At 43.0% G+C, this 72089-nt stretch overlaps 3 protein-coding genes across 8 annotated transcripts; all 3 read left to right on the forward strand.

Annotated features, from left to right (window-relative positions):
- Positions 1-3651: 3651 nt before the first annotated feature.
- cops2 (COP9 signalosome subunit 2) lies at positions 3652-9552 on the forward strand. 5 transcript variants are annotated; one of them, XM_034108727.2, is made up of 13 exons: positions 3652-3864; positions 4380-4493; positions 4589-4666; positions 4761-4901; positions 5006-5095; positions 5194-5271; positions 5522-5696; positions 5790-5968; positions 6213-6265; positions 7327-7424; positions 7518-7600; positions 8276-8334; positions 8958-9552. In XM_034108727.2, exons 1-13 carry the CDS (start codon positions 3805-3807, stop codon positions 9100-9102), a joined length of 1353 nt encoding a protein of 450 aa, XP_033964618.1. In that variant the 5' UTR covers positions 3652-3804; the 3' UTR covers positions 9103-9552. The 5 variants fall into 5 exon arrangements, with proteins under 5 accessions (XP_033964618.1, XP_033964627.1, XP_033964634.1 ...); XM_034108736.2 differs by having other exon boundaries at positions 3652-3858; XM_034108743.2 differs by having other exon boundaries at positions 3653-3864; positions 4761-4886.
- Positions 9553-9708: 156 nt separating this feature from the next.
- secisbp2l (SECIS binding protein 2-like) lies at positions 9709-29795 on the forward strand. Of its 2 annotated transcripts, none has more exons than XM_034107734.2 (18): positions 9709-9937; positions 14602-14822; positions 15915-16236; positions 16347-16485; positions 21561-21811; positions 22233-22257; positions 22381-22496; positions 23047-23151; positions 23240-23350; positions 24116-24283; positions 24476-24617; positions 25005-25180; positions 25333-25465; positions 25577-25739; positions 26703-26923; positions 27482-27636; positions 27744-27963; positions 28605-29795. In XM_034107734.2, the coding sequence occupies exons 1-18, from the start codon at positions 9917-9919 to the stop codon at positions 29222-29224; spliced, it is 3309 nt and encodes a 1102-aa protein (XP_033963625.1). In that variant the 5' UTR covers positions 9709-9916; the 3' UTR covers positions 29225-29795. The 2 variants fall into 2 exon arrangements, with proteins under 2 accessions (XP_033963625.1, XP_033963634.1); XM_034107743.2 differs by having other exon boundaries at positions 21561-21781.
- A 3158-nt stretch (positions 29796-32953) lies between these two features.
- Positions 32954-52218, forward strand: LOC117466482 (SHC-transforming protein 1-like). Its single transcript, XM_034109746.1, has 14 exons — positions 32954-33173; positions 33362-33458; positions 33549-34090; positions 36334-36404; positions 37752-37812; positions 37975-38094; positions 38211-38261; positions 49441-49492; positions 49578-49704; positions 50069-50264; positions 50683-50755; positions 51455-51551; positions 51663-51810; positions 51903-52218. The coding sequence occupies exons 2-14, from the start codon at positions 33407-33409 to the stop codon at positions 52044-52046; spliced, it is 1734 nt and encodes a 577-aa protein (XP_033965637.1). The 5' UTR covers positions 32954-33173; positions 33362-33406; the 3' UTR covers positions 52047-52218.
- Positions 52219-72089: the final 19871 nt, after the last annotated feature.

The raw sequence follows: 72089 nt of genomic DNA on the forward strand, positions 1-72089 counted from the left end.
CTGGAGATATATTAAAGACTTGTCTTGTGTTTAAGGCACTGTCAAGAATGAGATTATATAAACTGTATTAAGGGTATTAGGTTCGGCATAAAACAGTTTTTGGCAAGCACAAATTAAACGGCTTATAAAACCCAGTCTACACATAAATATCAGCTAATATCAGCGTACTAATTTGATCAAGTGAATCATCAAAGATAGTCTGAAAAGAAAAGGGCTGCTCAGAAGTGTTTATAAGGCTTCATGCCAAACTTTGAATCTCTAAATAAGGTTTACATGGTGAGGTTAAACATGATGAATTTGTGTTTATCACGCCATCCCTCTGACTCAGTCAGATAAAAAAAGTATTTGGTGCTAAATTGGTGCCTAAGATTAAGCTTAGGCAGGGAGGGTTCTCTATACTGTAGTATTTTCCCAACACTGTGGGGGAATGCCTTTTTAGAGATTGTAAACATGGTGATTGATCAGTCAGTCTGTGGTGATAACGGTGTATTTCAGGTATGTGAAGAAGCCTCATGCCATATCATTTCAGAATGTTGTGTAGGTGTTGTCATGACAAATCAGGGTTTATCAACACCCACTTGTCTATGTTGTCAGACCCACAGCTTTTTTTCTCAAATGTTGATTCCAGCAGAGAAGGACTGCTGATTCGTTCGTCTTTGTATTGAGGCAACCCCAGAGCAATTAATGAAATGCTGGCAGACACTACACACGCAATATTGCTGCATCTCATGCAAGCAACACATTCCATCATGTCAGTAAATCAGGGCTGCCCAAAGTTGGTCTACAATGAGGTTTGACTTGGCTAACAAGTTATTCCGGCAACAGGAAAAATAACAAAAAATAATATAAATTGCTGTTTTTTGTAAGCTAAAAATGCTCTAACCTATATTGGTTTGTTATAAAACCAATTTAGTTAAGATATGTGGAAACTCTGGCAGATGATAGATAACATGGCTTAGGAACATTCACTGATAAATATAAATACTTGCACAAGTAATAATATTACACTGGAAATTCATAATGCTTTTAAAGTTATAACCCAGGATGTGAATACATTTTCCGTCTTGTATTATTGTTAGTGATTCATGACTGGATTTTCTAAATATTATGGCCAAATTGACTGCTCAGAATGTTGGACTTGAGCTTTCCAACCATACTCATCAATTCATTTTTTTAAATAAACGTATGACGCATAAGTTGATGACACACAAGCTGATTGCGTGAATTTTCGGAAGAGGAACGTCAGCTTAGTTCTAAAAAAATATTTTACAGGGTTCACTGTGGATGACTTCATGAGTGAGGCAGAAAAGCTGGAGAGGGATTTGATGATGCTAATGTGGCAATGTGCAATGTGCCAATATGGCAGCCAACTATGTTGAAAGAATAGTCACAAAATCCTCTTGCCGTGAACCTGATTCATGGATCTAACCGAAAACCCTGACACGCACAACGTTCATGGGAAATGGATGATGGAAATGTGCAAAATACATTTACTCAAGTATTGAATACTAAGTACAATTTATGCTACTAAAAATTGAATTTTCAGTATATTTAACATGTTTAGCAAGTACTTTTCTGATAAAAGGTATCTCATGCAAAACATTTAATATTATGGTATGCTTGGTATTAAAATGCCCTACAGAAGGCTACAGTATCTGATGTAATTAAAATAAGCTCCACTCAATCAATTAATCATAATGACACTTTTATTTTCAATTACACTTAGCTGATAACATATTGTATATGTTTACTTAAGTAAGAGATCTGAGTGCTTCCTTCACCTTTTCTCTTGAACCTTAGAACCTGCAACACTTTGATACATTTCTTGTGTCTGGTGATGGTGGTTGTTATCTGTGTTTGTGTGTGAGCAATTACTTCTGATGACGACACGATCTAAGGCTACTAAGACAAAACAAAGTAATAAAATATATGCCTTTAGTGATCCTTAGAGTTGAAATTAAATTGTTGCAGTAGCACAAAGACATGTATTAGTAGCTAATACTACGTGTATTAGAATTACGTGTCAACGATGAATCTTCCACGCAAACCAAAGTTAGCCATGGAGTGAGCCACAGGGCTCAGTGCTCGGACCTATTTTGTTCACATTATATATGCTTCCATTAGTTCCATATTATAAGGAATCATTCAGAAAATTTTCATTGTTATGCGGAAGATACTCAACTATATTTATCAATCAAGACTGATGAAATTAATCATCTAAATAAAATTCAAGACTGCCTCAAGGACTTAAAAACGTGGATGACCTTAAACTTTTTGATGTTAAACACGACCAAAACTGAAGTTATTGTACTTGGCCCGAAGAATCTACGAAACAAATTATCTAAAGATATACTAACTATGGATGGCATTAATTTGGCCTCCAGTGAGACTGTAAGGAATCTTGGTGTTATATTTGATCAGGATTTATCCTTTAACGCCCACATAAAATCAATTTCAAGGACCGTACCCTACTGTCCTACTAGGGCATTGCGTTCCAAGAATGCAGGGTTGTTGGTTGTTCCTAGAGTCTCTAAAAGTACAATGGGAGCCAGAGCCTTTTCTTATCATGCTCCACATTTGTGGAATCAGCTTCCAGTTTGTGTTCGGGCGGCAGACACCCTATCCGTTTTTAAGAGTGCGCTTAAGACCTTCCTTTTTGATAAAGCTTATAGTTAATAAGGAATAAGGAAAACACAGACACTCATCACCGAGGTCACAATATCAATCGATCCAGCAGAGCAATAGCCTATAGGCAAAACACAGAAGATCAACAAAATATATGACATAAAATGAACTTGCCAAAGTTGAAGTAGTTGGTCAACTTCATTCATTGTCTTTCCGTTTTACTGATTTTAATCGCTATACGCTGCTCTCTCTCGTCTCCTCTTCACCACAGGGTGAAAACTGCACTTTTCGCGGCACACATACTTACAGCCAATCAGCTCTGAATTATGAGATGACGTTTGGTGGGTATGCAGTGCCCCTAGGTGATTATGTTTTTGCCGCACACATTGAATAGAAAAAAACTCTGAGCATGCGCAGTGCAGTTTTTACAGCACCCATTCACTTAGACAGTGAGAGAGAGGGGCTTGACCCACGTTGCTCAACACGGCTCAATAGGCACACTGTAGACACCAATTAGAAGAACACAGACTAAAACAGCAATGTATAGACGAATCAGATGATTAAACATGGTCTTAAAATATATTTTAACATGTATTTTTTTTGCATTTATTCGCATTTTTTTGGAATTCTTATTTGAATTACTTTCTGCTGACACTGGGTGGGGCTGTGCCCCACCTGCCCCTAGATATATTCCAGGAATATCTAGGCTTTATACAGTATAGTATACGGTGCAATGCATTTAAAGTAATAGTACATACATTTAACAATAATAAATATATAAAGTAGGTAGGCATGCAGCAGTATAACTAAATATAAAATGTTATGTTGTGCATTGTAAATTAGACTAGAATAGGCCCATAGTGAAGTACAATATAATAAAACATGGTAGGCCTACAGTGTAATAAAATACATGATAAGAGTAACAATAATATTGCAGTAATGTTTAAATGTCAATATGTTACTACAGCCATGTCATGCTACAACATGCTGAGCTGCAGCTGGTGAAACATAATCCCAGTGTCGTTGTTTCTGAGGCGATCCAGCAGCACCATCTATGGACGGAGCCCGGGCCTGCTGCTCCCTGCCACCCCGAAACACATCACATCACCATCGCTGCAAAACACAGCACAGGCCGGGCCACTCTCTGTCCCCTGAATAAGAGCGAGGAAGACCATCAAGATGTCTGACATGGAAGACGATTTCATGTGCGACGATGAAGAAGATTACGACCTGGTATCTGTAACTGAAATTATTGACTTTGCGCTTTAATTTAAACTGTTTGTCCGTTGAGCGCTAAGAGTGCAGGGCCGGTAGTTGTGTGCTAGCTACGTGTTAGCTGTTTAGTTAGCTGTTTAGTTAGCTTGTTGGCTAATACCAAGCTGACAGCGGATGACTAATGTTAGCGTCCTGGCTTGCTAACTACAGTTGGGCTAAGCTTATATTCACGTGTCTTAATAAAAATTAACCATGCTAGATTACCAATTTAGCGTACATGCGTTGACGATGTTAGTTAATTTAAACTGCAGACAGGAAAGGCAAACCAACCGCCTAGTTAGCAAGCCGTGGCGTTGGCTAACTTTACGTTAGCTCAAGGCTCATACTTGCAGCATTGTATTTAGGGACAATTTTCTATCCCTAGCTTCGTGTTAGCTAGCTACGAGTTTCTGGTGTGTAATGTTAGCAACCGTGCAACTTAAATGTTTACACTGGATATTCTGATTTGAACTTTGACATGATAATGTGCTTACATTTAGGAATACTCAGAGGACAGTAACTCAGAGCCAAATGTGGACCTGGAGAACCAGTACTACAACTCCAAAGCCTTGAAGGAGGATGATCCCAAAGCAGCACTCAGCAGTTTCCAGAAGGTGGAGTGGTTCTCTGTGAAAAAAACAACCTGTTCTTATCTCAGTTTTTTAAAAGCACACCATTTACACACACCTCTTGGTTTAATTGTGTTCAGGTATTGGAACTTGAAGGAGAGAAAGGAGAATGGGGATTCAAAGCACTGAAACAGATGATCAAAATCAACTTCAAGTTGGTAGGCTCAGCAAAACAAGTCATGAGTTGTTTAAACCTACCCAACCAGACATACATTATTAAGTAGATGTTTAATTTGTGTCTCATCCCTGTAGACAAACTTTCCAGAGATGATGAACAGGTACAAACAGCTCCTCACATACATCAGAAGTGCTGTCACCAGGAACTACTCCGAGAAGTCCATCAACTCCATCCTGGACTATATCTCTACCTCCAAACAGGTAGGGATAGACAAAGTGAGACAGAACTATCCAGCTGGCCTTTACATGTTTTGTCATTGAACCTTGCCATTTTGGATGTTTTAAATCTGTCCTCCTAAAAGTGTTTTATTTATTGCTAGATGGACTTACTACAGGAGTTCTACGAAACCACTTTGGATGCTTTGAAAGATGCAAAAAATGACAGACTGTGGTTTAAAACTAACACAAAGGTATACACAGCTTCTCCACTGATTTTTCTGATGTCCAACCATTATTTCCTAGTAAAACCGGTGCAAATAAATGCTCTTTTTCTGTCCCTCCCATGCAGTTGGGGAAACTGTACTTGGAGAGAGAAGAGTATGGAAAACTGCAAAAGATCCTAAGGCAACTGCACCAGTCATGTCAGGTATAAGATGCATTTTGTATCCTTGTTTGTCAGTATAATGCAATAATACTTTCCCTAGGTTAAAATAAAATTCGGTTAAACCTGGCAGATGTCATAAAATATGTTGTGGCTACTGTTTGAATTTCTTGCTTATTTATTCCTGTATTATCAGTAAATAATATATATTTCCCAGGCAAGTGTAAAGCATGTGGAGATTTGACTCGGATTATGATCTTTATAAGAGATTATTTCACATGTTTTTCTTCTACAGACCGATGATGGGGAGGATGACCTGAAGAAAGGCACACAGCTGTTGGAGATTTACGCACTGGAGATCCAGATGTACACAGCACAAAAAAACAACAAGAAATTGAAAGCCCTGTATGAGCAGTCACTTCACATTAAATCTGCCATTCCTCACCCGCTCATAATGGGAGTCATCAGAGGTATCTTCCTTATTCATAGTACAGTTGTTTAACTTTCTTCAGTGCTATCTTTACTGTCTGCTGATTGACTTGTCCTTGTTTGCTCCTGACCAGAATGTGGTGGGAAGATGCATTTGAGAGAGGGTGAGTTTGAGAAAGCTCACACAGACTTCTTTGAGGCCTTTAAAAACTACGATGAGTCCGGCAGCCCAAGAAGGACGACATGCCTGAAGTACCTGGTCCTAGCCAACATGCTGATGAAATCAGGAATAAACCCTTTTGACTCACAAGAGGTATACAATTATTTGTTACTGATCAACAACTATGCATATACTGTAAAACTATGAAATATAAGAGACAAACTACTCTAGACAGACTACTCTGTGCCACATACGTTTTTTAGTTTGCAGTTGAAGTAAAAGAAAAACAGCACATCTAATCAGAAGAAATGCTGAAATTATTTTTGGTGTTTTCTGCCTAATTAGTTATCTCTCAAGTGAAATTGCCATACCTAACTTTTTGTATTTTTGTCCAAAGGCCAAACCATACAAAAATGACCCGGAGATCCTAGCAATGACGAACTTAGTAAGGTAAGCATACATTAATGCATTTAAGTATCAGCTCTTTGTCCCGTTATTTACAATAAAAGCCTTGCAATTATATTATAGGCTTTTATTTCTACCAGTTGTAACATTATAGTCACCAATTTTATTTTGAAATCTGTTTGGTACGGCTACAGCTTCACTAAGCTGCAAAATATGAATAGTGACACTGTTTTGGAATTGACGTTTGTTTAACCTGACAGTCTTATCTATGTGTAAGCGAGAATTAAAGTGAATGCATCTAAACATGTTATTAACAGATCTTCTCGATAAAGACTTAAGTAATAATTATGTGCGAACCACTTTGTTCGCATTCAGTTGTAAATGATGCATGTTCCTGTTTGACTGCCTCTTCATACAACATACTTGTTGAAAATGTTACTGTTGTAAAAATGTAACTATGAAAATAGACCCAAAATGCCAGTAATGAAAAGTTTTCCACATTGTTGTGAATGTATTCTTATCTACTGGAGGCAGAAGTTTTTACTGTTTGACCTTTGGTCATATTTCAGTTTGTCATTCTTTATGGCCCAGTTTCATACTAGCTGTTACAGTTTGGTGCAGATGCCGTTTGTAAACATGTTTCAATGGATCACTTGTTTCATCTACTCTAAGTCACGAATATCAAATTGACAGCATTAATGGTACTAATATAGTTTATAACTTGCCAAACAGTGCTTAGTCGGTGCTAACAATGGTGTGCATTTCACAGTGTTTGTATAAAGAAATGAACATTGCTATTGTCTTTCCAAGCCCTTGGTTGTCTTCTGCTTCCTTTTTTGCTCTCTTTTGTTCTCATGTTGCATACATAACTGGCTGTTATTATAACTAACTGGTCTGAGATTGCTCACTTTCCAAGTATATATCTAAGATTTTGAATACATAAACAAGAAACCAATAAAGCACACCCAAAACTGTTGTAAGAATAGTGTTTACAAAAATTATAATATTTAGAAATGTTTTGACAGCTATCCGGATGAGAGTTTTTGCGTGGGTCATAGAGACACAATGTACATAGTTTAACAACACTCACTGATTTTTCATTCCAGCTCCTACCAGAACAATGACATCACTGAATTTGAGAAAATCTTGAAAACAAATCACAGTAACATAATGGACGACCCCTTCATTAGAGAGCACATAGAGGGTGAGTGGTGAACGTGACTTCAGTCCACATGCGGGATAAATCTGTTGAATATTTTGTTTTCAAGTGTAGCTAATCACTCATGTTGTGTTGCAGAGCTTCTGAGGAACATTAGAACTCAAGTACTTATCAAACTCATCAAACCGTACACGAGAATACACATCCCTTTCATTTCTAAGGTAAGTCCATGTGTTTAAAACATGTCCTGTACAGTGAATGTATCTGATATTATTAGAAAATAATTTGCACTGATTGCCATGTGACTTTGTCTTGATATGTTTAGTATGTATTTAAGCCAATCAGTCATATGATTGAAGAGAAAGGTTTACTTGGAGAAAGCACATGTTTTAAAGCAGAAGCTAATGTCGCATAATTTGCTGTGGCTTTGCAGCTAGCAACCTTTTAGTTGCGGCAGAGCTATTCACATTCCTGAAATGGCAGAAAATGTAATAAATTGGTTTCCGAAATTATCATAAAAAATACATAATGAAATCCACACATGAAAAAGCAACACTTGCATACTTAAAATAAATATACCTACATTATACAAGTCTGTATTTTGTCATTTAAATGGCTTCTTGTTTTGTGACTTTAGTTTTCTTCTAAAGTTATTGTTGAATAACTTTATAGTTTCATAAAATATAGTTCAGGGTGTTCATTCATCCTTGTAAGAAGATTACACCATATGTCAAACCCTTTTTTTTTACGAATTAGTTCACATACTTACATATACCTTTGTAACATATCTGACACACTATTTACAACAACAGCTGTGTCTTTAATCCTCTATTGTCAAATGGTGACTTGTTTTACGTTTGTGCTGATAAGTCTTGTCCTCTTCTCTTGGTTTCCAGGAGCTGAACATTGATGTGTGCGATGTGGAGAGTTTGCTGGTGCAGTGCATCTTGGATAAGTACGTTTCTGCATCACGTGGCTGCTGAGAAGTCGAATCGAAAATAGCTCTCTTCCTGTAAATAGTTCCTCATAGTTTGCCTCCTTTGGCCCTTAAGAGTGTCAGGAGGTAGGAATTGACAGATTCGGTTACATCGTATTGTTATAGTGATCTGCTATTTACAGCCTCACATCCCCGCTGAACTGGTTCTCTGACGTAAATCAAAAAAACAGATTGATCTGATAAACTCCACACTGTTGAGTATTTTTTCATTGTTGCCATCATCATCTTGAATGTTAAATGAATGGCATTTAATTAATGGCACTCATGTTAAAACAATAAATATGTCGCGAAAAAAAAAGAAAACAAGTATTTTCCTTAAATACAGTGTTACACGGTACCATGCGTTCTCAATAAATCATGCAAAAATGGTATTGTTTTTATTTGCTGCCTTTATCTGAAAAATGAACAGCCAGAACTGATATACAATTGTAAATACGAGTCGGCTAAAAACTGTGGCTTAGTATTTCAAGACTCAATTATCAGAGCTCAACTAAAATGGGTGAGAAATTAGTTCTAGAGATATTACAACATTTGTAGTTCTTCTGCTTACTTTTGTTTTTTTCCCTTTTTCTTTTTCACAGCACAATCCACGGCCGAATTGACCAAGTCAACCAGCTACTAGAACTGGACTACCAGAAGAGAGGAGGGGCTCGCTACACAGCTTTAGATAAATGGACAAATCAGCTGAACTCTCTCAACCAAGCCATTGTCAGCAAGCTCACATGATGGCATGTAAAATTAAGAGACAAGAAAAATGGCATGTTTGAATACATCCATAAAGTATGCTACTGTGCTTCTTCAAGTAAATCCTCTGAGACGAGATACACAGCACAGGTTTTGAGAATGCCACCAATTTCAAGGAGACTCCAGGAACCACAAGAACGTGTTCAAAGTGTGTTGTTTTGTGGCGATGCGCCAAAATCACCAACACTTATTTGTGTTTTTCATGTTCCTGATTGGCAGATTCTTCCATGTGCAACACACGAATGCTTCAGGTGTGTAAAAAAAGTCCAAATGTGTATGAAAACGTGTACACAGTATTTTAATGTATACTGTTGCCTGTTGGTAATAAACAGATTTCTCTCAGCACTAAAAGGATTCAGCTGCCTTTGACTAGCTAACGTTTTAACTCTGTGACCGGCGAGTTGGAGTCAAATAAAATGTTTTTAACTGTCACTAATGAGACAAAAAAGAATGTTTTTTTTCTCACACATTTTGAATCACTCTTCGAAAGTATTTTTTCTATTCATGCTCCTGACATGTTGATCTGCCAGTAAAAGCTTTTTGAGCCTCGACGGCTTCCGCTCCAGATGACACCCATTTCCACAGTGACACCAGCCGTTAGCTCGCTCGCACCAGAGCTAGCAGCTAGTCGGTGGAGAGACAACCAGCTGACGCAGCAGCAGCTAGCGGTTCTTAGGAACTGGGTGTGAGTCTTCAGTGATACTTATTATTATTCACAATGAAGAAATTAAAAGAGCCCACATCCTGACGTCTACATTTTGGCCAATGACCGTATGTCGCGGTGTCGTTGACTGACATGGACGCTAGTGACAACAAGGTACAGTTTATTCTGAAATGATCAGTGTTTTTGTATGGAGCTGTAGCCCGTGGAAGAAGAAGGGGCATAACGCTAGTTTACGCTGTCGAGGCCCAGTATCGCACTGTTAACGTCATCATTAAAAACATAAGCAACTATTACCTTATTGTAATTATTACCAGTTGAGAGGTTTACATCTGATATTTGTGTCTGTAACCATACAAACGGCACACTATGTTTCGGTGCTTTTCACGAGGCAGTATTGCAAACAGTTATCCAGTTTGGCTAGCAAGCTAAGACAGCTAACGGTGACCGCAGCTTATTACAACGCGGATAAAGCATTCCTGTCTTTTGTCACAGTTCATGTATTTTTGGGCCATTTTACAAAATGACTATCGATTTGCATGACAATAATCCCGTATGATAAAACCAGAAAGACAGTTTGTGTTCACATTTAGCCTGGAGAGCTAGCTAGTCTTAAAGCTAAACATATCAGCTGTCATTTGACGGAGCTGGTCATGTTAATTGACACATACAGCTAGCAGTGTTTTTTGTCAAATGTGTGGTTTGGTCCGAATTTGGAGAGGTGACCAAAAGGTTTCATCTGAGTGACTGTCAGGAATGTGTGCACGATGAGAGCTTTGTTATTGTCAGAAGAGGCGGAGAGGTATCGTGAGTAGAGGAATATCTGGTTCTGCTGCATGCATAGCATTCTTCTGACGATGTTTGCAATGCAGAGAGTTCGGGTTTGTCGCTGTTTGGTTGTTGTCCCAACGAGTATTGACAATCAATACCTGAGATTACACTCCTTTAGCTGGTACATCTCATGATGCAGTTTTCTGACACTATAGGGGCTCCTAAACTCATATGTGAGATTGAATGCATCTGAAAATGTGTATTCAAGTTGTGTGCTAATCATCAGTTCTGGTTTCATTAAGTGAAACCCCCTTAAAAGCTTTATGCATATGCTTTAGTTTCTAAACAAAACCATCCGGCTCTCAGTACAGAAACGGTCTGTTGGTGTTTGAAAGCAACTGGTGTGAGAATACGTGCTTACACAAACAGAGGCTTGTGAGATTAGAAACTCCCACTCTAATCACTCTGAAATCTCTCATCCCCAATGAATGCACATCTGGGTCTGACCTCATAGCCTGTTCCACAATCACAGCTATTCTCACTAACACAGAGATACTACAAAGACACACTTGGGTCTCAAGAGATGGATCTGCTGGCCAGCTCTGTTTTACCTCAATACGTACACAGATTCTTTCTGTATAATTATCTTATCCTACCTTATCCTCTCAAACTTAATCCAATAATAACACCCTATCAGCTATACTGTACCATCGCACAGGTTCAGACAAACTACTGCAGTACTAAACCCTTCCAGACATATTTGTCTGGGCATGGAAGCTGTAACTACCTGGAGGTTTGTAAATATCTTTCCTCAAGACTGTAGGTTGATTGTCTTCACCACGCACCATTTACAATGATTTTATTTAGTTCGGATGTGATCTATAGATTATTTAAGTCAAGTGAGGTCACCACCCACGGACAGTAGCATGGGAGACAATAGCTGTCTGTGTGACATCCACTGGCTACACTGATGTCTATTCATGCATCCCGACCTCTGTTTCAGAGAAGTGTGGACGCCTTTGTCCTCGGAACCCTGTCACCTCTCCTCATCCTTTGCAAAAAATAGCAGATTATTTTAATGCGACCTCTTCGGCAGAGCTGCCACCTCGGGTCAGGCCGATGCCTCCATGATGTTAAGTTAGGAGCAGTCCGAGGTGTGAAAGATGCTCCCAGACAGCAGTGACTAAATAACACAGCTGCCCTTCCTGTACTTAAATAAGTGGGAACATTTTGTTTTTAGTTGGCAATTTTAACAATAATTAAATAACTTAATAATCCAGTTTATTCATGTAGTTTATGAAAAGCAACGGTAAAAAGTGCTTCACCACAAACACTTTAATCAAAACAATAGGTTACACTAAAGTATTTGCCCTACCAGGAAAGCAAAAGCATTAGATAAATAAACTCCATCCATCCATCTTCTCCCGCTTATCCGTGGTCGGGTCGCGGGGGTAGCAGTTCCAGCAGAGAGCCGCAAACTTTCTTTTCCCTGGCGACATCAACCAGCTCTGACTGGGGGATCCCAAGGCGCTCCCAGGCCAGCGAAGAGATATAATCCCTCCACCTGGTCCTAGGTCTACCCCTTGGTCTCTTCCCAGCTGGACGTGCCTGGAACACCTCCCTAGGGAGGCGCCCAGGTGGCATCCTAACTAGGTGCCCGAACCACCTCAACTGGCTCCCTTCGACGTGAAGGAGGAGCGGCTCAACTCCGAGTCCCTCCCGGATGACCGAACTTCTCACCTTATCCCTAAGGGAGACACCAGCCACCCTGCGGAGAAAACCCAATCTCGGCCGCTTGTATCCGCGATCTCGTTCTTTCGGTCATGACCCATCCTTCATGACCATAGGTGAGGGTAGGAACGAAAATGGCCTGGTAGACAGAGAGCTTTGCCTTCTGGCTCAGCTCCCTTTTCGTCACAACGGTGCGGTAAAGCGACTGCAGTACCGCTCCCGCTGCTCCGATTCTCCGGCCCATCTCACGCTCCATTGTTCCCTCACTCGAGAACAAGACCCCGAGATACTTGAACTCCTTCACTTGGGGTAAGGACTCATTCCCTACTTGGAGTGGACAGTACATCGGTTTCCTGCTGAGAACCATGGCCTCAGATTTGGAGGTGCTGATCCTCATCCCAGCCGCTTCACACTCGGTTGCGAACCAATCCAGTGAGTGCTGAAGGTCGCAGACCGATGAAGCCATCAGAACCACATCATCTGCAAAAAGCAGTGGTGCAATCCTTAGTCCACCGAACTGCAGACCCCCTCCCCCACGACTACGCCTCGAAATCCGATCCATGTAATAAACTTAAAACATTTAATGATGACACTTTTCTTTATTCTATATGTCAAGAACAAATCGCAGTGTAAATCAATTTTTACGATTTAAACATTGACTTCAAAATGGAACAAAGAAGGCATTTGATATAGAGAAACATCTTCAAAGTGATTTAAAAGGAGCAAAATGGAGTTCCTCAGGCACATGCTCAGTCCCCTTTTACCGTTCACAGTGTTTGTTTTTAAGGAGGACTCCTTGATAAGTTACTTGGTTTGACAAGCGTCAAAGGAAATGGAAGCTATTACATTTATTCTGACATTAAAAAACATAATATTATATTTATAAGTTCAAAGTTATTTATTTGTCATAAAGAGGAACATTCAATATATCAAAATCATTTTAAAATTCACAATAATTAACACTATGACTTTAAAATAAGGATCTGTTTAAAGGTTTGTAATAAAATCTAGGATACTCTGTTGAATTGTACATGTAATATTCAGTTTTATACATGAAAACAATGGCATGCTTTCGGATAGATTATTTATTTATGACTAAGCATCTCTTTTTTGAAAAAATGTCTTCAGTGGCTAATTAAGATTTGAAGTACTTTAGTGTTTCCGACCCAAGCCTGCCTTGGAGTGCCCGGGCCGGCCCTCTAATCTTCAGCCTTTCTGGAGCCCACTGTACCATTGCTACTGCACAGCTGCTGTTGGGCCATACATCCAGAAGAAGTGACTTGGAGAGGACATTCTTGTGGCTTTGCCTGTCATAAATGTCCCACTTTTAAAACAAATGTGCCTTATTGATTTATTCCTAAAGCTTTTAGTTTCCAGAACTTGGATGTTGTTGTTTTTTTTTTAAATTGTTCTCATACGTTTAGAACTGTTTAGTTATTTGTATGTTGCTCATAATCTGGCAGAGCTGTCCCTGGGACGTCTCAATCCATACTATTAACTTGGGTGTGTTTTGAATATATTTAGCATATTTTATGGCAGCCTTTTAAAAAAAAAAAGAAGTTATTTTTGGCTTTGAGCTAAAGAGACTTACCTAATTTGACCATATTAACAAGAAGCTGCTGATTGTTTATATCTTTCACCACTGTTTATCTAGCTGCAGATGTCTTAGTCACTTGAGAAATTGACTGTCAAAAATAGCTGGAGCCCTTTTTTGACATGTTGTGTACATTGCAGTTGTATCACGTGATGTGTTTAACCTTTTAAAGGTTTTATCTATGATACGTTTTTATTGATGATGGTACACACTTAAGACTGTAAACCAACTGGAACCGTATGAGGAGTCGGTGCTTAGCTGGGATGAACACTAACCAAATGAAAGATTGTTTAGTAAACCATCTACAGCCCTCTCTGTCAAACTTTCTCAAGTTAATAATCTTTAAATGCTTTGGCATAGATCTTTCTCTTTTTGATTGCAGGATTGGTCATATTCTTGTAAATGTAATGTCTTAGCAAGATGACTTCACAAACTACACAAACCTACCCTTACAATAAAGCAAATCATTGGATTAATGTTGGTGAATTTCCATTACTATGTTGATTCCACTCCACTAAAACGATCACTTTCCATCCAATGGAATTACAAATAATGAAATAAAAGGATCCCCAGTACCGTGTCAATACAGAGAATGTGCTGCTGATTGACTTGGGCAACCTTGTTTGACAGATATCTCTGCTTTTTGGAGTAGACCTAACTTCTCAGTCAATGAACCATGTAGTCATTAATGAGTAACAACTGTTTTTTTTTGTCATGGGTGCAGGATGTGAAGCTTTCAGCCGAAGTGGAACCGTTCATCCCACAGAAGAAAGATCTTGAAGGATCCCTTGCCAGAATGAGTCTTTCTGGAGAAGCAGGAGGAGGAGGCGCAGGAGGAGGAGGGGGCGGAGGTTTAGGAGGAAATGGAGGAGGCGTGGAAACCACTCCCATACCCAGCTACCTCATCACCTGCTACCCTTTCGTCCAGGAAAATCAACCCAACAGGTTCTGTCTCACTTTCATAAGGGGGTTTTAGTAATGGGAGATATTTTGAAGCATTCATTTCAACCCATTAAACTCTGATTAAATGGCACCAGTGGTTCTCGTCTATGATAGTTATGTATTTTGCAGATTCCATGTGGTATTGTGGGATGCCTGGTGTCCCCATTTCAAACTGGAACTTTCTATTTGAAGAAAAACCCATTCCCTGCGCTGTCTTCTACAATAATATTGAAAAGAAGATGAAAACACAGCATGCCTAGTGAGATTACAATCACATCCTTTGTGCACAACTGTGCATTGGTTTAGATCTGTTAGATTGCTCACTATTTTAGGGCAGCTTGATTATGAATGGAAACCTCCAAAGAGTTTACATGGAACCACAATCTATGTTTCCAGTGGCTCTTTCTTTGTCCGGAGTGATCTGCTGTATCCTTGCACACATCCGTTCCTTTGTTTCCTTTCCCCCTATTTGAATGCGAGGAAATGGCCGGTATAGTAGGCTGGCTGTGGAAATGTCATTTGGATCCTTATCAACATTTCTGCATACCGTGAACACACCCCCTAACAAATTGACCATCATGCAAATCACTGCAGCATCAAAAATATTAACCAGTGGAATGTCAGTCTTACAAAAAGAAACTTTAAATTTATATTTAAATCCTTTTTTTATTTTTAAGCATGATCATTTATGTTTTAATTAGGGATACATCTTTAAAGGCCATTTTGGATTCAAACCTCTCTGCACAATGTGCAAACATGTCCTTATTTTACAAAACACATGGATGTGGTGGATGTCCTAGAGACAATACAAACTGAGAATATTTAAAATACAGGAAACAAAGATGAGTGTGTGAGATTCTTAACAATGAATTACAGCTAATCAAGCTATAATCTCTTCCTTACCAACATAACAGCGCATACTTAAAATTGAGGAACAAAAAACATTTGACACCTAAAGACCTTAGTATCACAACAACATGACCTGCAGCACAGCCTTTCTTTATTGTTTTACATCATATATTGTAAAGTGTCCTGCAGTATTAGTATGGGAGTGCCCATGCTAATATAATGTGATTCCTCTCTTCCCCTTCACAGGCAACATCCTATGTATAATGGAGGGGAGCTGCGCTGGCAGCAGCCTAACCCCAGCCCCGGAGGGTCATACCTGGCTTACCCCATCATGTCTTCACCCCAGCCTCCTGTCTCCAATGACTACGCTTACTACCAGATTATGCCTGCTCCCTGCCCTCCTGTGATGGGCTTCTACCAGCCCTTCCATGGAACCTATGGTGGTCCTGTGCAAGCTGGAGTGGTCAACCCTGTCTCTGCAGATGTTGCTGAAAGACCACTCTCTCTGGGGCCTGCATACGGGATGGGCAGGGGGAGAGGCATGGTCCGACCGAATGTTATCCCAAAGGTAAAGAAGGTCACCATCCATGTTTTATTGCTGTGACAATGATGCCATTGTATTTGTAATACTAATAAGTGTACCTCTTTATGCACCACTTCTTAATCTTTCTCATACAGCAACAGTTAGGTATGTGCCTGCCTCCAAGAGGTCGCCGGCCTCCAACCAGGAGTGTGGCCGTGCAGAAGGAGGTGTGTACTTTGGGGCCTGATGGGAGGACCAAGACAGTCATGTTGGTGGATGCAGCACAGCAAACCGGTAAGAATACTAAGGCAGTAAATAAAGGTGCAGAACATTCCGTTTTATTTTAATAATAAAAAACGGTGCCAACTTTAGATAAAGATCTGTTTATTGTTTGTAGCAGTGGGAATATTCTGAGCCTGAGTTTCCAGTTAAGTGAACGGCCAACGTCAGCAATGTTCTCAGTCATTCAATTAATTCAATGCAAGGCTTTATTGTCATGTGCACAGTAGCTACAGTGTAGATATGGCAATGCGAAGCTTAAGTCCTAGGCTCCTCCAACAATGCAACATGAATATATATATATATATATATATATTATATATATTATATATATATATATACAGTGGGGCAAAAAAGTATTTAGTCAGCCACCAATTGTGCAAGTTCTCCCACTTAAAAAGATGAGAGGCCTGTCATTTTCATCCTAGGTATACCTCAACTATGAGAGACGAAATGAGAAAGAAAAAAAATCCAGAAAATCACATTGTCTGATTTTTAAAGAATGTATTTGCAAATTATGGTGGAAAATAAGTATTTGGTCAATAACAAAAGTTAATTTCAATACTTTGTTATATACCCTTTGTTGGCAATGACAGAGGTCAAACGTTTTCTGTAAGTCTTCACAAGGTTTTCACACACTGTTGCTGGTATTTTGGCCCATTCCTCCATGCAGATCTCCTCTAGAGCAGTGATGTTTTTGGGGACACAGACTTTCAACTCCCTCCAAAGATTTTCTATGGGGTTGCAGGGGCGGATCTAGAAAAATATTCATGGAGTGGCAAGAGGGTGGCAGGAGAATTTCAGGGGTGGCATCCCCTGGCAGAAGTATATGCTGATTTAATCGCAGTCATATCAATCAATGTTAACTTGGAAAGCCACAATATTGATATTTTAACTCAATAAAATTAGGTGACATTATTGTGGCACATCAGTGAAGCCTTACATATAAATATATAAGGTGGCAGACATACTTTAATGCATTTTAACTGAATGAGTTGGTTTCACTCTTAGACCAGCAGGGGTACCAAATATATGCAGACTGCTGCAATAAGTACATTAATTAACTGTCTCATCGATGTGTGTCTGTATGAATATGATAATATTAACAATCATATTATTCCTATCAGCTGTCAATCACTGTTATGATTCACATATTCAGTGTTATTATTAAATAAACTATATTTTAAATTTAATTTTAATTTAATGATGAATGTTCCTCAAGATGCTTGCTCACCCTCCTTCAAATTTGAAAGACAATTAATTACTATCATATATCAAAAGAATCAAAAGAACAGTTCAGCGCCCCACAACTTCATTGCAAACACTTACAACCTGGACTTTACATCAGAAAGAACAACCATTAAAGAAGTGACTAACTGCATCAGTTAGGGTTAAAAAACATGTATTCAGCTAAAACATATACATCGCTACAGTTATTATCCAGTGGAAAGCCCTTACCTACTGGCCTAGTTAAATCAAAGTGGTTACTTTTGTTTGGCTGGGCAGTGTAGTTTTACACATCGTCTTATTTGACTTTCTCAGGACTTGAAACTGTTTTTTGGGGGCACACCCCCACAAAGAAGAAAAATATATTTACATCATCTTAACAGTTTATTATTCTCATCGACTCATCCGTGAGCAGAGCATCAAGTTGGCATGCCTATAACAGCTGAATGTGGCGATTACCATCTTGATCAGCAAAACGCCTCACAAACTTATTAAGATTTAAAGCTATGGTGCGTTTTGATTCAATGCTGAGTACAGCCAAACTTGACAGGCTCTTCTCTGTCATTGTAGACCGCAAACAGTGGCGGCGCCAGAGTATTTGGGTTGGGTAATCTATGGTAGGGCTAACCCATACAGTGGTGGAGCTCAAGTCAGTATTTGCAATGTAATTACATACACGCTCCCCTTGACAGTGAAACGCCACGTGTGAGGTTTAGATTATTTCCCTGTCTCAATCCAAATTGAACTGTATGAAATAAAAAGGCACATTTGTCTTGTAGTAAATAAAAAGGGCGACCTGGAGCCAATTCTGCAATTTACCCACAAGTTAAATAGTTGACATGCTGAAAACCCAACCCCTGCAGGGGGGTCTGGGGGGATGCTCCCCCAGGAGATTTTTTGAAATACTAACATAAAATACACATTCTGGTACACTCTTGAGAAGAAAAATAAATAAATCTATTACTACACGACATATTTAAAAAAATGAATGCCATTTTAGTTTTTTGTTACTTTGTTCTGAAAGCTGAACCTGCTGCTCCTCACAGAGAGACGAGGGAAGAGGCTGTGTGAATTACTTTACATTGTGGATAAGGGTGGGCATTGTTCTGTGTGTCAAAATGAAAGACAGCCCACACACCTATCAATCATCAAACCGTGGGGTCTTATTTCATTACGTGTTGATTTCTATCAACACGTAATGTTGTATCGATGTATATAGAGATGTACTACCGCAAAAGTATTCTCCGTCGGGACTTCCTGCAACAACACCACGCCATTATCTTGATTCTGATTGGCCAGAAGACATTATCAAAGATGTTCTATTGAGAAGACGATCACTACGTGACAAAAGTTTTAAAAAACGTTTCTAGTCTTCAGTATTTCCAGAGAAGTGGCTACCAATCTTACTAACTGCTGTCTGTGCAATTTACTCCGCGAGTTGGCGGACTTTATTTTGCTTACTTTAACATCATTTTTCATGGTGGGGCTAAGGTGGGGCTAAGCCATTTATTGGTATGGCTGTAGCCTACCCCAGGCATACCCTGACCCTGACCGCAAATACCTCATTCCTTCCGTCTACTTGGATCAGAAATGCTTCTCATTTTGCGCTGTCCCCCCGTTCAATCATATTTCCACACTTGCGCCAGGGGGGGGGAGGGGTTACAAGGCTCGCGTCTTGTGCTGCATTCACTTGCACTCGGACAACGGAGATTTTCTCTCATAAATGTCCGATGAGCCACAACTTTTCTTTCAAAACAAAGCTGCCAACTGGGGTGGCAGCTGGGGTGGCAAGGCATTTTTCTGAGGTGGCAGCTGCCACCCCGTAGAACCGCCACTGTGGGGTTGAGATCTGGAGACTGGCTAGGCCACTCCAGGACCTTGAAATGCTTCTTACGAAGCCACTCCTTCGTTGCCCGGGCGGTGTGTTTGGGATCATTGTCATGCTGAAAGACCCAGCCACGTTTCATCTTCAATGCCCTTGCTGATGGAAGGAGGTTGTCATTCAAATTCTCACGATACATGGCCCCATTCATTCTTTCCTTTACACGGATCAGTCGTCCTGGTCCCTTTGCAGAAAAACAGCCCCAAAGCATGATGTTTCCACCCCCATGTTTCACAGTAGGTATGGTGTTCTTTGGATGCAACTCAGCATTATTTCTCCTCCAAACACGTCTAGTTGAGTTTTTACCAAAAAGTTCTATTTTGGTTTCATCAGACCATATGACATTCTCCCAATCCTCTTCTGGATCATCTAAATGCTCTCTAGCAAACTTCAGACGGGCCTGGACATGTACTGGCTTAAGCAGGGGGACACGTCTGGCACTGCAGGATTTGAGTCCCTGGCGGCGTAGTGTGTTACTGATGGTAGCCTTTGTTACTTTGGTCCCAGCTCTCTGCAGGTCATTGACTAGGTCCCCCCGTGTGGTTCTGGGATTTTTGCTCACCGTTCTTGTGATCATTTTGACCCCACGGGGTGAGATCTTGCGCGGAGCCCCAGATCGAGGGAGATTATCAGTGGTCTTGTATGTCTTCCATTTTCTAATACTTGCTCCCACAGTTGATTTCTTCACACCAAGCTGCTTACCTATTGCAGATTCAGTCTTCCAGCCTGGTGCAGGTCTACCATTTTGTTTCTGGTGTCCTTTGACAGCTCTTTGGTCTTGGCCATAGTGGAGTTTGGAGTGTGACCGTTTGAGGTTGTGGACAGGTGTCTCTTATACTGATAACGAGTTAAAAGAGGTGCCATTAATACACTTAACAAGTGGAGGACAGAGGAGGCTCTTAAAGAAGAAGTTACAGGTCTGTGAGAGCCAGAAATCTTGTTTGTTTGTAGGTGACCAAATACTTATTTTACCCAGGAATTTACCAATTAATTCATTAAAAATCCTACAATGTGATTTCCTGGATTCTTTCCCCCCATTCTGTCTCTCATAGTTGAAGTGTACCTAGGATGAAAATTACAGGCCTCATCTTTTTAAGTGGGAGAACTTGCACAATTGGTGGCTGACTAAATACTTTTTTGCCCCACTGTATATATATATATATATATATATATATATAGGACATAAAACAAATAGTTTAATAGAAATAAAAAAGTGCGAGAGAATGTTGTGAGATGTGCAAATAAATACAGATCTAAACTTCATTCCTGTGGCTGAGAGGAGTTTGAGGCTTAAAACATTCCAGACTTTTTTAAAGGTGTCTGTTTGACTGGAAAGATTCTTTGTTCACAGACAGAGAGGAAGCACGACACAGTGCCAGTAAGAGAGGCGTCTTATCCTACACTGATGATGCTCATGCTTCACTTCTGAAAGAGAGGGAATGCAGAGTTTCCAGTTGGGGAGCTTAAAATGTTTGCAGCTCATGATGTCAACAGTGATGTCTCTGTTCTAATGAACATGTGTCACAAATATGACTTGGCTTGTTTTTAGGTAACACATAAATCATCTCCAATCGTCACCTGTTTACAGCTTGGTATATACATCTCTATACAAATGTACATCTGATTCATCCCTTTTTAAATGTGGCTTTATGAATGAATTGATTCATTTTTATTTCTATTCAAATATATATTTGTTCATTTTCTAAGAAAAAAAGTATTAGTATGTATTTTATACCTATTTCACTATTTATATCTAGGATCCATTTCTTACGTTAGTTATTTCCTTCTATACATATTTAATGAGCATTGTTGCAGCGAGACAAACGCCAACAACTGCATCTCTGTGATTGTTGTGCACAAGGCAATAGAGAACTTGAAACCTGATCTACTATATTTAAAGTCCTTTTGTTATCTTATATTGATGATTATAGAAGTTGCATTCTTTTGTATCAGGTCTAATCTTCTCTGACTGTGTCCTCAGATTTCCAAGGTGAGTTGTCTGGGCGTTGTGCTGCTGAGCAAGCCAGTCCCCTGCTCTGGAAAAGCCGAACCAAGAGAAGAAGGGCGTCCCATCCCTCTGAGAGCTACGAGCAGGGCGCCAGCGAGGCAGATATCGACAGTGACAGCGGCTACTGCAGCCCCAAACACAACCAGGCTGCCGGGGTAACACAGCGAACAGCAGAGAGTTCAGCAGCTCCAGCAGTAAGTTGGCTACTTACCATCGGCAACAGGGTAACAGACACACTCTAGAAATGTTTAAACTCATAATCCCATAATTATCTAGCTTGTGGATATCATACAAAAGCATTTACCTGAAACACGTCTAGAGTATATCTTTAAAGTGCTGCTTACTATTAGAGTCATGGCAGTTTTTAAAGGTATTTCTGTCTGGGAGCCCTGTAAACAAACAGCATATAGCTTCAATAAAAATGGTATCTTCAAAAGAAACAAAGGTCAGAGATTTGAGAGATAACATGTCACCACATAAATACTCCTCTTGTGTCACAGCACTGTACAGGGCAAATACCAATCAGGGAAATGTAATACAATCATTTAATGACTTCTCGCTGTGTTATTAAAACATTTCACATACTCATGATTTCTCAAGTTGTCTTCTTTTCCTCTACCTTCTCCACATGTCTGTGTTGTATAGGGAGTGGAGGCTGGTGTAATGACAGGTAAGTTTGACAACACAAAGTGTATTACCCTTCCTTCCCCCGCCATGTTCACACAAGGCTTTGACATAATGTATTACAAATGAATGGAGATAATAATTACTAATCATTGTTTTCATTCATTAGCAGGTACATGGGTTAATACAGCCTCTCAGGCTACCCAGAAGTCCTGGGGAGACAGGAACGGACACTTTCACAGAGCAGACCAGAGGAAACATCCTGAACAGAGAAACTTCTCACAGGTACAGTAAATCCACTTTGAGAAGAGGGTTATGTATGTCAGAAGAACAACTGTGGTATTTTGAGAATGGTTGAAATGCAATCATTTTGGTCCTAAGTGGCAGTGAAACTTACTGAGCAGCAGATGAGGAATGAGGAACTCTCTATTCTAATTGTCTGTTACATAGCCCACGTGTTCATAATGGTCTTAGTTTTTATGATTGCAATTGAACATATAATTTATCAGAATTTGTGCTACTGGACATCCAATTACATAACTTTTAGATGTGAGTAGAAGGCTGTTGTAAATCTAAACACATCTCTCACATAATTATATCTGTACTGTCCATCACACATACTAGTGTAGAAAGTATTATTATTATTAAAAGTCTCTCCAGAGTCTGTCGTGATGCAGAGCCACTCACTGTCTGTAGGAATTGGCCTGCAAACTGTGCTCTGCTCTCTCTTTTACCAACAGGTTTCCTTCCTTCACTTGACACAGGATAATAAACATATGAAACACCAGTGATACCCTTTTTAACTCCTGTGTTATCTCCCCTCTGCCTTTTTCAGGATTTCCACAGTGGTTATCAAGGGCGTTTGCCGCTGAACCAATCAGAACACAGGATGCAGCCAGCAGCTGTTACAGAGCTCACACCAGAGCCCCTCTACTTTGAGGTGAGAAGTTTCATTAACACAGTTTAATATAGATTTATTTTAGGCTTTTTTGATTGTTTTGCTCAAATGTAATCTACATGTTTGTCAGGATGAAGATGAGTTCCCAGATCTGGCTACTGCAGGGGCGGCCCAACGCAGCAGCAAACCAGAGTCTGCTGCAGCCCAGACACACATGCATCCTAAGCTGCACAAAAACCTGGTGAGGGAAAGCTTTCTGTAGGCCTCTGTCAATCTCTGCCTCTCTGATCGTAGATTGCTATAATAGAGTGTATTGTCATTTATTGTGTATATTTGATAGTGTGTGGATACTCTAAATATATGTATTTTTAGTTTTCTTATTGTTTATCTTTAAAGTATTTGTATTATATTATATTCTTAAGACATTTTGTGATTCTTGTACATTGACTGTTAATATGCTGCTGTCACAAAACTATTCCCCAACTTGGGATAAATAATAATTTAATACATAATAAGATACACATTTTAATATCATATACGGTATAAAGATATAATGTTTTAAAGTTATTAAATGAAGAAGAAGATAACAATACAAATAGATTTAGCTCCGCATAGGATTTGATGTTTTACTTTTTGTATTGCCTGACATAAACCAATTGTTATTAACTCTCAGTTTATATGAAACTCTCATTTGGAAATACCCAGAAAGTAGTAAACATGACCAGTGATATAGAAAGTCTGCTGGGTATTGTTCATCTCTGCTCTGGGTCTGTTTCATCCCTCCCAATTTGGTATTAGTAATAATTCAGTTTGGGAGCATGTCCCTGTAAACAAACAACACATAGCTTCAATAAAAATGTTATCTTTAAAAGTGAAATGGTATCTTCAAACATAACTTTAGCTGCATTACCAAAATACATTGGGAATCCGGCCAAATGCCTCGACTGTTATCTGTTAATCTTTACCAACATATTAAAAACTGTTTGTGTTTTTACATGCATCACAGCTGGATAACCTGCCAGAAAACTCCCCTATCAACATTGTGCAGACCCCCATCCCGATTACCACCTCTGTTCCCAAGAGGGCCAAAAGCCAGAGGAAGAAGGCTCTGGCTGCTGCCTTGGCCACTGCACAGGAGTACTCTGAAATCAGCATGGAACAGAAGAAACTGCAGGTATCAACACGCACTTTGTCCTCTGGTCATGTAGGCCGGGTTTAGACTGAAAAGCTTTAATGTTCTGGCTTATCGCTGGGTTTCTATTTCTTCTCTCTATTTCTGGCTTGTGATTACCATTCTGATCTTTAGTTGTAGTTAACTGGTTCAATGGAGTGACCTTGTTGTGCCTTTTATTTTCTTGCCCTGCAGGAGAAATTCACCAAAGCAGCAGGGAAGAAGAGTAAAACCTCTGTGGAGCTGGACCTGGGAGACATGCTGGCAGCTTTGGAGAAACACCAGCAGGCTATGAAGGCCAGACAGCTCAACAACACCAAGCCACTGTCTTTTACAGGTACTCATGAACTGAATCAAGTGGTATAAGGGAATAAACAAACATATGACAATATAACAGCCCTACCATAAATTACAATATTGGGATAAAAGCTTAGGCTGTTAATGAGTTGGTTCATTTCCATAGAGTACAATTTTGTATATCTAACATTTGTTGATGGTGAATTGTTCTTTATGGTTTTTTTTTTTAAATCCTCTTGTCCCACTGCGTAATGTTTGTGTATTTAGCTAATACTGAATATATTCTGAAATGTTTGTAACCTTTTGCAAATGTTCTTTCATTCCAATGAAAACATGTTTAAAAAAATATATATGTGCACATATTACAATACGAAATGAGTTTTGTCACATTTAGCATGTAAGCTAATGTTGTGGTCCTTCTCTCCAGTTGGAACAACCACTCCATTCCACAGTTCAGGCTCCACCAGCATGCCGTCCATGTTGAAGGTCCATCAGCAGACGTACACAGCTCCACACAACTCCCTGGACTCCACCGCGCCCCGTATGAAGAGGGGAAAGGAGAGGGAGGTCCCCAAAGTTAAACGGCCAACAGCCCTGAAAAAGGTTAATAATATAAGAGGAATTTATCATTAATGAGTAGTGGAATACATATTTTTTAGTCTTCATGAACATTTGTAAAATGAATAGAGATTTTTGAACCTGCAAATCTTTTTGAGTGCCCTTCTTTTTGACATTTGTGTTGTGCCTTCTGATAGATTATCTTAAAGGAACGTGAAGGGAAAAAAGGGAAACAGAGTGTAGAGCAAGAGACTTCAGGCCACGAGGAGCAGGGGGATGAGTCTCTACATTTTACTGATGACATTGCACGAGAGCCTGCCTCCCAAGAAGGTGAGTGTTATTTATCATCAAGACGTGAAAGCTATTCAGTTTCATATTTTTTCATCCCTGATACAATTGTGTAATTCTTATTTCTGGTGTGCTTTTCTGTTTAACCCTCAGAAAATGGTCTCAGTATGCCCAGCGATGCCTCCCTCTCCCCGGCCAGTCAGAACTCTCCTTACAGCATCACCCCGGTGTCCCAGGGGTCTCCGGCCAGCTCCGGCATCGGGAGTCCCATGGCCTCGAACGCCATCACCAAGATCCACAGCCGACGTTTCAGAGAGTAAGAACACACTTTCACCCCATGTTAAGTAAAACAAAGAACATTGAACAGGGCAGGACTTTTGTAGGAATCCCTGGCATCAAATCGTCTCAGAAATGCTCCATGTGGAAGTACAAAAATGTGAGCAAAGCAAATACTTCTCCCACTCAAAAGCCAGAGCCTTGGCTGTGAAACGATCTGAAAGTTGAAGGCTGTTTTAAGGATGGAGCTGTACAATAAAGACTTGTCTAGCACAGATGCCAAGCACATTGTTCTTTCTCAGCAAAAACCGATGCCAGTGGTCACAAACACATCTTTGTCCTCTGTGTCCTCCGTGTCCTCTGCCGTCGGCCTATTGTACGAGCCCACCCTTTCCTAACAGATTTTTACAGACCCCTGTAGCCAAGCTCCTCCTCTCAGCGCTGACCCGCATGACGCTGGATCCTCAGGCCACACGACGTCGATCTTTCGATAAATATCTCCACAATGCCTCCGAGAGAATGCATAACACCTAATGGATCTGCTTTACTTGGAGAGGCGCATCCAGATTCAGAAAATGGCTCAGATAACAGAAAAAGCCAACAGGAAGAAGTTAAAGAAAGTGTTAATGAACAGCAGTCAACATTTTGAATCATTTTAAGAAGAACACATGTTGAACAATTAATATTATTGTAAACTAGAGGTAATAGAGGATGCTTGTTCTTTTAATAGCTTGTATTGTTGGACCAACACCCCATATCCAAAGGCTTATCAGATAAAGAAAGGTCGCGTATTACTGCAATTCAGAGGCTGAGACCAAATAATGTTCATTATCTTGCTCAAAAAATATGTTATTATCCAAATTGTGCAGATATTTCTTTTTTATAGGAATTGACTTATCTAATTATAAGCTAATAGTTAAAGTTCCAAAGTTGGACATTTCGAAACATAATCTTTTGCTATTTTGCCACTTATTCATTAACCTCAATTATTTTTCCTCCGCAGGTACTGTAACCAGGTGCTGAGTAAGGAGATCGACGAGGGTGTGACGATGCTGCTACAGGAGCTAGTTCGCTTCCAGGAGCGCGTCTACCAGAAGGATCCCACCAAAGCCAAATCCAAACGCCGCCTGGTCATGGGTCTCAGAGAGGTCACAAAGCACATGAAGTTAAATAAGATTAAGTGCGTCATCATCTCTCCCAACTGTGAGAAGATCCAGGCCAAAGGTGAATCATTTTGTTTTACTGTTTCCAGCCTGAGATCTGACCACCAGAGCTGTGTTACATTTTCAAAACAGGATTTAAATTATTTTGTTTCAATGTATTAAAAGACAATGTGAAAGGGGTCACATGTGGAGAATTATCACTTGTACAGAGTTTTACATATAGTTTCAGCTAATTGTTTAACTGTCCAGCCCAGTGCTGATGGTGAACCAAAACAGTTGACTGATAAATAAGGTTGCTCCATAACGGCTAAATGTTAAATAAGTGACTATTTGCTGAATAGTTTTACCAGCCTAAAAGTGATGCTGCTTGTTTACGCTGCCCCCAAGTGGGCAACAACTCAGTTATTGCTCCTTTTTAAAAGTTCATGATTTATTGTCTGCAGAGGGTTTACACTGTACAACCCCAGCTTGGTAGTGTAGATCCCTCATGCTGACTTTAATATTCTCATCATAAAAAACAGCATGTTTCTTGATCAAGTTGTTAGTGTTTATTTTATGTTGATTTTGACAATCATTTTCTCAAATTGTGTACATTTTATCGAGTGTCTTTTTGTTGCAGGTGGTTTGGATGAAGCTCTGTACAACGTAATTGCCATGGCTCGGGACCAGGAGATCCCGTTTGTGTTTGCCTTGGGCAGAAAAGCTCTCGGACGCTGCGTCAACAAACTAGTGCCTGTCAGTGTGGTTGGGATTTTCAACTATTCAGGAGCTGAGGTTAGTTACTCCCATCCTACCTTTAAGTTATTATAAATTGCTGTTAATATTGTATTGTCTACCCATCAGATGAAGACCTCTTACTAACTTGGTTAAACTTCCGTCAGGGTCTCTTTAACAGTTTAGTGTCTCTGACCGAAGAGGCAAGGAAAGCCTACAAGGAGATGGTGTCCGCTCTGGAGCAGGAGCAGGCCGAGGAGGCTCTGAAAAATGACAAGAAGGTCCCTCACCACATGGGCCATTCCCGCAACCACTCTGCTGCTTCTGCTATCTCCTTCTGCTCCATTTTCTCTGAGCCCATCTCAGAGGTCAATGAAAAGGAGTATGGTAAGCCCCCTCGTTTATTGTGATAGATTTGTGTTAGGGCTGCTCAAACTTTTCTTTAATTAATAATAATAAAAAATAATCGTTTTATTTAGATTACGTTGTTTTCGTAATCGTTACAAGCCATAATCGTAATTGCGATTAAAATACGATTAATTGAGCAGCCCTAATTTGTGTGTAGTATATGTAATCAGTGGTGAAAGAATTATTCAGATATTTGCTTGATTAAAAAATAGTAATGGAGCATAACCATAGACTGTATATATAAAGAGATTACACATGCACTAAATAAGATAAAAAGTCTGGCAGTGGGACTTGGACTCTGAGCGATAGGGTCGCTGGTTCAAGTCCCCGTACAGACTTAAAATATTATGGAGTGTGGACTGGTACTTTGAGAGGTCCCAGTTCACCTCCCCTCTCCACGCCCTGCCGTGATGCCCTTGAGCAAGGTACCAGACACCACCACCACCCCCCCCCACTCCCATTGCTCCCCGGGCGCTGTACAATAGCTGCCCACTTCTCCTAGTTCTAGCATGGGTTAAAAGCAGAGACCACATGTCATTGTGTGTGCTGTGTGCATGAACATGTGTGACCAATAAAGAGGGTTTCATCCTCCAATTCTATTTTTCTATAAATTCCTTCAGAGACCAACTGGCGGAGTATGGTGGAGACTTCCGATGCCCTGGAGCCTATTGAGGCTGCGCCCAGTCGTCCTGTGCCCCCAACAGCCGCACCCAAAGTCAGTGTGCACTCCGCAGCCTCCACCAGCACTGCCCACCCAGCCACCACCGCCCCCCAGCCCAGGACCGCACCTTCATCACTGACACAGGGTCCCAGTGAGAGGGACGAGGTGCGGGTGGACGACCGCTTGGAGCTGGCCTCTCAGCAAAGTACAGAGACGGGCTCATTGGACGGGAGCTGCAGGGGCCCCTTGAACTCCTCCATCACCTCCACCACCTCCACCCTGGTCCCCGGGATGTTGGAGGAGGCGGACGAGGAGGAAGAGGAGGAGGACGACTACACCCCCGAACCTATTTCTGTAGAAGTGCCCACCCTCAGCAGCCGCATCGAATCCTGGGTGTCAAAGACGCTGGAAAACCTGCAGCTGGGGAAGAGCCAGGAAAGTACAGAGGAGGAGGAGGAGGAGGAAGATGAAGAAGAGGAGAAAGTGCAGAGTGAAGAGGAGGACATCGATTCGGCGGACATCGCAGACGAGAGGACGGAGGACAAAGAGGCAGTGGAGGTTAAGAAAGTCAGCGGTTGATCTCCCCCCTCTGTTCATACACTCATTTCCTCTGTCGCTCTCTCGTCCTTCTCTCGTCCCTCTTCACAGCAACCAGCAGCTTTTCCTCTCTCTCTCTCTCTCTCTCTCTCTCTCTCTCTCTCTCTCTCTAACCCCTGACACCAGACATAATCTCAGGTATCCAACCAACTGACCAACACTCACAAGCATTACACAGACACTGATCGACTCACCGCATCGCAGACAGCTAACACAGTCTGAGGGATAGTAGTTCACCAACACTCCTCTCGTAGTTTAAAAGGATGCCCTCACTTCTTCGGCCCATAACCTGCTACACTTGAATCCAGAGGGAAGTTTTTCACTTTCCCCCTCCAAAGCTGAACTCTTTTTAGAGTCAGGGACGTTTCTAGGAGCAAGTGATGAGTGCTATCTGTGAGTGCTGTCTGAAGCTCACAGAGGAGGAAGGTTGGAACCTCTCAGCTCCCATCTTCATACAGAGCTCACACGGTTTACAGCTCTTCAAGTATTTGTGTGTGTGTGTGTGTGTGTGTGTGTGTGTGTGTGTGTGTGTGTGTGTGTGTGTGTGTGTGTGTGTGTGTGTGTGTGTGTGTGTGTGTGTGTGTGTGTGTGTGTGTGTGTGTGTGTGTGTGTGTGTGTGTGTGTGGTGTGTGTGTGTGTGTGTGTGTGTGTGTGTGTGTGTGTGTGTGTGTGTGTGTGTGTGTGTGTTTACAGGCACATAGTTAGCATTTATTTTCGTTGTGTTGTTGAGCTTTATCTTTGTAAATAATGTGTGTGTTTTCCACCTGCTCCATGTGGGAAGGAGAGACATGCTTTTCTTTATTAATTTTTTGTGGGTGTTTTGCGTTGCTTAAAGAATATGGAAGTGTGGGGGGGGTTATGTCTTTCTGCCTAAAACCACTCCCACCCATTAGTCTTCAGAGTGTTTTTTAATGTTCAAATAATAAGTGTACCATTCTGTATTCAGACAATTCAGATGATTAACTTCTAAGAAGCAAAACAAGCTTTGTGTATATAACTTTGTCTATGTGGTTCTACTACATTATATAATGGTTTGTCATATTGATCTTGCCGAGTGTGAAACTATTTGGGTTGTTTGCCTCTGACTGGAATCGTCTTGAGTTCCCAGATGCTGTCTGTGCTTCATAAAACAAAAATGCCCCTGATGGGGTTTCTTCTCTGATGGGTGGGCGCTCTCAAGCTGTCTTTTAAAGACTGAACCACATCTTAGAAGCCCAAACTCCTTTCCTTTCATCCAGAGAGACATATTGCAACTTAGACACTGAATTCAAAAATTAAAGGTTTGGACCTGACTGTGTAGTTTGACATTATAAAAGAATCAGGGTACAGGAAATGTGCTCAAATACATTTTCCAAGTATATTTTCTTTAGTAAATTCCACTTAAATCTAATTAACCTATAGGAAAAGCAGGGGTTTATTGGTATTCATCAAGGTTTAGAATCCCAAAATTGAACATTTGGATATGGTTGCTTGCGAATGAATATTTTTTAGAGTTCTTCTAGCTTTCAGAGACAGATTTGTCTTTATTTAAAGTCAGTTCCCCCGAAGCTGAGAAAGCTCTGGCATCAGGCAGGCACCACCAGAAGTCAAACAAGTCCTCACAAAGTCATACAAATACTAATGATAAACCCTTGTAAATACAAGTGTACAAAAGATATTTTGATTTTTCCATTGTATTGAAAAATACAATCATCCTGTTCTTAAAGCCATTTGATACTTTTAACTTTTAAACAGTTGGAATCCAGTTTGATAATGAATCATGGTGAGATTTCAGCCAGCCAATGACGATGTGGTGTGTGTAAACGCAGTATGCCCCGCTGTATGCAATGTGAAGCCCTGAGATGGGATGTGACAGTATACTGAATATCATACTTGGGACTATGAAAGTATTTCTAGTTTGATTGCAGGTACCCTCTGTGTAGGCCTTTGCTATGACTTCCATCAAAGTGTTTGAAGTATGTTTAATTCACAGCAAGTGTGTTTCTTTGCACCATGTAAATACAGTACTGGTAAAGTCTTGTAACTAATGTGAACAAAAAACGGTTCAATGAAGTAATTTTTTCAGCGTGTTCCTCGTCTTTATATGGATATTTAAGACCGTCTCCTGGAGACTCATCACTAGCAACATTGTTATAGGCTGTTTCTCATAATCCTGTTATCACTCTTAACCTATAACTGATGATTAACATCATTAAAATGTTGTTTAAGTAAACCATTTAAATAATGCCTTGTGTTTTGTCCACTGTTGACTATTTAATGAGCATGACAGTTATATTAGTTCAGTCAGACAACTCACGTGTTTCTTAATATGTTTATTAGAAGCAGCATATAGTTTGAGTTTGGCGTCTAGGCTCGTGCCTCATCACTCCACAGTTTTACAAAGAACATTGAGTGATGATTAGATAACTATCCCCCGAGCCTACAGGTGGAAGCTGGGGTGGTGGTGGGGCAGGCAAGCAGCAGCAGCAGCAGCAGCAGCATGAAACACAGCAGCAGGAACATGAACGCAGCAATAGCAAGTGAACACAGCAGTGGCAGCATAGCGAGGCAGAGGCAGGAAGACCTGGCAGCTTAAATAGAGCGGCATGTTTAGGAGAATGTGTTTGGTTGGTTGTGAGAGGGACGAGGTGCGTCACATGTTAATGTATGATAGGTGCTCGAGTTGACTGCATGAACTAGCTCGCAGGCTTCGCCCCATTTGAGCTAATACAGAAAGAGACTCTGCAACTAGCTTGAAAACCGATACATCTTTTCAGTTTCTTTTCAAGCAAAAGTGCCAAATGTTCTGTGTTTCCAGGTGCTCAAATGGGAGAGGTAAGGCTTTTTCTTTGTTGTATGACGGTAAAGCAATTTTTTTTAAACAACCACTAGGAAGGGACAAAACTCTGTTATACACTATTTGATGCACTCAGACATGAAACCTTGTCATTTTCATGTATGACATCCAGTTTATTCACAAGTGTGCCGTTTTCAAGTTACCAAGACAAATCTGCAAGTCATTAATACTTATTTAGTAATGCTTATATTTAGTTAAATGAAATCTGTGATCTAAATAAGGAAGCATTTCCACACTCACACTGTTGTTGTTGTTGTTGTTGTTGTTGTTGTTGTTGTTAGATATTCATCTTCTCTGCCGGCACCTGTCTTGCATATTGCTCTGAATAGAAACTGAAAATGCAAATAATTCTGTTAAATCTCCTTCCTCTTGTGATTCATGCAGGCCATTTGAATAATACTTGCACTAAGCTTACTATATGGCATACTATAAATCAAGTCAATGTGATCTATTTCTACAAAAACTATTAATCCCTATTCTATTAAGAAACACATTTCTAGGGAGATATAGAGTGTTTTAATAACACACATTAACAGCATCACTGAAGTGCAACTGATGCTAGAAAAGAGGAATAGAGCACTCATGTACTGTATTTTGTGTGTGTGTGTGTGTGTGTGTGTGTGTGTGTGTGTGTGTGTGTGTGTGTGTGTGTGTGTGTGTGTGTGTGTGTGTGTGTGTGTGTGTGTGTGTGTGTGTGTGTGTGTGTGTGTGTGCGCGCAGCATGAGTGCACAGCATGAGTCACCCTACCCGCCTGTGATTGGATGGTAGTTTATGGGTGAGGGAGGGGCAAAGAGCCTTAGGGGCAGTCTGTCAATCTGTTCACCGCTCCATTCACATATTCATCTGCATGCACCGTCATAGAGAGAGACAGAGGAAGTGAACGAGAGCCTCTCATTCATAAAAAAAAAGAGAAAAGTTCATTCATAAAAGCTGCACAATTCTGCTGCTCCTCGGAAAGAAAAATACAGAGGGGAGGAAAGTTGATGTACAGGTGAAGCAGGGCTGGAAGTGTGGGTCATGATGATGGGACGGTACTCAGCACGACTATAGCAGAGCAGACTGGACTCTAGACTACACAGGACATCCCTAGTCTGGTGAGTTGAATCTTCCGTAACGTACTGTATTTATCCGAGGACAGAGAATGCCAGCAGCTAAAAACCTTTTTCAAACAAAAAAAGCAACCTAAAGCCTTTTACTTTGTACTGCTATTCAAATCTAAGTTATCAGGTCAATCCTATGTGTGTTATTCTACTGTAATGATTTTGTATCTAATTCTTGGCAGGATTTCTATTTGTCCAAGTGCTCTCCTTTTTCCAGTTTCCTGAGTATGAGAGAGCAAAGTTTACCCAGGTTCAAATCACAGAAACAACTTTTACCAGGTAGCTCCTCACTTTTATCACTACATGCATACAATGAGAATCACTGTGCTTCATACCTTATTGTCACACTTTCTTTTTCATCTTTTACAGGCATGCTGAAGCGCACCAAATACAGTCGTCTGCGCAACGATTCACTGACGTCTCTCGAGGACCAGCCCCAAAGAATGCTCACCCTAAAGAGGGACATTTGCTTAGACTCTGACTTTGCCCATCTGGATCCTGGGACGCCTACACACCACGGCCCGTCCACACTGAGGGACTTCATCCCCCGTGTGGCTAACATCCGATTGCAGAGTCCTATTTCCCTGCAGGGCCTGAGGGGACAGACAAACAGAGCCCGGGGCAGAACCACTGATGACACACCCTTGTCCAGAGCAGAGTGGGGCTCAGGGCCTAACCAGAGATTTTGTTTTCAACATTCAGTGCCCCTATCGGATGGCCAGACTCGCTCTGCCCTCAGCTGCACAAAAAGACCAATCACGCTGCATCAGATGGACAGTCTCTCCTGGACCCCTGGCTGTCCTCCTTGCTCACATCACAGAGACGGTCTGTCCCATATGAAGACATCCTCTGCAGGAGAGGACTGTACAGCGGTGGGGACGGCAAACAGAGTGGTTCACCATCACATCAAGGTACTTATCACATAATAACTATTAACAGGGCATGAATACACTCTCCTCTGGACTAACACACATTTTATTGTGTAGAAGACTGCAAGAGTGTGTGGGATGTTACACACCAGACTAATATGCATGTGACTTTAAAATGTGTTATATCTAAAATACAATACAATTTGTGTCAAACTTATCTTTACTGTGCATAAAGTGCAGCTAACTTCTTATCCAGGGTCTCACTGGATGGTTAAGGCAGGTACGCAGTTTAGTTCCATATAGTGCTAACACAAACACATTCATGTGAGCACAGGACACACACACGCACACACAAATAGACGCACTCTGTCTCCCTGTGCTCCATCCACACCATCACACTCACTTTCATCCCCTCCCTCTCAGAAAGAGCTTCCTGTGTTGGCAGTAGTGACTCATGCTGGCTCTCTGCTCCTCTCTGGATCTGCTTTGCTACTCTCTCTCTGTGTGTGTGTGTGTGTGTGTGTGTGTGTGTGTGTGTGTGTGTGTGTGTGTGTGTGTGTGTGTGTGTGTGTGTGTGTGTGTGTGTGTGTGTGTGTGTGTGTGTGTGTGTGTGTGTGTGGTGTGTGTGTGTGTGTGTGTGTGTGTGTGTGTGTGTGTGTGTGTGTGTGTGTGTGTGTGTGTGTGTGTGTGTGTGTGATCAATCAGCATCAGCCCAAGCTGTCCTAGAACCGGAGGTGTGTCCGCATGGGTGATTAGGAGCTGACCACTGATGGAAATGAAAATGGACTGTTTGATTGTCCTTTATAAACAAGCACACACACACATTACACACTCCCACTCATCCCAGCCACACACACATTGATTTAAGTCTGGTCTTCATCAGTGGATTTACTCATCCTGCCTCCAGCCTATGGCGTCTGCTCTGCTAGAGCTCATGGCCAATAGAAGTGGGCCTGGCTAAAGTGTATCCAAGCATGTGGCCTAAATGTTGTATAAACTAAATGTCAAGATATCCCAAATGTACAACTTATTTTAGAAATCACAGGGAAAAGGCCACTCTCATATCTACACACAGAATATACACAGAATACATCTCTATAGTCATGCTAGTGATGTCACATGATGGTAGTCTGTCCACCACTTTGGCCCAGAATGAAATATCTCAGAAATATATAAGAAAGATTAGCACAAAACACAAAGTACAGACAGTAGTGGTCCTCCGAGGATGAGGTCACTGATCTCCTGATTTATTTAGCACCACAAAGGTAACATTTTAGTTTTTTAGTTAATTGTTATGTATTGAAAAATCTTGGATGTATTTGCAGCAGATTAATTGTTCTGAGTCTGGATTCTAAACATTTGTCCTCTATAACAACTAGTATGTCAAAGGTTTCCTTATCCTTTGGTTGATTTCTGATCAATCATAATTAATACCTTGTCATTTTGTGCCATCATAAGGTTTTATGTTAAAGTTCTCCTCAACTATTGGACGGTTTAGCATGAAATGGTTTGACATATATGTCCCCCTCAGTATTGAGCAGCTTCATTAATTTGTCCAATAATTTGATTTATGACCAAATCACAAAAAAACGAATGAAATTCAGTCTCTGCTGTAGTGGTATTTTATTATTGTATTTGTTCTAATGGACAAATGTTAGAATGCTAACGTGATAAATTAGACAGTGAACGTTAAATCATCTAAACATCAGTATGTTACCATTGCTCCTGCGAGCATATGAGCATGCTGATCTTAACACTAAGGTCCTGTACGCTTGTTTTTAGTTTCATTTTACTAATTTATTATGCAGTTAAAAGAGAGAAAACAAATGCATGACATGCCGTACCTTTGCTTACTTTAGTGAGATTGTTTCTATTCCTTAGTTGAAAGTGCAGCAAAAGTGATTCCTAAACCTTTGATCAAAGACTGAAAGTGTACTGCTCCTCAAGCAGTCAGTTAATACATTTGGATTGTTGAGGTCATCAGGAAGTTCATACAAAACAAACATGTGCACTGCTTGGGTTATAGTTATAGCCCAGAATCAAGTGCAGCACCGTATCAATCACAGCAGCTCTAGGATCATAAAGTAGGACCGGAGAGTAGAGTTTGAATGGCAGACAACAGCCTGTCCCACTTCTTCATCTTCACATGTTTTAATGATACTTAAATTGAGGAGGAACAGGACGGAAGCATTGCCCACATGAGATTTATTTATTGCTTGTTACTACGTGTTTTATTTTACATTGTAATCACTGAGTAACTTTGTGTGTTCGGTTGTGTTTTCCAGTACATGGGCAGTGTGGAGGTGACCCAGTCCATGAGAACCCTCGACTTTGATACGAGAATGAAAGTCACACGGTAGGAGGTTCTTCCACTACCAAACACACACACACACACACACACACACACACACACACACACACACACACACACACACACACACACACACACACACACACACACACACACACACACACACACACACACACACACACACACACACACACACACACACACACACACACACACACACACACACACACACATAAATGACAATGCACAGTTGCACACGCACATCCATACAATTAATTGCTGACATGATTATGGAGTAAAACTATGCAATAATACAAATTTAAAAAAGAAGAAGAGGAAACTCTTTTTAGAAATATATTGTGTGATTCATTTGAAAACATGTTTCAAAGAGGGAAATCAAATTAAATGTTTAATCTTTCATAAACCGGGGCTTTCTCTTCATCATTTAATATTGACATACTTGTGCAGGATGCCAAAACGCCGAAGGACACAGCTAGGTCTGTTCACAACAATACTGCTGAATGATGTGGAAGAAAATCCAATTAGATGAATTTCCTCCTAATGATCTCTCATAGTCTTATTAAGAGAGAGAGGGACAGGGGTAAATACCGTAATCCATTATATACAATTAGCTTTCAAGGCGAAGAAAGGCAATTCGTGGAATAAAAAGTATTCTTCCTAGATAACAGGGTGTTACTTCAGAGTGAATGGTTTGTATGGTTTGGCCTCGCTGACCCAAGTGTCAGTTCTCTGACAGCTATAGCTTTATTTAAACAGCCAATCTGGCTGATAATACTTGTGTATTTTGAATGCAGGATTAATGGAGTATGCTTATATTAATGTATTTCTGCTTTCACCTTATAAAGAATCGTAATTGTTATCTACCAATGACATACCTCTGAGATTGCTGGGTACTTCAGTCTTTATCAATTTGTGTATGTTTATTAGCGAACATTTAAATCATAAATAACTTAAATAAACAACGTTAAAAAACTGCATTAATTCCCTGTAAAGCAGTACAAGCAGTGGTGGAAGACTTACTCAGATCATTTATCTAAGAAAACAGTAGTAACAATACTAAAGTAAAAGTCTTGAAATTAATTGTATTTTCATTTCTCTAATATACTGTAGCTGAGCTTCTTGTGATGCAGTTTTCTTTATCTCATGTTCTCACATGCTAGTCACATGTCAGCCGGTCGCACCGGATAACATATTTACAAGTGTGTGTGTGTGTGTGTGTGTGTGTGTGTGTGTGTGTGTGTGTGTGTGTGTGTGTGTGTGTGTGTGTGTGTGTGTGTGTGTGTGTGTGTGTGCGTGTGCGTGCATGTTTGTTGGTGTGTGTGTGTGTGTGTGTGTGTGTGTGTGTGTGTGTGTGTGTGTGTGTGGGTGCAGGGAGGCAATCAGCAGACTGTGTGAGCAGACATCCGCCAAGACAGCAGTGAAAACCAAAAGAGTAAGGCGCACACACACACACACACACACACACACACACACACACACACACACACACACACACACACACACACACACACACACACACACACACACACACACACACACACACACTGCAATCAACACAGACAGAACTAAAATAACAGATTTATGTCATCATCAGCCTGTCTGCAAGGGACTGTCTGCTCTTCTGGGTCAGATCAACCTGCAGTTTTCAGGTAGCAGGATCATCCTCACTGTGTCCACAGACAGTGTGACCCTAATTGCTGCCTCCTCCTTACAGGTGACTGCTACAACAAACAAAATGTAAACTTTCACATTCTCTTTTTATTAAGACATAGATTATTAAAATAATAATAATTTTGCCCTGTTTTTTCTCTCTCTTCTCTTTCTTCGAAGATTGCCCACCACCCCATGCAGGCCATTTCATTCGCCTCAGGAGGAGATCCGGTAAGGTCCATTTCTAATCTTGCACATGTACAAACTTGTTTATGAGCAAAAAAGGAAACAAACACCCATGCACACACAGTACATAATTAGATTTGGTTTGATTACCGCTTGGTTTGCTGCCATTTGTGGACGATTGAATTATTTCCCATCCCCAACTCTTGAATCTTTTAATCAACTTTTAATTGGTGGTACAAAGCAAGTATTTATCAAGACCCTGGAACTGAAATGTTGGACACAAACTTCAGAATAAAAGCTTTTTATCAAATCCTTACGACTTTAGGATAACCTTAGAGTTTAGAGCCTTAAAGGTGTATTAGGAGTACATACTATATGACTGCAATATAAAAACAGATGCGAGTACATAGTTTTTAAGGCTTGTATTGAAATTATTTTTGCACAAATATAATTGGTCATGATGACTGTGCAAGAAGTGAGGATACCCGGCCCGGAGGAAGCCCGGGGTCCCTTTCTGGAGCCAGGCCCAGAAGGAGGACTCGTCGGCAAGCGTCTGGTGGCCGGGCCCCCTCCAGGATCCTTGTGAGAGTAAAAAGCTGATCCATCGTTCCACGACCAGGACGGAATCCGCATTGTTCCTCCTCAATCTGAGGTTCGACAATCGGCCTGACCCTCCTTTCAAGTACCTTAGAGTAAACTTTCCCGGGCAGGCTGAGTAGTGTGATGCCTCTGTAATTGGCACACACCCTCTGATCCCCCTTTTTGAAAAGGGGAACCACCACCCCGGTCTGCCACTCCTTTGGTACTGTTTCCGACTTCCACGCAACGTTGATGAGACGTGTCAACCATGACAGTCCCTCAACACCCAGAGCCTTCAGCATTTCTGGGCGTCCGAAAGTCCTTCTCCATGTCTTCTCCGAACTTCTCCCACATCCGCTGCTTTGCCTCGGCCACGGCTGAGGCTGCTGCCCTTCGGGCCTGTCGGTACCTTGCAACTGCCTCGGGAGTCCCCCGGCATAACAAATCCCTGAAGGCCTCCTTCTTCAGTCGGACGTCTTCCCTGACCACCGGTGTCCACCAGGAGGTTCGAGGGTTACCGCCCCTTGAGGCACCTAGGACCTTGAGACCACAGCTCCCTGCCGCGGCTTCGGTAATGGAGGCTTTGAACACTGACCACTCTGGTTCAATGTCCCCAACCTCCACAGGAATGCCCGAAAATCTCCCCCGGAGGTGTGAGTTGAAGGCCTCCTGAACTTGGGCCTCCTCCAGACGTTCCCAGTTCACCCGAACTACACTTTTGTGCTTACCAGGTCTATCCAGAGGCTTCCCCCGCCACTCGACCCAACTCACCACCAGATGGTGATCAGTTGACAACTCCGCCCCTCTCTTTAGCCGAGTGTCCAAAACATACGGCCTCAGGTCTGATGATATGTTAACGAAATTCTGCCTAGGGTGCTCTGGTACCACGTACACTTATGAGCATCCTTATGTTCGAACATGGTGCTTGTTATGGCCAATCCATGACTAGCACAGAAGTCCAGTAACAAACCACCACTCCGGTTCAGATCAGGGGGCCGTTCCTCCCAATCACGCCCCTCCAAGTGTCTCCATTAGGGGTGTAACGGTATCGGTATTCGTCCCGTACCGTCACGGTTCGGACGTCACGGTTCGGCACATGCAGTCACACGACGAATACGCCTTTTTTTTACGAGTGGGAAAAAGGTGTGTCATTCAGGGCAGTATCCATTACACTATTTATAATCTAAGGGGCGGTATTGCGCCTAAAAGCTGTTTGCGAGCCGCTCTTAAACAACAAATGAAGAACAAGAAGAAACACAACAACAAAACGAACAAAATAGAAGAAGAAGAAAAGTTAGTATGGCGATTTCAGATAACACAGAGAAGCTAGAACCCACCTGCTTCTTTTAAATCAGCTGTGTGGGAACATTTCGGGTTCCCTGTGGACTACAATAACGATGGAGTGCGAGTGGTGGATCGGACGAGGACGGTGTTTCGACGTTGTTCGATAGCGGTGCGGTATGCTAATGGCGACATATGCCAAACATGCTAAATCATATCAGAAGGCATCACCCAGATCGCCGGAGCCCGGCAAAAGACAACAGCAGTTCAGCAGCTGATCCCCGCTGTTTTTAATAATAACCAATAGACATGAAAGCCGTGAGACCAAAATGGAAGCTTTTGGCATATATATTTCAACGGCTATGCGCCCTTGAAACAATTTCTTATTATTTATGATGTAATATTTTCAAGACATTCATTTTAGTTTTACAGCTCGATGAAACCTTTTTGTTTGACATCAGCCATTATAGATAATATGGCCATCTGAGTGTGTGTGGTACTGTTTGTGGTTTGTTTTTAACGGTGTAATAAAGTTAATTATTCAAAATGTTAGAGTTCCTTATTTTTAAACTGAAACTTGCACTACTGTTCAAAAATAAATAACAACAAACCTAGAATAATGCATTTGGGACTTTATTTTCGCTTTTTCTTGTTGTACCGAACCCGTACTGAACCGTGACCCCCAAACCGAGGTACGTACCGAACCGTGAATTCTGTGAACCGTTACACCCCTAGTCTCCATCATTGCCCACATGTGTGTTGAAGTCTCCCAGCAAGATTAAAGAGTCCCCTTCAGGAGCCCCATACAGGACTCTTTCCAGGGTCTCCAAGAAGGCCGTATACTCTGAACTGCTGTTGGGTGCATAAGCACACACAACAGTCAGAGTTTTCCCCCCCCATAACCCGCAGGCGTAGGGAGGCGACCCTTTCGTCCACTGGGGTAAACTCCAACAACGAAGCACCTAACCGGGAACTTGTGAGTATCCCCACACCCGCCCGGCGCCTCACACCTTGAGCAACTCCGGAGAAGAATAGAGTCCAACCCCTATCCAGAAGTAAGGTTCCAGAGCCGACGCTGTGCGTAGAGGCGAGCCCAACCAGATCCAACTGGTAACGCTCCACCTCCCGCACAAGCTCCGGCTCCTTCCCCCCCAGAGAGGTGACGTTCCACGTCCCCAAAGCCAGCTTCTGTCGCCCGGGTCTGGTCCGTCGAGACCCTCCGCTTTCACTGCCACCCTTCTGGCAGCGCACCCGACCCCATCGCTGTTTCCCGTAGGTGGTGGGCCCGCGGGACGGAGAAGCGGAGGTGTTGCCCACGTTGCCTTTTTGGGCTGGGCCCGGCCGGGCTCCGTGGCAAGCCCGGCCACCAGACGCTCGCCGACGAGTCCTCCTTCTGGGCCTGGCTCCAGAAGGGGACCCCGGGCTTCCTCCGGGCCGGGTATCCTCACTTCTTGGTTTTTCTTTCATGAGGTCTTTTGAACCAATCTTAGTCTGGCCCCTTGCCTGAGACCAATTTGCCATGGGAGACCCTACCAGGAACACAAGGTTCCAGACAACACAGCCCCCAGGTTCATCAGGGCACACACACCGCTCTACCACGGTAAGGTGCTGGTTCTTCAGAGAGGTGCTGGTTCTTCAGAGAGGAACCAGCATCTTTAAAGTGAGTTATGTAATTTATGTAACCCACTCAAATAATTCAGTGAGTTTTAGACCCTGTAATAAACAGCAGCTCCCACTTGGGGCAGTGCTGGTGCAGCAGAGTCTGCATATGATGGAGGAGAGGAAGAGCAGGCCAGGTGTGGTTGTTAATGAGGCCTAATGAGTGGCAGCTGAGTGTGGGCCCTGTGTGTGTAAGAGTGTGGGCAGTGTTCAAATTGTTTGATGATGTGCTTTTTCGATGCTGCGGGGAACCAGGAACTAGCAGAACTGACGGAAGTTTTTGGAGCTGCAGTTTTTGTCTTTTCCTCACCAGAAAAAGGATTCTACTCACCAGAAAAAGCATTCTAAAGTACTTGCCTCCAAAGCTAGAGGTAGGACAAAATCATTGCAGCAAGCTCATTCATTCAACAAAGCAGCATCAGACAACAGCATTGTCAATCCCCCTGAGATTCAAAGGATCATCGTAGAGCATGTTATTAAGAATGATGGCTCCAATGCATCAAATCCAGGATCCAAATGGCTTCGTCCTTTCTCAGGAAGAGATCCTAAGCCCCCAAATGAAGTGGAGCTTATGGTGCATGATAACCCCACTGTTGATATCCAGCGACGTAAGATTTTGGAGAGCCTGCTTCCACCCGCTTCTAGCTTAGTAAGACAGCTAGGTCCACATGCAACTCCCCGTGATTATGTCAAACTTCTCGACTCAGCATATGGGTTAGTTGAGGATGGGGAGGAGATCTTTGCAAGGTTTCTTGGCACACAACAAAACACAGGAGAGAAAGCCTCTGAGTTTCTGCAGCGACTGCAAACATTGCTGAACACAGCTAGACAGAGAGGTGGCATTTCAAATGCAGAAGCAAACAGACACTTGTTGAGACAGTTTCGTCGTGGATGTTGGGATCAGTTACTTCTTCTAGCATTACAGCAAGAAATGAACTCTGCAACACCACCTGACTTTTCAGACTTCTTACTGCAGTTGCATACAGAAGAAGATAGGAGAGCTTCTAAGCTTGATCGTATGCATTGTCATTTTGGGGGAACAAAAACAAAATCATCTGTAAATATGCAGCTTGTGCCAGAGGTTTTTCCTTATGATGCTAATGTACTCCAGAAGTACATGACAGAAACAGAAAATGTAAGGAAGCAGGTGGCTGAACTAAAAATGCAGCTCAGCAAGAAGAAAGATCAAAGAACACAGCAATACTCTAACAACCCAAATCCAGCTCAGGAATATCCCCGTGCTAAAGCAGCAGCAGATCTTCAAGCGCAGCAAGCAGCAACACATCCTCCCAGGCCAAGGGCTTGGTTCTGTTTTAAATGTGGCAATGATGGCCACATAGCAAGACATTGCGAAAATCCACCAAATAAACCCTTGGTAGATCAGAAATACAATGAGTTGAAGGCAAGGCAAAAGGAATGGCAGAGCAAATTCGGCCATTTAAACTGGACCGGGTCGCAGTGGAGGGAATAACTGCACCCAGTGATGAACTGAAATGTCCCATACAAAAACAAGAAAGAGAAACAGTTACCAGTAAAAATAATTCTTCAACTCAGTCATCTGATGTTCTTCTTCCAAGAGGATTGATAGGCCCCAAGTGTACAGCAACTGTCACTATTGAAGGAGTTCAGTGTGTAAGCCTTCTTGATTCCGGTTCCCAAGTGACTACAATTTCAAAGTCATTTCATGAAAACCATCTCTCACATCGACCAATCTTCCCTATTCAAGATCTTTTGGACATAGAGGGCGCTGGTGGTCAATAAGTGCCTTATCTGGGGTATGTCCAAGCTAACATCCATTTTCCAGAGGATGTCATGGGGAAGGCTGAAAGAGTTCTTACTCTTGCACTTGTTGTGCCTGATCATAGAACAAACATGGATGTTCCTTTGTTGATAGGCACTAATACACTGGACCCTCTGTATGCAAAGTGTGCACAGAACAAGTTTGGAAAGTATAGTTCCAGAGCCAGCCATTGTTTCCAACTGGTGAAACATCTATACCAGAGATACAAAATACATCAACAAAATGGCAGAGTTGGGACTGTAAAGCTGCAGAGCAAAAAGTGCATCACCATTCTCGCAGGAGGGAGGGTGGCTTTAACAGGATATGCCAGACATGTCCCTGTAGCAGCTGATGTGACACTCTTGGTTGAGCCCCCTCAGTCGAACTTACCTGGTGGTCTCTTCTTTTGCAGTTACATCATGACAAGTCCATCATGTCCATCCTTCAAGGTGCCTGTTCTGGTAAAAAATGAGACTGCAAGGGACATCACAGTACCTGCAGGTCACATCATTGCTGAGCTCTCTCTTACCAAAGCTGTGTCATCATTACCATCACATGATGCTAATGCTACATCAAGTGAACCATCTCATCCTGCATCAGGTTCTGCAACCTGCAACACTATGAATGTATCTGATTCTAGTACACTTACCTTTGACTTTGCTGACTCTCCTTTGTCTGAAGAGTGGAAGGAGAGAATCACCAAGAAGTTAAATGCAGCGTCAGAAGCCTTTGCACATAGTGATCTCGACTATGGTCATACTACTGAGATCAAACATCGAATCCGCCTTTCAGACCCATCTCCCTTTAAACAAAGACCCAGGCCGATCCATCCTTCTGATTATGAGGCTGTCAGGCTTAATTTAAAAGAACTTCAAGAAGCTAACATAATCCGTGAATCAGAGAGCCCCTTTGCTTCTCCAATTGTTGTGGTGAAGAAAAATAATGGTGAAATCAGGTTGTGCATCGACTACCGTAAACTGAACCGACAAACCATCAAAGATGCATATGCTTTGCCCAACATTGAGGAAGCTTTCTCAGCCTTAATAGGGTCCAAGTGGTTCTCTATTATGGATCTTAAATCTGGCTATTATCAGGTGGAGATGGAGGAGGAAGACAAGTTCAAGACAGCTTTTGTGACACCTATGGGATTCTGGGAGTTTAACAGAATGCCGCAGGGAGTAACAAATGCTCCCAGTACTTTTCAAAGAGTAATGGAAAAGTGTGTGGGTAGCATTAACTTGAGTGAAGTCTTTCTTGACTACATCATTGTTTTCTCTGCCACACTCGAGGAACATGAGGACCGACTTCTGAGAGTACTAAACAGGCTGAAGGAATATGGCTTAAAGCTTTCACCAAAGAAATGTCAATTATTCAGGACATCTGTCAAATATCTAGGCCATGTTGTTTCAGAAAAAGGAGTGGAAACGGACCCAGCCAAGATAGCGGCCCTTACTACCTGGCCCAGGCCCAATAACATCAAGGAACTCAAGTCTTTTCTTGGTTTTGCTGGATATTACAGGAGGTTTATAAAGGACTACTCCAAAATTGCAAAACTCCTCATTGACTTAACAGCTGGGTACCTGCCACCAAAGCGAAAGTCCACCTACTCATGCCGAAACTCAAAGTGTGTGGATTTCAAAAAGCCCTTCAATGACAACACTCTCATTCACATGCTCACTACAGCTCCTATTCTTGGTTTTGCAGACGCCAAGAAACCATACATTATGCACACCGACGCAAGCATCAATGGCCTTGGTGCCGCCTTGTATCAGGAGCAGGAAGGCAAATTGAGAGTGGTTGCCTATGCAAGCCGGGGACTCTCCCAATGTGAGCGAAGATATCCTGCACATAAACTTGAATTCCTCTCTCTTAAGTGGACTGTTACAGAGAAGTTCTTCGATTATCTATATGGAGCAAAATTCACAGTCATGACAGATAACAACCCGCTCACATATATATTGACTTCTGCAAAACTTGATGCAGCAGGGCATCGTTGGTTGGCTGCTCTTTCCAGCTTTGACTTTAATATCCAGTACAGAGCTGGGAAAAAGAACCAAGATGCAGATGCTCTTTCCAGACGTCCACATCCTCATGACCAAGACACAGTGGATTTCAGTACTGAGGATGAAGATAACCGCATTGAGAGGTTCATTGCTCAGTTCCTGAAAAATGACAAAGGAAGTGATTTCTCAAGTGAAGCTGTGAAGGCTGTGTGTCAGAGGCATCAGTTGTCTTCAGGTGCAGATCCAGGAGCAATCCAGCCTGTACCTATTGAGTGCCTGGCAATTGATGTCACTGCCATACCAGCAGGTTTCCGTCAAACTGATGTGCTTGGGTCCTGTACATTGCCACAAATGTCACTTGAAGACTGGGTACGGGAACAGGGACAAGATCAAATCATCAGTAGAGTAATTGCCATCTTGAATTCAGGAAATCGTCTGACATACAGAACAAGGCAGCGGGAAGACAGAGAAGTGCAGCTGATGTTGAGAGTATTGGACCAATTGGTCATGATCAATGGAGTCTTATACAGAAAATGCATCAGCCAAGGAGAACCTTCCTATCAGCTTGTCCTTCCAAAGAGTCAGAGAAAAACATCACTTGAAAGCCTCCACGATGCTGTTGGGCACATGGGTGTGGAGAGAACCCTTGACTTAGTTCGTGCCCGATTCTATTGGCCACGGATGGCTGTAGATGTCAATGAAAAAATCAGGACTTGTGAGAGGTGTGTCAGGAGAAAGGCACGAGCTGAAAGGAATGCTCCACTGGTGAATATAAGAACTTGCCGCCCTTTGGAGCTAGTCTGCATGGACTACCTTTCCCTTGAGCCAGATGGAAGAGGAACCAAGGACATCTTGATCATAACGGATCATTTCACAAAATATGCTGTTACAGTTCCTACAGCAGATCAAAAAGCAAAGACGGTAGCAAAAGCTCTATGGAACAACTTTTTCATCCACTATGGATTTCCTGAATGATTGCATAGCGACCAGGGTCGTGATTTTGAATCAAACCTGATCAAAGAGCTTTGCTCACTTCTAAGCATCAAAAAGACAAGGACTACACCTTATCCACGTGGAAATCCTGTGGAGCGATTCAACAGAACCCTTCTTGCAATGTTGGGAACACTTGAAGAAGGAGACAAAGTTAAATGGAGGGATTTTGTGCAACCCCTCGTTCATGCATATAATTGCACAAAAAATGATACCACAGGCTTTTCTCCCTATCAACTCATGTTTGGCCGGCAGCCAAGGCTTCCAATTGACCTTGCCTTTGGTCTGAGTCCAGAGAGATCCAAACTATCTCATTCAGAGTATGTCAAGAAGTTGACCGAAAGTCTAATCGAAAGCTACCGTTTAGCTACTGAACATAGTCGGAAAAATGCTTTTCAGAACAAACAGAGGTATGACAACAAAGTAAGAGAATCTACCCTGGCAGCAGGAGACCGAGTCCTCGTAAGAAACGTCAGTTTCAGGGGAAAACATAAAATTGCTGATCGCTGGAGTAAAACCATATACACTGTGGTTAAACAAATCCAAGACTCACCTGTCTATGTCGTGGTGCCAGAGAACACAGGAGGACCTGCAAAAGTGTTACACAGAGACTTGCTTTTGCTCTGTGGATTTCTACCGTCTGATGTTGAACGGGTATGCCCTCAAAAATCTAAAACCAAACAAGAACCAAGTAAAGTTTCACTTCCTGATGTTCCTGAAGCTCTCGCTGAGGTTGAAGATGAAATGCTTCACATGGAAGATGAAGTTGAGTACTACTCCCACTACGACACACTGATGGAAGAGACAGCAGTCACATTGATGGACAAGGAACAAAGTAGCCCGATCACACAAGAGAATAGTGGATTCGGAGGAGAGCCTCACACTGAAGGAACAGCTGGAAGAGACTTTCACATGGAAGACCAATGTCTCTCTGAGAGTCAGGAAGTGGATTTGAGTTTTAATGTGTCTTCTCTCAATCCTGAAGTTCCAGCATTCCAACCCAATGGAGTTAAAGTTGAGGAAAACTGGGTAGAAATCCAAATTCAACACTCAACTCAGCATCAGATTGTTGGAACTGAGGAAAGTCTCCCTCACATTCCAGTGAACCTGAATGAGTTATGTAGCCCAAATACAACCAAAAATGGATTACAAATGGAAAATGGGGAAGAGAACGCACAGCCAGAAAGTAGTGTCCCTTCCCATGAAGAGGAAATGGTACTGAGAAGATCCTCCAAAGAAAGAAAAGCTCCTGATAGGCTAACATATCAAACCTTAGGTAACCCCCCTCTATCTTAAGTGGGTTGGATCAGGCTTTCTCCCAAACTCTCAACTTTGACACTGTACCCTATATAAACCAGTTAACCCCTTTAACTTCTGAGATAGTGGAGGGTGCAACATGCAAGGATGCATGCAGATTTAGGGGGGGAGAATGTAACCCACTCAAATAATTCAGTGAGTTTTAGACCCTGTAATAAACAGCAGCTCCCACTTGGGGCAGTGCTGGTGCAGCAGAGTCTGCATATGAGGGAGGAGAGAAAGAGCAGGCCAGGTGTGGTTGTTAATGAGGCCTAATGAGTGGCAGCTGAGTGTGGGCCCTGTGTGTGTAACGGAGCGTCCACACTACAGCTTCAAAAAAAGCTTGGAGCTGGGCGTGTCTGTAGCTTGGGGATTTTATTCAAGCAATGCGACCAACAACCAATCACATGAATCTCCCGCCCCCGACATACAGAGCAAAAAACCCCGGGGATTTTATGGGAGCAATATATATATAAACTCCCCAAACAGGCGAAAACCTACCAGTTTCCCCCACTGTCTCTGCCACCTCCCTCCATGCCTGGTTCCTCCGGTTTGTATGTAGGTGAAGAGGGTCTGGTCATACAAAACCGGGTGATTTGCTACAGCGATAATTAGTTTCACCTCCATCTTTTTTTGAAATATAGAAATGAACGGCGGGATATCTCTCCCAGCTTAGACGCGGTTTGATTGGCTACGGCTTGAGCTGTCAGATTTTCCGAAACAGGATTTGATTGGCTGGCGCTGGCTACTCCGGCGTCTCCGGCGTCAGAAGGAGACGGCGGAGACGGACCACTCTGCTAACCACAATTCAGTTCGGCGAAAAAGCGAGGCAACGTGACGTCACCCCATTCAAAGTGAATGGGCAGATTGGAGTTGTCGACGCTGTCGACGCTGTAGTGTGGACGGGCGGTCAGAGTGTGGGCAGTGTTCAAATAGTTTGATGATGTGCTTTTTTGATGCTGCGGGGAACCAGGAACTAGCAGAACTGACGGAAGTTTTTGGAGCTGCAGTTTTTGTCTTTTCCTCACCAGAAAAAGGATTCTACTCACCAGAAAAAGGACTGATGGTCATTGGATTACCAGAGAGAGAGAGAGAAACTACAGACTACCCGGGTTCAATTATTGTTGTTTTGTCCATGATAGCAGATTGGGTTTCACTGGGGTGGATGAGGGGTTTGTGAAAGTGTTGTATGACTGTTTAATAAAATGCCAGCTATATTAATTTGATATTGTTTTTTCTATTTATATAATCTTCTACTCCTCATTGAAAGCAACCTAGTACATAGGTGTTACATTTAGGAACCACATTCTTACTGTTACAAATGGAAAGTTCAATTTATGTGCAATAAAAGGAATCCTTACTTAATTCAATACACTGCTGCAGCTTAACTTGTTTTGAACCGTATAGTGACTATGTTAGCTAATGTTAGCAAACTTTAAACAGACACTGCTATGGAATTATTTCATTAGAGTTTGACTTTATTATTATTTGATCTACTTGTGCTACTGTTAAAATGTATGTATTCACTATGTTTATTTTATCATCTCATGGTTGTCATTTGCGGCCACTGTTTGGCAAACGTCACATAGTCTTGCTTTATGTCTCACTTATATTTGTCTCTCTTTTTTTATGATAGGACATGGCAGATTACATTGCTTATGTGGCCAAAGACCTTGTCAATAAGAGAGGTAAGAGATGGTTTATTTTTCTATAATGATGAGTTTAGCTTCCATTTGACTCTCTGGCTTCTCTGAACTTCCCCCCCCCCGTCAGCATGTCACATCCTGGAGTGTCCGCGAGGTCGTGCCGGCGCGGTAATTAACAGCATCGGTCAGGCCTTTGAGGCTCGATTCCGCCAACTTCTCAGCAACGGGCCATCGCTCCTTTGCAACAATCCCAGGTTATCCATTTGTCTATTGTCGCTGTATTATTGGTATGTTAATGTACTTTTTCTTTACCTTGAAGACCACCTTAGGACTGGACCTCAAAACTTCCCTATCAAACATGCCTTCCTTTTATAGAGGCTGTGATTTTTTTGTGTGTCTTTTTTTACATGTATACACAGAGAAGAGAAAAATACATAAACTACGGTGGCCCTCAATGTCAAAACACAAGATCTCACAAAACACCAGAAAATATTCAGAAAGAAAAAACACATATAATTACAAATAATGTAATAAATGTAAGGAATTAAATAAACCACAGTCTGTGTACAGTCTGTTACAGACTCAGCATGTCTTCATGATGTGACTTTCTGTGTGCAGGTCAGCAGTGAGGATCTTTCCAAACTGTGCTCCAGAGGACACGATAACAGACCAGAAGGCCAAGCAGGAAGTTGAAGTCAGGGAGCACTCTGACTACTACAATGTGATCCAAGGAAAGACGCCACCCACTGGCGGGATAGAGGACCTGCGCATCACAAGGGAGGAGAATAAACAAGTTCCATCCGAAATACAGAGGGTAAGAGTTCAACATGAGGATGGTCTACTCAGTTATCAGCAGTTCGATCTGATCAAGTCCAACCATATCATAGACAAGTTTGTTTGTTTGTAGCCTTTATTTAACCAGGTGAAAGCCCCTTGAGATCAAAATATCTCTTTTTTCAAGGGTGACCTGCATGTCAAGTGGACAGCATAATTCATTTTTTAGACAATTTCACATTTAAAAATAAATTGCTGAAGCATCTGAGTTTAAAAGTCCCTGTTCAAGGTCACCTCGGTTGTTGGTAATAACTTCCCAGAATTATTGTGCTATTCTGGCAATTAAGTCAGCGACATTCAGGACATGGTCACACGTCTCTAACATTTAAGCCATCACACACGCACGCGCACACACACACATCTGTCTTGTGTGTATGACTCATGTATTTCTGTTGCAGGTTTGTTCTGCTCAGCCTGTTTCACTGTATGAGAACTGTTCCATCACAGGAGGAGCTCCAGCTCCACCTGCAGGTAAAACTCTGTCATTCCAAGTTAAATCATATGATGTATGAGAATGTGTGTAAAGACATACATTGGAACTTTGTGCATGCGAAAGTTTATTTTGTAATTTTTTAAGAAATGTTTATTAATTAATTACATGTTTGAATGTAATATGTTTGTTATGTATCTGATCAAGTTCACATCAGCCCATTTATTTCCCCCATCTTTTCATTGTGTTATTGTTAAAAGGTCATAACTGTTTATGCACCATTCAAAAAAAATGATACATAAAATAAAATTAGGAAACCAGTAATATTAGATTAAACCACAATGGAAAAAGTACAGACCAGAATAAAGGATGGGGCCAGCAAGCTTTCTTTACTCCCAAGATAGCAGCTCTAACATTGAGAACATGAAACTCAACTACGTTTAGTCTACCTTTTTTTCCTGAAAGTACTCACTCAGATTAATATCTAAAGGCATCCATTAAAACACATCAACTTCCATTTTGAAGTTGACAAGAAATGTTTTAAAAATCTGGAGTTGGGTACTTAATAGTGGTAACACTTATACCAGCAGTATTGAGTCAAATTAGATATAAAGAAATACCTATTTTTATAACGCTAAATATTTGGTGCAAAATAATTATAAACCAAGATTTAATCCTTGTTCATACTTTGTAAAACCAACTGATTCTTGTTTGTGTTTTTCCTTGTTATACTCCATCAGACTCACTGGTACCTGAGGTCGGTGCTGAACAGTGTGCCGCTCTCTCTGGGACACGGATCCAGGACCTGATCCAGGAAGAAGGCTGGTTCCACGGCAGGTAGGTCATCAACATGCTCCTCCACCAGTGAATTACAACTTAATGTGTCTGTCAGCTAGCATATATATCTCCCTATTCCTTTCTCAGTAACTCTTCTCTCCTTTATCCCAGGTTAGGCAGAGAGCAGGCGGAGGGGCTTCTCATCTGCAGTGGGGACTTCCTGGTCAGAGAGAGCAGCTCTGCCTCTGGTCAGTATGTCCTCAGCGGGATGGAGGGAGCCACCGTGCGGCACCTGCTGCTGGTCGATCCACACGGACAGGTCAGAGTTGTGATGTTCAAACACACACAGCATGAAGAGAGGCGAGTAGCAGCTGGCCCTAATGTTTGACCTTGTTGTCTTTGTGTGAGCAGGTGCGGACCCGTGATCAGGTGTTTCTGGGTGTTGGTCACCTGGTGCGTTTCCACATGGAGAACCAGATGCCAATCATCTCTGGAAACAGTGAGCTGTGCCTGAAAGTGCCAATCCTGCAAAGACACTCACATGCACTTTCATAGACAGTCACATGTAGAAGTTAACGGTTTTGAAGTGGAGGAACATTGGGCCAAAGCCAAACAAAGTTTCCACAGCTTTCATCACTTTTAGCAACTTAAAAAAAAATCAACATGTGACATCCCTTCCCAAAATATTGTATTATTTTGTCATTAAAGTATTGTTTGATTTTCTGAACATTTGAGTAAATTCTTCACTTGTGCACACTGTGCCTCACCCTGTGTTGTGAACAGCCACTGGTCTGCAGAACCTCCTGTCTCTCTCTCTCTCTCTCTCAGGCTGAATCTGTTTGTGTTTACTCAAAGTCTAAGCACAATCACTGGTGTCGGGAGGAAATTACCAGAATGTTGGCAGACTTTCCGAATCTTTTTCTGATGTGTTGAACTTGTCTTGTGTTAGTTTGTTTTGTATGTGTTATTGCTTTGTGTTCCCATTTCCCATGCTTGACTTTTGATTTAACGTGTTTTTTACATTCTAAATAAAATAGAAATCGCTTTGTAACCAGAATGTAAAGAAACTTTGCACTTTAGTTGGAGAAGATAAGGCAAATATACAATAAGTAATGCAACGCAAAAATATGCATGTTTCACGACAGTGTGGTGCTAGCAGTAAAGACATCATACAAAAACTACACGGCAACTTCAGTGTAAAAATCTTAAACTGCCTCAGCAGACTGGTTTTTATACATTTCCTTTCTGATTTGTTAAGGTTTTTGTCTGAAAACAAAAAATTCACTTCGTTGTCATCAATACCTGAAAATACTTGTTCACCAGAGCCCACACCTGGTAAAATAATCACTTAGGAAATCAAGTTATAAACCTTGTTAGCTTGGATACATTTAGCCACAAGATGGTGCTCTCAGTCTTTACAAGAGTTTATTGCTCTTCAGCCAACAACAAAATATGTTTTTAGGATTAAGCAAGTACTCTCTAGGCTAGTTTCTTTAAATTCGAAACATTTTAAAATAGGTTTTTTGGTTTATGAATTCCTCCATAATGATGTGTGTTTATGGTGGAATATAGTAAATACATCTTATCTCAAACCACTGATACAATGACATCCTGCTTTTTGTTGTGTTTCGGTGTTCGAGAAACATATTTGTCAGAAAGAGCGGTGAAAATGACTGGAAGTAAACAGCTTATAATAATTGCTGCAACACTTCTCCCTCAGTTTTCAGCTGCCTGTCACTTGCAGATTTTGGTGCATTGAAAGATGACTGTGTGCTGAAAGTATGCAGCTGACTGTTTTCGGGCTGTGGCCCTCAGCGTCCTCTGAGAGGCTTGGAGGGTCTCGCCCACATTAATCACCCTCAGCGCTGCTTGTTGGGATCGGGGAACCTGTGGCCGCTGATGGGGAAAGAAGCAGCCCTGCAGAACACTGATAGAGTATCTTAAGAAAAACAACACTTTCTGTTCAGATAAGTCAAATGTAATCACAGATCTCACATGAATTCTCACAATCCCTAGCTTTTCGGGTGTCAAAAATAGGGCTTATCTGACTAGTTACAAAGAGCAGGAAATGAATTGTCTGACATGTAATCTCTGCTCTTTCCTACACACTTTATGCACAAGTTAATATGATAGTGATATATCCATCATATCTGATTGAGTCAGTAAACAAACACAAACTAAAAGTGTCTCTCCTCTAAACCAAAAGTCAGATAACTTTTATGAAATCTGTCATAAGTGTTAAATTAAGTGATTCTTCAACCAAGTGAAGCGATTTTTCTGCTTCTATTATGTCCCCCTAGATTTTCTCTGAGTCACACAGACCTCGCCCAAAAATAACTCACCAAGGACAACAATGACATAGTGTGTGATGCCATTCTTTCAGACCTGTGAGGCCTGCTGATGGTCAAATGTGACACACCTGTGAGGTCACTGTTTGACCTCTGACCCCTCATTCATGTCAAAGCAGCACCTGTGTGGTGTTACACATGTGTGGAGCAGATACAGGCTGTGTCCATTTTTGAGCAATTATGCTTGAAAGGTAATACAAAACAATACCAACAATGTCTTTAAAGATAGATAAAAGATAGATTAACTCTTAGAGCTGAAGAGGATCTTCAATTATTGAGTAGTTGACCAAAAATAGTGTATATTCTTTTAAAGTAATTTCTAAGAGAAATGAAAAAAATATTGTTGTATGTATGGATATTTGTTAGTGTGTTTTCTGTCCTCTTTCAAACACTGCACATGTTTGGTTCTTGGACTGATGATTAGATCAAATCAAAATAAGATAAGTTTAGCCTTACCAACAACATCTATAACAACTCCATTAGGTCTGTCATCAGATTAAGACCTTAATTAATCCGAGGGGAGAATTTTTACAATTACAGACACACATGCACAAACACCTATAGACATGCACTATTAAAGAGGTGGCAGAGCAAAAGGGCTGCAGGTGTTCCAGCGCTGTGAAGCAGTTGGGGGTTCAGGGCCGTGTTCAAGGACACCTCGGGAGGGCCCAGGAGGTTTAAAGGAGTTGAACTGGCACCTCTCTAGCTACCAGTCCACAATCAGTATTTTGGTCCCATTAGGATTGAACCGTCAACCCCTTTGTCCCTAGACTCCCTACTACTTCTCCCCTCATCACTCTAAAACTATAATCCCCCTGTATAATGTCCAGTAGCTACCACTGAATGGCCCCTGTGACCCCCTGTAACATCCTTTTCTGATTACCCAATTGAACATATTACCGTTAAAGTAATCAACTCCAGTAATAGATGTAGAAAGTATTACACAGTTCTCACTTTAATTTTCAAGATTAGACATTGAGAGGTTTTAAGCTTCAAGGATTTACATCACTTTGCCAGCAGGATAATATTTAGAGGCCCTGATGATTCAAAGTCTGCATCTGAAACTACAGTCGACACATTATCTTAATCTGTGCAACCACATGCTGTTTGCATTTGTTAGTACATGTGTGTGCATTCCTTGAACCCAGCCACTGACATGACATGACTCTGAAACAGGAAATGATAAACATTCAGCATAATCTCCAGGTTCTGTGGCTTTGGTTCAGATCCAGCGCATTAAAAAGCCTGAACTCTTTGAATTCCATTATAAAATAAACTTGAGTGCTGATGAGCTTGAGGGCATTAACTGCACACGCACGCACGCACGCACGCACGCACGCACGCACGCACACACACACACACACACACACACACACACACACACACACACACACACACACACACACACACACACACACACACACACACACACACCACACACACACACACACACACACACACACACACACACACACACACACACACACACACACACACACACACAGATAGATTGCGCATGTGACAAAGCATTCCCAGACCCCAAAGCGCCTTAATGGAACAATTAAAGTCATAAAAAGCGCCCAGAGTACGAGAGCATGAAATTGTTCCTCGTTTCAATGTTATCAGAGTCACACAGAGTTCAAATCTGGGAGGAAACAAAACAAGACTTGGCCACTGACTGGGCCGTGTTGCAGCAGTTTCTGGCATGCCAATATCCACACGTATGTTCCTCCGGAGACGACGCATAGGAGGAGACGAGTGAGTCATGTGAGCTTTGCAAACAAATGCTCACAAACAAAGAGACAGGCTAGTTTTTGTGCCTGGTTCTGTTTCCTGTCGCCACAATTCGGGAACTAGTGAGGGCATGTTGTGCAGAGGAGCGAGCCTGAAGTGTCTTATAAATGGTTATACTGTAAGTTTCTGTTGACCAGAGTCAGTGCAGAATAGATGAGTATGTGTGTAACCCCCACAGTGATCGTCTCACTCCTCAGCACTGCTTTTACCTCCCTTTACTCTCAGGCCTCAGCCCTCTACCCCGGCTTAGCATGACGGCTGGTCTCTGAAGCTCGGATGGGTGTGTGGACTGTTGGCTGTTGGCAGGCCTCTCTGAGCAGGAAAACACACACACGCACACGCACGTCCTCAAGCACAAAATGCCCTGCAGTTTCTTTACCTCTTCCAAATCATCTCTTTCCTCTCTCTCTCTCTCTCTCTCTCTCTCTCTCTCTCTCTCTCTCTCTCTCTCTCTCTCATTGCCCCTTTGGAAACTAGGTCAGTGTCAGTTCATGCCATTAGCTTATGACTTTGGTGCATGTGTGTGTCTGCGTTAGTTTGTGCATGTGTGCATTGGTGTTTGCATGTTCATGTTCAGCAAGCACTAATGCTTATCTGCCACTTGGCTTAAGAACTGCCTCCGAACTGTTTGTTTTCATGCTCTGTGCCGGTGGATTGAGTGTGTGTGTGTGTGTGTGTGTGTGTGTGTGTGTGTGTGTGTGTGTGTGTGTGTGTGTGTGTGTGTGTGTGTGTGTGTGTGTGTGTGTGTGTGTGTGTGTGTGTGTGTGTGTGTGTGTGTGTGTGTGTGTGTGTGTGACGCGGTGATGATTAGGGGGTGGGGGATTCCAGGATTCTTGCACGAGGCAGCAGGCAGATGTGGGAGAGTTGAATCAAAACTTTTCTGTTGGCCAACTTCAAAAGGCAACTTTCCCTCCAGTGTAGGTCTCTCTTCGCTCTCCATTCCTCTGCCGTTTCCTCATGCTTTGGCCGGCATCGCACACTTCTCATTTGGATTCTAGCAAACACCAGCAGGGATAATTCAGTGAATATTTGTCATGCTGAGACTTTCTGTTTGTGGTTTTCCTAGAGAATCTGCGGCCTCTTTAACAGCTCAGAAAAATACTCTATATTGTTTTTATCATCTTGATATTTTTTTTTTATTTTATGAGAATTTCCTCATAAATGTGTTTTCAAACCAATTACATGTTTCAAAGGCTCCTTAAAATAAGACATTATTATTTAGTGTGGGTCTCTTAGAACCAGTTTATTTATATGCACAACTCCTCTCTAAAGTGTTTGGATTTCTGGTATTATTGTTTATAAAACAGTGTTTGACCCTAAACATTAACAGCACTTTGTATGATAACGTACCGTACATTTATTTGACTCTGAATGACTTTTTGTCAAATAAATGGAATACATAAATATTCATGTATAGCCAACAGTGACAAAAGCCAGACAAATGTTCCTTGTTCAATCCAATCCAATCCAACTTTATTTATATAGCACTTTAAAAACCTTCAGACCAAAGTGCTGTACACAACATAATATAAATACATTTAAAATACAAGATACAAACACAAAACAAACCAGAATGTTGTTAGATGTAATAACATTGCTTTATGGCCATTTCCGTCATCTTCATTGAATGTGATAGCTTAGTTTGTGTCAAAGGGAAGGGATGGCATTTTAAAAGTATTGTTAGCCTTCCACTCGATGGCAATGTAGCTCAGTGGACATTTGCTCCAACACTTTGTCCTACACTGATATATCTAAATTATATGATGGATTTGAATTTTGTTGAGATATTAATTTTTTACCGAGGATCGTAATATTACGTACTTAAAGGTGGGGTAGGTAAGTTTCAGAAACCGGCTCGAGTGCACTAAAATTCATGGGAGCCTGCCTGCAGACCTCCACTCTCAGGACAGTTCCGGTGCAGACCTCCACTCTCAGGACACCTCCACTGTCAGTACAGGAAGTGACGATTCTGACGTGTTTTTTTCCCGCCCACCGAAGGACTCGTTTGATGGAAGTTTTCAAATCACAATGGAGACTCATCACGGAGGTGATGAGTCCGACCACCGTGCACATTGGGTCGGCCTTGGTCAAGCCCTTTTGACCCCCCCAGCCTGGTTCTCGTAAAAGTTTTTCGCTCACATGACACCATGGAGGAATGTAACGGGAGTTGACAGGGGACTCTGCCCTCCTCACGAGTGCCTATTTTCGGACACTTTTTTTCACTTTTCCCCGGTTTTATTATTTTTTTGGCTATTTCACCTGGTTTCTACCGGGGACATTGCCCCCCCCCACCCCCCACACTCATCCATATATTCACGGATTTTGACAATTTTTGTTGCATTTTTCTCCTCTCCTCTCACTGATCGAATGGCAAACGCGACCCACTGTCGGAGGGCCTCCGCGCCGGCCGATATGAAGCGTGACCAAGACGCACCGTCCAGGGGTCCCACGGGTCCCGCAGCGGGGTGTTCCCAGCTGGAACCTCCCCACCTGCGCCGCGTGCACCCGGCAAACACCGTTGTTTCTCGAACCTTCCACTGTTGTCTAGCGGGTGTAACTAAAATGCAAGATGTCGTATATATATAAATAAATATATATATATAGATAATAAGTGTCAGTGCTATTTTATGTTGTATTAGCCTGCATTTCCTGTTCGGAAAGTGGTGCTGTACTGAGAGTAAACAATACAAGGTGTCCCTATTTTTATATATATATCTATATATTGTAACGTTCACAGGAAGGAGTCGAGAGGCAAGCTTCCAGTTACTAGGCTTTAATAACGGACTTCTACACAGATGATTACGGCTGGGTATAGCTTGAGGCTCAACCTCACACACACTGACACTGACTTCTAACACAGCACCTATGTAACACATTGTACACGTCCCACTTCCCGCCCTCCCCCGTCTGCTCACCCAACCACAGGCCCGCACCTCAGACAGCAGCCCGTGCAGCTCCATGATTGGCAGAGAGACGGGGGATTCCTGAGTGACACCCTCAACAGCCTATACCAGGGTCGCTACACTACCCCCCCACTACAAAATTCCTCGCCCACGAGGAACACAAAAAAAACTCAGCACAAACACTATAATTACTCCCTTACATTGACTAGGAAGGTCTGGGTGTACTACCATCCCTTCCAATGAGACCAGGGCGCATTCTTGCCCTCTACAGGAACCGAGGGGTCTCACTCTACTTTACTACCAAACAAAGTCTCTGAAACGACCCGGGGGTCGTACCTGCCTTCTCGGCAGGGGAACTGGGGACAGGAGGACAGGGGTGGCCGGTTCTGGCCCAGGCGGCGAAACAATGAGGGGACACTCAGTCCCTGATGGGGGACTGCTACTCTGTTCGCCGGGGGACCTGAGTGGGGGTGTCGAGGGAACGGCTGTGGGCCCCGATGTTCCTTGGGGTTCAGCCTGTGGAGAAGCGACTCCTCTGTACGGAGCCAACCTGTCTCTGTGGAGCACCACTTTTCTCCCCTTTGGGGGCAGCTGCACCCTGTAGACCACTTCCCCCACCCTCTCCAGTACTCTGCAGGGACCAACCCACTGACTGTCCAGTTTTGGGCACCGCCCTTTCTTCCGTTGTGGGCTGTAGACCCAAACCAACTCCCCGGCCCTGAAATGCTGCCCTCTTGTCCTGGTGTCGTAGTTCCGCTTCTGTCTCACCCCAGCACTTTTCTGCTGATCGCGGGCAAAAGCGTGAGCGGAATCAAGGCGGTCCTGAAGTCTCCTGGCGTACTCAGGCCCTGGAGGCGTGTCCAGGGAATCCGGTGGCTGACCAAACGCCAAAACAGCAGGGGTTCGAAGCTCTCTCCCCAACATGAGGAGGGCAGGAGAACAGGCTGAGGACTCCTGAACTGCAGAACGACATGCCATGAGCACGAGGGGCAGATGCTCGTCCCAGTCGCGCTGATGCTGAGACGTGAGGATGGCCAGCTGCTGTCCCATGGTGCGGTGAAATCTCTCGACTAGCCCGTCGCTCTGAGGTCGCAAGGGGGAGGTGCGTGTTTTGTGCATGCCCAGCTGTGAGCACATGGAGGCGAACACCCGGGACTCGAAATTTCTCCCCTGATCACTGTGCAGGGTCTCCGGCACTCCAAAACGGCTGAACATGCCGGCCACCAAAGCATCTGCGACTGTCTCTGCTTCTTGGTCAGGGAGAGCATACGCCTCTGGCCACTTTGTGAAATAGTCTATGGCCGTGAGAACGTAGCGGTTCCCCCTGTTTGACAAAGGTAGAGGCCCCACCACATCAACCGCTACTCTCTCCATCGGAGCCCCCACGGAAAACTGTTGTAGCGGAGCATGGGAACGACCAGGTGGGCCCTTCCGCGCCATACACAAATCGCAGCGGCGACAAAAGTCTTCGACATCCCTCCGACACTGCCCCCAGTAGCAGCCCTGACGAAGGCGCCGGAGAGTCTTAGTGACGCCAAAGTGCCCAGAGCCCGCCGTTCCATGCATGGCCTTGAGTACGACCTCTTGCAGACCCCTCGGGACCACCACTTGCCACCTCTTCTCCCCCGTTGCTGGCTCCTTCCACGCCCGCTGTAGTACGCCCTGACACAGACGTAGAGCCTCAAACTGAGACCACAGCCCCTTGGTTGCTTTGGAGAGCACTGCCACTTCCTCCCACGGTGGCCGATGCTGCGACTCAACCCACTGCAGTACAGGCTGTAGAACGGCGTCCAGCTCCTGCTGTTGCTTCCACTCGGCCACGTCCACTGTCTGGAGCTCCCGGCAGATAACCTCTTCCACTTTCCGCGCTGCCGCACAGACGATGTCCTCCTCCAGCAGCTCCTTTTCCCGAGTCTCTCTCTTCTCGCAGTAGTGGCATCCGCCGGCGGCACACGGGCGGCGGGAGAGAGCGTCTGCATTGGTGTGCCGCACCCCAGCCCGGTGCTCCACCCTGAAGTCGAAAGCTTGGAGCTCTTCTAGCCACCTGGCGACCTGCCCTTCTGGCTCTTTGAACGTCATGAGCCACTGTAATGCAGAGTGATCCGTCCTCACCATGAACGCCTGCCCACATAGGTAGTACTTAAAGTGCCTGATGGACAGCACCACTGCCAAAAGTTCCCTGCGGGTGACGCAGTATCGTCGCTCTGCTTTGTTGAACGCCCGGCTGAAGTATGCCACCACCCGCTCCCCCTCTGGTGTAGTCTGGGAGAGCACTCCGCCCACCCCAACGCCGCTAGCGTCTGTGTCCAGGGTGAACGGCAGCCCGGGGTTGGCTGGGGCGAGAACCGGGGCTTCACTCAAGGCACGCCGAAGGCTGTCAAACGCTGCTTGACATTGCTCAGACCACAGGAAAACTCTGTCCTTTTGCAGCAGCTGGAACAGGGGTGCGGCAGTGCAAGCAAAACCCCGTACAAACTTCCTGTAGTACGAGGCCAGGCCCAGGAAACTCTTCAGCTGTTTCTGGTTGCGAGGATTTGGCCAGCCTGCGACCGCCTGCACTTTCTCTTGTAGGGTGCCGATGCCCTCACCCCCCACTTTGTGGCCCAGGAAAGTGACCTCTCTCTGCAGGAAATGACACTTGTCTGGATGTAGCTTCAAACCAGCAGCTCTGATCCTCTCCAGCACCACTCTTAGAGATCCCAGGGCCGCCTCAAACGAGCTGCCATGCACCAGGATGTCGTCCAGGTAGACCAAACACTGCTGGCGGGGAATCCCAGACAGCACCCTGTCCATCAACCGCACAAAGGTGGCCGGGGCATTACACAGCCCAAAACTGAGGACCTTGAACTGCCATAGTCCCCGGCCGGTGCAGAAAGCCGTTTTTGGTCTGGCCTCTGGTGCCAGAGGAACTTGGTAATACCCGCTGCGGAGATCCAAGGAAGAGAACCACGACGACCCTGCGACCAGGTCCAGGGACTCATCGATGCGGGGAAGGGGGTATGAGTCCTTCTTGGTGACCCCGTTCACCGGTCTGTAGTCTGAGCACAGCCGCCAGCCACCTGTCTTCTTCGGGACCATGACTACAGGTGCTGCCCACGGGCTGTCGGAGGGCTCGATGATGTCTGCCTGCAGCATGCTCTGCACTGCCTCGTCGCAAGCCTGCTGACGAGCAAGGGGGAGTCGCCGCGGGCGACACTTGATGGGACGCGCGTCCCCGGTATCGATCTCGTGTTCTACCAGGTGCGTTCTGCCCACTTCCTCCTCCTTCATGGCGAAACTGCCCTGGAACTCTAGCAGAATCTGCCCCAATTGCTCCTGCTGCTCGGGATTCAGGCCGCCACAGTTCTTCCTCCACACCTCCAATACTGCAGACTGAGCCTCTTCCACCTCCGCCTGGGGTACCTGAGGGGGGGCTGTTATCTGGTGGCACAGTCCGGGGGTGACCGATGGGGAATTGTCCCGAGCGGCCGTCACCGGGGATACGGAAAAGGGGGGAGGGTTTTCTTCCGTTCCTAGGGTACTCACGGTGGGTGTAGAGGGTCTCCCTGCAGGCTCAGCAGGGTCGTGGATACGGGTCATAGTAATCACCGGCCCCCCCTGGAAACTCACTGTGCCTGCTTGAAGATCCAGGAGGCAGCCAGCCGCCTTCAAAAAGTCCAAACCCAGAATACACGGGTCCTGTACATCCGCTATCCACACGGGGTGCTGCACTTCAACTCCCCCCACCGCCACAGTCAGCATGCCTCTTCCTTTCATAGGCGCCAGCTCTCCTGTGACTGTGCGTAGACGCACCGCTGTCGGCTCAAACATAGTCCCACTGGGCAATACATCTGCTCTCACCAGGGTTACTGTAGAGCCTGTGTCCACCAGTGCAGTGCAGGGCACCCCTTCCACGTCGACCGGGACATAGCAGGACTCCCCACCACCAGCACGGCCCACCGCGACGACATGCTCCCCGCATGTGCTGTCATCTTCTTCAGGAAGCCGTAGAGTCTGGCTCCCCCGGCTGTGCTGTCTGGCTCCTTCCTCGGATGTCTGAGTTGGTGACATTACAGCTGTGGTTTGGTTGAGGAGTCCTCGGGCTTGGTTCCGCATCTTCTCCTTTATGCGGGCCCCCCGTCGTTTCCCTGGGTCCGGTGTCTCTTGGGGCAGTCCCTGGCCAAATGTCCTGGCTGACCACACCCCCAGCAGACTCTGGTACTTGGTCTGCTTGTTGGCTGCAGAGAAACAGCCCTTATCAATTCAGTCATCTCGGTAACCCATGCAGGCTTCTCCTCCTCCCTGCAGCTCCTCACAGCCGGTGCTGCCGGCCCTCCGTTGCTCCTAGCAGCTCCACTCCACACCTTCTCTCTCTCCACAGCCATCTCCAAGGCCGCCTGCAAGGACTGTGGATGCTGCAGCTGTACCTCGACCCTCAAGTCCGCAGGGCGAAGAGCCCTGACGAATTGGTCACGTGCCAGCTCACTCTGCACTCCGGGTGGCATGTGCCCATACGCCCGCCGCGTCATGCTCTCTACGTCGTTAGCCAGCGCACGCAGCGTCTCTCCAAACTCTCTACAGCGGTTGCTCAACTCGTTCCGGAGCAGCTCTGGTGGGAAACACTGTCCAAACCGCCTCTTCAAAGCCCCCGCTAACGCTTCATAGGTGAGTCGGTCCTCCGGGCTAAGTAGTAGCAGACATGAAAGAGCCTCGTCTGTGAGGCACAAAGCTAGCTGCAGTGCTTTAGTCTCTATTGACCACCCCCCGGCATGTGCAAGCAGTTCAAATTGGGCATGGAAAGCCTCCCAGTCTGCCTTACCCGAGTATTTGGGTGTCTTCACGGACGCGGCGGCTGCTACTGGTTGCTGGGCGCCGCCATTGTTGTTTACATCCCGCTTGGAAATGGCGCGAAATGGCGCTGAAGATGGCGACATTCCCGCATCTCTAGCCATCTTCACCGCCGACTCTCTCAGGCGCTCTCTCGCCTCCTGTACACTCCTGAACTCTTCACTCATGTCCTTCGACCACCCGCATGCTCCATCTTCCTCTCCATCACTATTTTCTTGCTTCACTCCCATCTTGCTGAACTTTTCCATCTCCGCTAGCTTACCGGCTAGCTCGTGACGCAGTTACGAACTCCCGTCAGGATAGACGTCCTCTGTTCGACAAGTCACTTCTGACACCAATGTAACGTTCACAGGAAGGAGTCGAGAGGCAAGCTTCCAGTTACTAGGCTTTAATAACGGACTTCTACACAGATGATTACGGATGGGTATAGCTTGAGGCTCAACCTCACACACACTGACACTGACTTCTAACACAGCACCTATGTAACACATTGTACACGTCCCACTTCCCGCCCTCCCCCGTCTGCTCACCCAACCACAGGCCCGCACCTCAGACAGCAGCCCGTGCAGCTCCATGATTGGCAGAGAGATGGGGGATTCCTGAGTGACACCCTCAACAGCCTATACCAGGGTCGCTACACTATACTTTATGTACATAATAAGAGTCAGTACGATTTTATTTTGTATTTGCGTATATTTCCTGTTCGGAAAGTGGCGCTGCGGCTGTTGATAGTAACTACAATACAAGGTGTCCGTATATATATATATATATAGATATATATATATGTATATAATAAGTGTCACGATCATAGGTCACGATCAAGCGGCAAACTGTGGGGTAGAGCCGTGAAGCCAATACGGAAGTGTCACACACTGCAGTTCATATATTGGCCGATAGGCGATGGCTGCAGAAAGGAGCAATTTCCATAGACCCCCGTGTTAAAATGCCCAACTTTACAGCAGAAAAAAACATGTTTCTCTCCCTGGCTCCATACATTTTTATTATCGATATAGTTAGATTCCACCTTCATGATTATGGATCTGAGAGTGAATTGTTTTCTAACGCGACCCTTTTATTTATATTAGGTCTTAAAGTTTGTGCATAAATTAGGGCGTGGTCACATTGAGTGACGGCTCTGTCAAGTGCCTGCCGCTGTTAGCTTCTCGTCTCTCTGCTAGCTGCTCCGTGAAGCTAGCTACAGGGACTCTGCCTGCTCAGCTCATCCAGGAAACACAACTTGTAGCCGGCCGTGATTGTTTGTTCTTCATGCATATATATCGGACTATTGTGACTCGCTCTGCGGTTAAAACAGACGGTGCATGAATGCGGTAAGTACAATTCGAGTGCTTTATTTATGTATTAATGATTTTAATCAGCTACGTAATGAATCGTAAGGCTTTGTTTAGCATGTAAGCTAGTGGTAGCTACATCGGTGCTAACGATTGTAATCGTACCCTCCAAGTTAAAATCATAGACTGTATATAAAGGTTAAAACGAAATAGACAAGTGTTAAGTGGGATAATACTGTTGAACAAACGGCTTCTGTTTGAGGTTGATAAAATAAGGTTACATCCTTGTAACTTAGAGATATTTTATTATGTAGGAGGAACTGTATGCATCTAAGGTTAATTTAAATTGGCTATGCTCAAGTATGTAGACAAGCTAATGTCGAAGTAATGTATGTGAAATCAACCTCACAATAAGATGTGTGTATATTACAATTATTAATGTCATATTTCAAGATGATTACTTGGATATTACAATATGGTTGATTGAGCTGGAGTTCATTATCGAGCTTACACGTTAACGTCACAGTCATCTGAAGAACGAACCCAAACCTTGTTGTTTTTATTAATTGCATTACCAAATGGGTATCAAATAAACAGTAAGCATTGGTAACACAACTTCCAAAGTTACAGTAAAATAAAAAGGACCCTGACTCGGACAATACACAATCCAACATGTCCAACAGAAGAGAATCAGTTATATTGTTTGTACACATGGTACTTTACATATATATATATATATATATATATATATCTGTTTGTTTAAGGTGTCCAGGTGATGCAGACAGGCTGGACCAGAGAGTGAGAGACAGAACTGGACTCCTCACAGCAGTGAACTTCAGCACAGGTACAAAGACTCTTTTTTTCGTACTGTACAAAGAATCAAGAAAGATATGGGTTTAAATGAATGAAGTATTGACTTGAATACACTGATATATATTCCATTAAACAATACTAAATACTAGATCACCTACGCATCAGTTAAGTTGAGGGTTTTTTCCATGCAAAAAGTTACATTTAGATATTTAGCAATATGACTTTGTCAGCTTTCTAATTTAATGTATTGAAGGCAAAGATATGTAACACATAGTGAGAACTGCTACTATTTATCTCTCAATACTGTCTGTAAAAAACGTGGTAAAAGTGATTCTTTCAGGGAGACAACAGAGCAAGCTTCTACAGTTGCACTACGTTTTGATAACAGTTAAATATTATTTTGATAATAACATATATTTCAATGTTGATGAACTTCATACTTTTCATTCATAATCTGATTGTCTTTGTAGCTCATTGTTTAAATAAAAAAAAACATTACAATTACAAAATAATTATATCTACAGCCCCTAAACACACAAACACACTGCTTTCATAAATAACACACTTGTTCTGTAATAATATGTTTTATGTTTCCTGTCATTTTTGTTAGGAAAGGACATACCTGAAAGACACGACATGTTCTCCTTCTCTGAGGGTCAAGAAGAACATCCAAGAGGATCATTAAAAGCTGATGCTATGAGATGTTAAGACCAGTACAGGACATTCACTATAAACAACTTTTATTGTAAAAACAGTCAGCTGATCGAATGCAGCGATTTCCACATCTACACTCCATCAGCTGATTATTTCTATTTGCCTCACTTTATGAGCTTCACAACATGTACCTTGTTTTGCAACATCACAAATAAATGGGGCCAATCTTCAGTCAGATGTGAATGTGTAATCTAACATTTCAGTAAGAATAATGGACGAAAGGAGTGCAAATACAAATACAATTTATTGAAATGTGAACCAAAAGTTAATCAAATGTTTTAAATAAAAAGCACATATGGACAGAAGGTGTAAACCTATTAAATGTATAAGTAAACACATTTAGTCAAATAAAGTGACAGACTAGGCCTGTGCAGGTGGTATCAGCTTTGCCCAGCATGGGCTCCTTCATCAGCCCTGGTCCTCCTCGCAGAGGAAAGACCCTCAGTCCTCTCCAAACCAACAGACAGGACGTCCATCACACGGAGGTTTCTCCCTGAAGTCTCTGCTGCTCTCTGGACACCATGCTGTCTCAATCCGTCCACACTGAATATGAGAGGGGGGAAATGAAAATAATAAATGCTTTAGACAATAAGAAACATAAAGTTGACTGTTGAGTTGCTCAGTTTTTTTAGATTGTCAATACTATTACTGTATAACTAATATCTCAGGTTAAGAGGCACATTCAAATAAAGATTGGTCTTTTGAATTGTTTGTCTAAAGTCAAGGATCTAGAACTGGTACTTATTTTTAATGATACAGTCTGGTTATTATGCTGTTGGCCTCACAGGTAAGAGCACTAACTAGCTACCATCACATGTACCTTAGCTTGACTTAAATGTATTAAACGTATGGTTAAGTGATATCAAAATATAAATAACTAATGTCATGCAAACATATTAATATTTGCTTGATTCCAGAGTTGAATTTAGCACAATTGCATACAAACGTTAAGGGGTTTTAAGCTTCTGAAGTATTATGCTAAAAACTCAATAACTTAGATTATTATTTATAGTTTTGCTGAATAGTTTTATGTCCGCTTACCTTAGAAACGTAAAATGCGACGGCAGTGTGCAGATGGGGAGCATGTTAGCTTAGCTTGGTATCTTCAGCTAGCTCTGGAACTTCCAGCTGGGTGGCAGCAGGCTCCGCCTATTTGCCCTTATTTGGAGAAGGCGGGAGTTGAACTCTGACGTCACTGTTGAGCCGTTAGTGGCCGACTCCGCCTACTAAGGGGTAAGGGCTTCACAAACTCTGCAGAATCCTATGGGTGACGTCACGGACCCTACGTCCATTTATATATACAGTCTATGGCAGGGATCACCAACTACATTTGTCCAAGGGCCAAAATGTATCCAATAGACACAATCGCGGGCCAGTGATTTTTATATAGTCCACAATGCTAGTGGAGCACGCTCAGGTACTGCGGACCTTTAATTTATTATCTGAAACGATGCAATAACTTTTAAAACTTGTTCCAGTCACTTGCCCCATGCATTCAGCAGCAGCAGGCCATTCACTTTGATTTGATCCCGTTATGAAATGTCATAATTTCGACAATAAAGAAATGCTACATAAACGTTATCTTGCACATTTTATCCAACCATCTCCGTTTCTAACTTTCAATATATTTTAAAAGAGATCTCTCTCTCATCTGCGTGCAGGGGCGGGGCCTCACAGACACGCTGCATCTCTCTCTCGCTCAGACATGCTGCAGACCGCCAGTTGGTGGTCACTGGTCTATGGTCACGATCCGATTTTATTTTGTATTTGCGTGCATTTCCTGTTTGGAAAGTGGCACTGTACTGATAGTGGTGATTTTATTTTGGAATTCTTAGCCTGCACTTCCTGTACTGACAGTGGGGGTGTCCTGAGAGTGGAGGTCTGCACCGGAACTGTCCTGAGAGTGGAGGTCTGCAGGCAGACCGCTCTCCTAAAATTTGAAAGTACACAGCCGAAAAGAATCCGCCCCTTCCTTCAGACTTCCTTACAGAGCACCTCCTCCAACACACATGAACGCGCAGATAACGTCAGCAGACTGGTGAAAGTGGCCGCCTGTTGCTGGCGAGTCATTGAAGTACTGCTGCAATGCACGCCCAATGAGGGCACGAGATACATTTGTGCGTGCACGAGATGGAAGGCTGACAGACAGGGCGGCAATCAAAGTTGTACTTTTTACAGTACTACGGCTTCCACAGATGACATTTTTTAATGGATTTTTTGTCAAAGCACTTAAGATATTCATTGCTATCAGGATGTTAAGAGCATTCCATGGAATATAACAAAAAGTGTATCTCGAGCCGGTTTCTGAAACTTACCTACCCCACCTTTAATGATGCCTTTACTTTTCATAGTGCCTCAGCAGGTCAACTTGTTCACTGTTAAAAGTATCTAGAGCATCTTATACATTCACAGCACATTTTGTAGAGACATTCAAGCCACCTTGAAGATCAACTTCAATAACGTTGGTAAACCTCTGACCTGTACCTTTGCACGATCTTCGGGCCAACTTTTCAGTTTGTCCAATGCTTAAACAAACACCTGCAAAAACGAATTTCTTTGCCATGTGGTGCACTTTGTGTTTGTTCAGCGAAAGATGGTGACCACGCTAAATATGAAAATAATACCTGTCCTTGTGAACATGTTATTATGCTGATGTTAGTATTTAGCTTGAATCAGTGAATTGAGTTTCTCTCATCCTCCTCCCCACCCCTTCTGTTCTCCACTTTGTTAAATAGAGTGAAAAAGCAAATGTGTGTATTTACATCAGTATTGTTGACCTAGTATCAATGACATTTAAACTTAAGTAGGCTGTGTATTAGGATATATTTATATATGTCTATTTGCATGGAGTGTTTATAGTTCTCTTGCATGTGCTGAGTCTCTTACAGATGGTGGCGGCGAACCCTCTGCGAGAAAACTCAACAGGGAATGTTTTCCATCCCTAAGATGGTCAGATTTGTGTGGGGGGACACTGACTCTGCATAAATCACATGTGGAGGGGAGATAAGTGGGCGGTAGACCAGCCTGGATGGATGGCTCAAGCCAAAAATACAATCCACTGTGCCCCACAGGGGACAGACCATAGGGGACAGACCCTGAATACATATGTGTCGCCTTCATTAAAACAGTGTGTGGACAAAATGACACATAACATTACAATTCAATATACCACATTACAGCCTCAAAAAAGACAAAGGGTTGGATCAACAATTATGTGTAAGAACAAACATTTTGTTCACTAAAAGAGTTGGTATTTATTGCAGAGCAAGTGTATTTAAACAAGGAATTACCTCAAGTAGGCTTCATTAATGAAATAATTAAACATTTTGGGAAATATAGTAGGCTAGGCTTTTATATATTCTGTATTGCTAAGATTGGGAAAATATTGATACCATTGACAAGATATACCTGTTAAATGTGAAGCTACTGCAGAGAGAGATTAGCTTAGTTCATCTTATTTTAGCATAGCGTGGCATAGCATAGCAGCGTGGCATAGCATAGCATAGCATCATAGCATAATAGGCATAGCATATCATAGCATAATAAGCATAGCATAGCATAGCATTAAGACTGTTAAGACACCCCGGGGCATGGGGAAACAACCTGGCTAGGTAAAAGAAACTCTGAAGTTGTGTTAAGGAGGTTAAAGTGTAGGCTCTCAAGCTAGCTATCGTCGTAGCTTATGGGTGCCTCCTCACAAATAAAGTGTATTTGTGGTCACAGGCTACTCCGGCTATGTAGATATTGCAGCTAATGGGATTGATCAGTCTTTCCTAGCATTTGGTGCCATTTAGGCAACACATTATATCATATATTTTGTATTTAAAAGGTAATGCTTATTTTTTTAAATATTGGTTTTAAATGTTTATCCCCCCTCTACCATAAAACAACAATGTTATTTACCCAGGATATTCAAAAATAATTACACTGATTTTAGCACAAGTAGGCCAAATTGCTGTAGCCTATCCCCACTCTTGTTTGCTCCACTGCTGTAACAGATATAAAAAAAGAAATCAAAGAAATACAAACAAATTCTACATTTTTGTCACTGTTGTATAACCCTTTTGCTAATATTCCTCACCAAATTTAAATTGTTGTTATTAATTCATTTTTATTGTTTGAAATGTCCCCCCTGTTACTCTGATTTGAATCCCTCTGCACACGCCCCTTTACTATTCTACTATTTGTATGATTCAAGAAGAAGGATACATTTTGAGTGGGAAAATCATCTTCAAGAAGCAGAGTGAATGCGTTCTTCCTTCAATGTTTTTTTAAACGTAACTGTTGCGGTAAAGCATAACTATAGGTTACTTACGTAACCCCAGGTCTCAGAGTAACATGAAGTGAGATGTCTCACTATGGGATGCGCCTCATCGCGGAGCAAACAGAAGCATCAATCTCATTACGCCAATCCTGATTGGCTGGTGATCTTGACGTCAACATCAGGGAATCACCCCCTATAAGTAGCTTGCGCCACGACGCATGCGTCATTCAAAATAAGCACCTCTTCTCGCTTCACCATAGCAAGGAGGGCCGTCTGGTGAGACATCTCACTTCATGTTACTCTGAGTCTGGGGTTACGTAAGTAACCTATAGTTCTCATTCATAACACTCCGTTCGATGTCTCACTATGGGAAATTGTAGCTCCCGTATTGCCAGACGAGCTTATCTCGAAAATCTCCAACCAACCAGAACTTAACAGGTAGAGTCCCGACTCAACAAGGTGCCCAGCACTGCTCGGGCCACGCTTGGAGCGGAGACGTCTAGCCTGTAAAAGCGGACAAAAGTGAGCAGCGAGGACCAGCTCGCCGCTGCACAGATGTCTTGGATGGAAACACCCTTGAACAAAGCCCAGGATGTAGCCAGGCCCCGAGTCGAGTGAGCCCGCAGACCCGAAGGTGCTTGCAAACTCTGACTCGTATAGGTCAAAGCAATTGCCTCCACAATCCAGTGGGAGAGCCGTTGCTTAGTAACAGGCTTGCCCTTGTGAGGGTTAGCCCAGGACACAAAGAGTTGGTCATTAAGACGAAGCTCCTTTGATCTGTCCATATATGTGCGTAAAGCACGGACTGGACACAACAGATCCTGCTGCTGCTCCCCGGAGGAAACCAGCGGCGGAGGAAATGCCTCAATGTCAATTGGGGTACATGAACCAACCACCTTTGGTGTAAAGGCAGGGTTGGGTTTCAACAACACTCTCGTTTGCCCTGGGGCGAACTGAGTGCATGAAGGATGTACAGACAGCGCATGAATATCACTGACCCGCTTGGCGGATGCCAGGGCCAGTAACAGCACTGTCTTGAGTGACAGATGTTTCATGTCAGCTCCTTACAGGGGTTCAAATGGGGTCATTCTGAGCCCATTTAAAACCACTGCCAGGTCCCATAAGGGCACCAGTGACCTGGAAACAGGGAGGAGCCTGCGAGCTCCCTTCATAAAACGGCAGACCAAAGGATGTTGGCTAGCCGTCTTACCCTCAAAGCCCACATGGCATGCAGCAATAGCAGCCAGGTACACCTTGATCGTGGAGAAAGCTCTGTGTTTATCGATCAAGTCCTGTAGAAATGATAAAATCACCCCGACAGGACATTGAAAAGAGATGTGTCCTTCTTGAAGGCACCACTCCTCAAACACCCTCCACTTACAGTCGTAAAGAGACCTGGTGGAGGAAGCTCTCGCACTCTGAATAGTGTTTATCACCTTCTGAGGGAGTCCCACTGTATTCAGATTGTACCACTCACGGGTCAGGCCCATAGTGCCCCGCACTCTGGGCGTGGGTGAAGGATCGCCCCCCCCCCCCGCCTGAGACAATCTGTCCCTGCGTAGTGGGGGCTGCCATGGCTGCCCGCACAACAGCTGATATATCTCCGCCAGCCCGTACGTTGCGGGCTAGGGCGGAGCCATCAGGAT

Source organism: Pseudochaenichthys georgianus, chromosome 3 (assembly GCF_902827115.2).
Source record: "Pseudochaenichthys georgianus chromosome 3, fPseGeo1.2, whole genome shotgun sequence".
NCBI lineage: Eukaryota > Metazoa > Chordata > Actinopteri > Perciformes > Channichthyidae > Pseudochaenichthys > Pseudochaenichthys georgianus.

Excerpts from the sequence above, each read along its gene's own strand:
- LOC117466482 (XM_034109746.1), top strand. The coding sequence starts at position 33,407 with ATGAGAGAGCAAAGTTTACCCAGGTTCAAATCACAGAAACAACTTTTA. Across the intron at positions 34,091-36,333 it reads TGGTTCACCATCACATCAAG|TACATGGGCAGTGTGGAGGT; the intron begins GTACTTATCACA and ends TGTGTTTTCCAG. Across the intron at positions 51,811-51,902 it reads TGGTCGATCCACACGGACAG|GTGCGGACCCGTGATCAGGT; the intron begins GTCAGAGTTGTG and ends TTGTGTGAGCAG.
- cops2 (XM_034108727.2), top strand. The coding sequence starts at position 3,805 with ATGTCTGACATGGAAGACGATTTCATGTGCGACGATGAAGAAGATTAC. Across the intron at positions 4,902-5,005 it reads AACAGGTAGGGATAGACAAA|ATGGACTTACTACAGGAGTT; the intron begins GTGAGACAGAAC and ends ATTTATTGCTAG. Across the intron at positions 7,601-8,275 it reads ACATCCCTTTCATTTCTAAG|GAGCTGAACATTGATGTGTG; the intron begins GTAAGTCCATGT and ends CTTGGTTTCCAG.
- secisbp2l (XM_034107734.2), top strand. The coding sequence starts at position 9,917 with ATGGACGCTAGTGACAACAAG. Across the intron at positions 21,812-22,232 it reads TACTTACCATCGGCAACAGG|GGAGTGGAGGCTGGTGTAAT; the intron begins GTAACAGACACA and ends TGTGTTGTATAG. Across the intron at positions 24,284-24,475 it reads TGGAACAGAAGAAACTGCAG|GAGAAATTCACCAAAGCAGC; the intron begins GTATCAACACGC and ends CTTGCCCTGCAG.